The sequence below is a fragment of the Leptidea sinapis genome, chromosome 1 (genome assembly GCF_905404315.1).
Source record: "Leptidea sinapis chromosome 1, ilLepSina1.1, whole genome shotgun sequence".
Lineage (NCBI taxonomy): Eukaryota > Metazoa > Arthropoda > Insecta > Lepidoptera > Pieridae > Leptidea > Leptidea sinapis.
In genome coordinates this window covers 9,372,971-9,433,918 of record NC_066265.1, presented here as the reverse complement: position 1 = coordinate 9,433,918, position 60,948 = coordinate 9,372,971, and the positions used below count along the sequence as shown (strand labels likewise).

At 36.2% G+C, this 60,948-nt stretch overlaps 2 protein-coding genes across 5 annotated transcripts in view; both read left to right on the top strand.

Annotated features, from left to right (window-relative positions):
• Positions 1–746: 746 nt before the first annotated feature.
• On the top strand, positions 747–30,295 carry LOC126969414 (saccharopine dehydrogenase-like oxidoreductase). Of its 4 annotated transcripts, none has more exons than XM_050814933.1 (9): positions 747–928; positions 7,881–8,052; positions 16,336–16,520; positions 19,862–19,991; positions 21,657–21,768; positions 22,656–22,721; positions 26,310–26,694; positions 28,558–28,652; positions 30,089–30,295. In XM_050814933.1, exons 1-9 carry the CDS (start codon positions 833–835, stop codon positions 30,177–30,179), a joined length of 1,332 nt encoding a protein of 443 aa, XP_050670890.1. In that variant the 5' UTR covers positions 747–832; the 3' UTR covers positions 30,180–30,295. The 4 variants fall into 4 exon arrangements, with proteins under 4 accessions (XP_050670890.1, XP_050670968.1, XP_050670812.1 ...); XM_050815011.1 differs by having other exon boundaries at positions 747–962; XM_050814855.1 differs by lacking the exon at positions 747–928 and adding an exon at positions 5,088–5,269.
• Positions 30,296–50,051: 19,756 nt separating this feature from the next.
• Positions 50,052–60,948, top strand: part of LOC126971002 (retinaldehyde-binding protein 1-like) — a 22,509-nt gene continuing 11,612 nt past the window's right edge. The window contains exons 1-2 of the mRNA XM_050817198.1: positions 50,052–50,138; positions 59,195–59,332. Of these exons, the coding sequence (XP_050673155.1) occupies positions 59,200–59,332 (133 nt within the window). The 5' untranslated portion in view covers positions 50,052–50,138; positions 59,195–59,199. The remainder of the gene's footprint in view (positions 50,139–59,194; positions 59,333–60,948) is intronic.

Sequence of the window (60,948 nt, the reverse complement as noted above, 5' to 3'; positions counted from 1 at the left end):
CTCAGTATGAAGACTAAATATAGACATAATATACATAGAGATCTTCTTTGTTGGGTTTACTATAATAATCAATCAATACTATTTTATTCACATAGGTTATGGAATCATCTCTTAAGGGAGAAATTTGAAAAAGTGTCCAGCTTATGCTGTAAATAACAGTTCGAAAAAGTAGCACAAAGGCGCTGGTGTAGGCACAGGGTATGATATGAAGTATGGTGAATATAACAGTTTTGACGGACATTTTTTCAGATACACAGATGAATCTCCTTACCTTCTTCCCTCCATAATTTAGGTTAAACAATTTGAAACCTACGTATTACCATAGTAATAAATTTTACGATAAACCAATATTTCGGAAAAGGTTGAGTTTCAATGAAAAGACGTGGCGAGACACTCATTGCCTCTTACATATTATTTAATTTAGACAAAAACCACATGAGTTTTGCAACAATCCAAAACACACTGTAAATAAGTGAAGGTATTATGCGAGCATTCATTATAATAAAGATATATAACTTAATTCAAATTGGGGTAAGTATATTCTACGAAATAGTTAATTATTTAAATTTATATGAACTCGATAGATATAAACAATAAAGAGTAACAATTATAATCGTTATATACAAGTACTTAAGGCAGTGAAGATATCTACAACAAATAAGGCTCATAAATTGTAATACTTTGCTGATAGAGTTTAAAAAACGTTTCTCTTAAAAAAGCAATATCTTATACGATGATAGGGAACCCTACTTATCGTCTGTTTGCAAGTTCGTCTGTCTCCTTACCGATTCTTTTATTTAACTTCTAACTGTGTTGCTAATTAACTGCGTCAATGCTTGCACAAGTGTTAGCAAAAGTAAACAGTTCTGGAAAATACAATTATTTTATTGTGAGTCGTTCTGCCAATCTTCAATATTGTGTTTATCTTGTACGTACTACATGTTTCTACATATTATTTTGAGGTCTGTAGATATTTTAAGTCAATAAATTGTTTTCGACTTCATTTATTGTGCACGATTATTTTACATTTCTATTTATTGTTATTACAGGAAGTTTATAATATCTAAGTATACGAATATGAGATAGTGTATTCATTTATGATCGTACAATAAACATTATTTAATTAATTATTATTTTATTTAAGATTCTGAGTGTTACATACATTGAAAGTGTTTTCACAAAATTAAAACAAAAACACGTTGTAGCTTAAACAAAAATGATGTAATATGCCTGTTAATATAACATTACATGATTTATTTAGTTCACTTAAAAAGAGTTATGGTAATAACAAAGAAATATAGTGCAAATAAATGTGTGTATTGAATATTTTAGCTACCTGAAACCAAATTGTCATTTTTCCATGGCTAGTTTTTACTATTGGCAGCTCAACTGGCTCATCGCGTCACAATTCTGGCAAAAACCTCTTTATAACGAACTAGCTGACCCGGCAGCATTCGTACTGCCTCAATCGATAAATAAAAGACCTAAACTTTTGTATAAAATAAACTTAAAACAAACAAAAGCAATCCTTTTTTAAGTTTTATTACCTACCCGTGTGTTAAGGAAGTTTATTTTTTACCCCCTGAGAAAGTTAGAAAGATATAAAAATTCTAGTTAGTTATTCATTTAAACTATTATATATATTTAATATCTGAACGACGGGGGACACATCAGAGGAAAATCGGAATTGTTGTTTTTGTTTAATTCCGAGTATTTTCATATAAATTCAACCTTTTAAACCTTCTCTGGACTTCCACAAATAATTCAAGACGAAAATTAGCTAAATCGGTTCAGTCGTTCTCGAGTTTTAGCGAGACTAACGAACAGCAATTAATTTTTATATATAAGAAGACTAGTTGACCCGACAAACGTTGTTCTGTATATAATAAATGAAATAATGTTTTTTATTAATTTGTCAATAATATTTCATAAAATCAAGAATTATTTCGTAAAATATGCTCCCTGTTGTTGTAATGAAATTGTTTCACAGCGGAACTGTCAAACCGTGCGTCAATAAATTCTCTCATAGAAAATATGTCCATACAAAACAAATATCGGACGACGGGGGACATATCAAAGGAAAAACAAAATTGTTGTTTTTATTTAATTCCGAACACTTTCATATGTATTCACCTTTTAAACCTTCTCTGGACTTCCACAAATAATTCAAGACGAAAATTAGCTAAATCGGTTCAGTCGTTCTTGAGTTTTAGCGAGACTAACGAACAGCAATTAATTTTTATATATAAGATATTGTTATTATGAATTTTTCTGTTTAATATCTTATAGATTAGTACAGAAGTAGTGTATGTGTTTGTGTGTAGATTTTTCAGTTGAAGATAAATAATACATACAGTGAAACAATAGTAGTAATTGTTTTTTCTGGTTTATTTTGTGATGTTTGTAATTTAATTAACTTTGATTGATGACTAGTTATTAGAATATTGATGAACGGGCCGAGTCAAAAGTAGAGCTATCAAATAATTTTTAAGAAGTTAAGACTGTTTGCTCCATTTTTTACCTCCTGTGCCTTTGAAGCCAAACAATGTATTTATAAATATGTATTTTAAATTTAATAAGGTTTTTTCGAAGTGAAACCTTTTTAGCGGCGTTGAGAAATTTGCCTGGGGTGGGTATAAAATGTTAAACTCGCGTCAGGACACGTGGCCTGATCGAAAATTCGTAAGACAGCCGTTAAAATTATGGATTAACGTAGATTTTTCTGAGTGATAAAGTTTTTAACGTAAAATAATTGTAATAGATCTGAAGTGTTAAATTTTTTTATGTTATATAAATTAACATTTTTGTGTACGATAGCGCGATAAATGAATATTGTATTTAACCATATAAATGTTAGTACTTTCATACTAATAAATAAAGCAAAAGTATTCAAAAATGCTCAACGTTAATGTTGTTAATAGTGCAACCCGTTTTTTTTTTTAATTTCAGCTGGTTAGAGTTTCCAAATAAGGTTTATCTCCCTTGTGAGATCTCCGTTGTATGTACCTTTTTTTATGCAAATAAGAGACGAGACGAGCAGGATGTTCAGCTCATGGTAATTGATACTCCCTGCCTATTACAATGTAGTGCCGCTCAGGATTCTGGAAAAACCCCAAAACTTCTGAGCGGCCCTACAGCTGCGCTCTTCACCTCCGCAGAGACATAAAATGTTTAGTCTCATTTGCTTAGTAATTGCACTAGCTACGGCGGCCTTCAGACTGAAACACAGTATTGCTAACACATTACTGCCTCACAGCAGAAATAGGCGCCGTTGTGGTACCCACAATCTAGCCGGTACCCTGTGCAAAGGAGCCTCCCACTGGTAAACCTACCTGAACACCGCCAAACTCAAAGGAGTGTTTTTTGGAAGTATCCATGTCGTATTAACTTGCAGGGCCGCGCCGACCCCCGGCAGCGCCTGTGTGCGAAACCTATGAAGCGCCTCTTTTTTAACGAATCATCATAAAAAACGAATTTAATTTTTGAATGAATATTTTTAATTGTTCATTTTGACTGAAATAAATGTTCTCCAGTTTTACAGTACTTAGATAATATTATCATTAATATCTAAGTGTACAAAACTGTGGAACATTTAGGAATTAGGATACTAAATAGGTAAATCCCGTTCGCTTCTGCTTGCCAATTACTGCGAAAAATAAAACTCGAACAAAATTTTAACATGCTTTATTAATACAAAGAATTTAATACTTAAATATGAATAACAAAGAAGTTGACTTTTTTCTAAGAATAATAATACTAATATGACTATTACCTACCTATGTTATGTTTTAAAAAAACAACAAGAGTCTTAACATTTGCAAGAATACAAACATTACTTAAATTATAATATTTCCACTTTTCTCGCTTTTTTGTTTGCGAAATCCTTAATAGTTTCATGTATGTCTATATGGTCTAGTATGGCCTCCTCTATGGATATTGTTGCTAAATTAGTTAATCTTTCCTGACTCATTGTAGAGCGCAGGTAATTTTTTACAAGTTTTAATTTAGAAAAGGACCTTTCCGCGCTTGCTACTGTAACTGGCATAGTTAGCATAATTCGTAATGCTATGGTAATGTTAGGGCATACAGCTGTCAAATTGTTTAAATATATAAATTCAAGAATTTTCACCACATCATTACTTAATTTTTTGAAAAATGGCTGACAAGACATAATTTCTTCACACAAATCATCGGCGTTAATATCCAATGAATCATTTGCTGAAAGTTTCTCCTGTAAACGATGACAGCTACTTCTTAATCGACTTTGATCTTGGTCATCACTTAAATTAAATAAAAAATTAAACACGTCGTTGTGATTATTCAATAAATCAAATCTTTCATCTACGGAGGATAACGCTTGGTCTAATATATAAAAAAATACATTAATTTTAAAAGAGGTTTTCGGATCATTTAAAGTGTGGTCTTCGTGTTCATAATCAAAACTCTTTGGAGTTTTACGACGTCTTAGGGGTCTGGATCTGGAAGTTTCAAATTCAGGTTCGACGTCTAATTTTTCGGCAATTTTTTTGGCATCACTTACAATTTCTTCAAAATTTGTGTCTGTTCTAATTTTTATCAAAAACTTTTTTAATTCTGTTAAAGCATCTAAAGCAACTTGCATATTCATATCGACGGACCGTAGAATTTTACTCACAAAATTTACTTTTGTCAATATTATATGCCATACATTATTTCGGAAAAGGTTGAGTTTCAATGAAAAGACGTGGCGAGACACTCATTGCCTCTTACATATTATTTAATTTAGACAAAAACCACATGAGTTTTGCAACAATCCAAAACACACTGTAAATAAGTGAAGGTATTATGCGAGCATTCATTATTATAAAGATATATAACTTAATTCAAATTGGGGTAAGTATATTCTACGAAATATTTAATTATTTAAATTTATATGAACTCGATAGATATAAACAATAAAGAGTAACAATTATAATCGTTATATACAAGTACTTAAGGCAGTGAAGATATCTACAACAAATAAGGCTCATAAATTGTAATACTTTGCTGATAGAGTTTAAAAAACGTTTCTCTTAAAAAAGCAATATCTTATACGATGATAGGGAACCCTACTTATCGTCTGTTTGCAAGTTCGTCTGTCTCCTTACCGATTCTTTTATTTAACTTCTAACTGTGTTGCTAATTAACTGCGTCAATGCTTGCACAAGTGTTAGCAAAAGTAAACAGTTCTGGAAAATACAATTATTTTATTGTGAGTCGTTCTGCCAATCTTCAATATTGTGTTTATCTTGTACGTACTACATGTTTCTACATATTATTTTGAGGTCTGTAGATATTTTAAGTCAATAAATTGTTTTCGACTTCATTTATTGTGCACGATTATTTTACATTTCTATTTATTGTTCTTACAGGAAGTTTATAATATCTAAGTATACGAATATGAGATAGTGTATTCATTTATGATCGTACAATAAACATTATTTAATTAATTATTATTTTATTTAAGATTCTGAGTGTTACATACATTGAAAGTGTTTTCACAAAATTAAAACAAAAACACGTTGTAGCTTAAACAAAAATGATGTAATATGCCTGTTAATTAATAAATGTGTGTATTGAATATTTTAGCTACCTGAAACCAAATTGTCATTTTTCCATGGCTAGTTTTTACTATTGGCAGCTCAACTGGCTCATCGCGTCACAATTCTGGCAAAACCTCTTTATAACGAACTAGCTGACCCGGCAGCATTCGTACTGTCTCAATCGATAAATAAAAGACCTAAACTTTTGTATAAAATAAACTTAAAACAAACAAAAGCAATCCTTTTTTAAGTTTTATTACCTACCCGTGTGTTAAGGAAGTTTATTTTTTACCTCCTGAGAAAGTTAGAAAGATATAAAAATTCTAATTAGTTATTCATTTAAACTATTATATATATTTCATATCTGAACGACGGGGGACACATCAAAGGAAAATCGAAATTGTTGTTTTTGTTTAATTCCGAGTATTTTCATATTAATTCAACCTTTTAAACCTTCTCTGGACTTCCACAAATAATTCAAGACGAAAATTAGCTAAATCGGTTCAGTCGTTCTCGAGTTTTAGCGAGACTAACGCACAGCAATTAATTTTTATATATAAGAAGACTAGTTGACCCGACAAACGTTGTTCTGTATAATATAATAAATAAAATAATGTTTTTTATTAATTTGTCAATAATATTTCATAACATCAAGAATTATTTCGTTAAATATGCTCCCTGTTGTTGTAATGAAATTGTTTCACAACTGTCAAACCGTGCGTCAATAAATTCTCTCATAGAAAATATGTCCATACAAAACAAATATCGGACGACGGGGGACATATCAAAGGAAAAAAAAAATTGTTGTTTTTATTTAATTCCGAACACTTTCATATGTATTCACCTTTCAAACCTTCTCTGGACTTCCACAAATAATTCAAGACGAAAATTAGCTAAATCGGTTCAGTCGTTCTCGAGTTTTAGCGAGACTAACGAACAGCAATTAATTTTTATATATAAGATATTGTTATTATGAATTTTTCTGTTTAATATCTTATAGATTAGTACAGAAGTAGTGTATGTGTTTGTGTGTAGATTTTTCAGTTGAAGATAAATAATACATACAGTGAAACAATAGTAGTAATTGTTTTTTCTGGTTTATTTTGTGATGTTTGTAATTTAATTAACTTTGATTGATGACTAGTTATTAGAATATTGATGAACGGGCCGAGTCAAAAGTAGAGCTATCAAATAATTTTTAAGAAGTTAAGACTGTTTGCTCCATTTTTTACCTCCTGTGCCTTTGAAGCCAAACAATGTATTTATAAATATGTATTTTAAATTTAATAAGGTTTTTTTGAAGTGAAACCTTTTTTAGCGGAGTTGAGCAATTTGCCTGGGGTGGGTATAAAATGTTAAACTCGCGTCAGGACACGTGGCCTGATCGAAAATTCGTAAGACAGCCGTTAAAATTATGGATTAACGTAGATTTTTCTGAGTGATAAAGTTTTTAACGTAAAATAATTGTAATAGATCTGAAGTGTTAAATTTTTTTATGTTATATAAATTAACATTTTTGTGTACGGTAGCGCGATAAATGAATATTGTATTTAACCATATAAATGTTAGTACTTTCATACTAATAAATAAAGCAAAAGTATTCAAAAATGCTCAACGTTAATGTTGTTAATAGTGCAACCCGTTTTTTTTTTTAATTTCAGCTGGTTAGTTTCCAAATAAGGTTTATCTCCCTTGTGAGATCTCCGTTGTATGTACCTTTTTTTATGCAAATAAGAGACGAGACGAGCAGGATGTTCAGCTCATGGTAATTGATACGCCCTGCCCATTACTATGCAGTGCCGCTCATGATTCTTGAACAACCCCAAAAATTCTGAGTGGTACTACAGCTGCGCTCGTCACCTTGAGACATAAGATGTTTAGTCTCATTTGCCCAGTAATTTCACTAGCTACGGCGGCCTTCAGACTGAAACACAGCATTGCTAACACATTACTGCCTCACGGCAGAAATAGGCGCCGTTGTGGTACCCACAATCTAGCTGGCATCCTGTGCAAAGGAGCCTTCCAATGGTAAACCTACCTGAACACCGCCAAACTCAAAGGAGTGTTTTTTGAAATTATCCATGTCGTATTAACTTGGAAACGAAAGCAATCAAAAGACGCTTATTGTATTGGCCGGTAGAAAGAAAAAATAGTTTAACTAAGTTATTATGGCGTACTGATTTTGTTCTTACTACACTTGTTTCCATTGCGGAAGTATTGTTTTATTTGATGACAAAAAGGATTATGAAGGAAACAATTTTGAAAAAAAAATCATGATTCATTGCCTTGTAAGAGTTAATAGTGTTCGTAATCGTGTAGATGTCGCCTGCGAGACTAGACGTGGTGATATTCGGTGCTAGCGGCTACACGGGCAGGTTCGTGATAAAGGAGTTGGTCCGCATCAGCAGACACCAGCGGTGGCTCAGGTGGGGAGTGGCAGGTCGCTCCCAAGTCAAGCTGGACATCGCCGTACAATCTGCTTGCAGTCCAGGTATGCCTCATATCTATGCTTATAAAACTTTCCGTTTCCGTGCGTCAGATCGGCGTGATTTTGGCGCTCGCATATTAATATATTGCTAACAATTAGGATGATTTGAGTGAATCTTTTATAATGAATATTTCCAATTTCACTTTCACTCCCTCACACACCCAAGAAAACCACACACAGCACACATGTAACTAAGTTGACAATCACTATATACAATATATCTCTAGCATTCACCCAAAACTTAACACATAATATTATAATAATAATGTATACATTTCAAATCACATGTCCTGTACTATTTTTTAATGTCTTGACATCAATTACTGTACCTACTCTGTTTACTATTTAGATCTTTGTGCATGGAACATCATTCCTTATTGTATTCGGAGAAGGGCGTTTTTAGCTGCGCTGCAGTTTTGTTAAATTGTTCCAAATAAAAAAATTGTAATTATTATTATTAAGCTATTGAAAGAAGCTATAAGACCATGTAAAATAAACCATCTTGTAAACAAAATAAGGTTCAGAACTTGGTGATGGAGTAGTGTGCCGTTCGGTACTCTCGGTTTTGGTGTATCTGAAATATCTAGTGCCTTGGGACACTACCGATTAGGGAAATGGAGAGCCGTTTTCTACCTTCGGTTACATTGCGAAAACTACTGATTAAAATAATACATCTATATATATATAAAAGAGAATGTGTGTTTGTATGTTCCGTAATAACTCCTAAACTATTCGACCGATCTCAATGAAATCTTTTGTAATAGATTCGTTGAAGCTCAAGGAAGGTTTACATATATAATTTATATGGCAAAACAACATTTGCCATATAAATTATATAGGTCAGCTAGTATACCATAAGATGCAGCGTGTTCGTATATAGTTTATGGTGACTACTTATCCCGAATCAACTTTTTTTTAACTCAAAAATATCTATATATTTGCAATACAAGTAATTCAGTAAATGATTGTTATGTTCGTGGGTTATTAAAAATAATAAGAGCGACACCTGCTATATTGTTACTGACCAGTGACCTGCTACGTGTACAACTTCAATTCGCTTATTATAACTATAGACACCATATTATAGATACTTTGATTTTTAATAAACTTGGTATAAAGTTATAACTGAGAATAAACCAGGAATATGCAAAATCTCGACAATATCGCTGACATCACTGTCGATACAATGATAATTCTGAAATTTTCCAATGTCAAGCAGCCTTGCAAATAAACGCGGGAAATGAACAAATTATGTGTTACGTGTTACACGTCCAAATAAACCAATCATAATGCAATATGAATATGTAAAATGTCTACTTGGAAACATTTTGCATATTCTTTGTTTATTCTTAGGTGTCAACTTAATACCAAGTTTATTTTGTAAGGCCGAATAGTTTAACTCAAGTTAAACTGCCGTTGAAGGTAGTTTTAATTCATAACAATTATTGTTTTAAATCAGAAACTTACATAGTAAATGAAATTCAGTACCTAGTCAATGTTAGTATTGACATCAGTATAATCCTCACTACGTGAAGATTGCGTACGCAAATTTATGTAGTTCTGATAGTGTGGTGGTATATGATTATCTCTACACAAACTCATTAAATCTTTGTATAGATTTACAGATATAGAGACAGATGTGCATTATTTAGATTGAGATAGAAAAAGTGGTGTCTTTGTGTCTTCAGAGCCAGAAGTATTCTTTCTCCCTCTGACCCTGAAGCACCGATTTGTGTCCACACTTTTTGGCGTCTCATTATCAAAGCCATATTTACTCAGCAGCCCATGTGACAAAAGGTCAACAGAAATTTCTTTCAACTTTGTCCTATTAACTTTGTCTCCGTGTCCTTTAGGACAAAGTTGTATTTTTTGTATTTTTTACCTAATTAGTATTTTTTGGTTGGATCAAAAAAGTATATCTGAGACATTTCTTTCACATTATATCGCTGTCCTTGAACTGTAGTGTTCTGATTCTTCTAATTGTCTTTAATCTATATAATAATTATATATAACAATATTTAATGATTTTCTCGGCATCAGTTAGTCAATAATTCCACAAAAAGCTATTTCATGAGCCTCTTTTTGAAAGCAGTAGCCACTTATGTTAGAATATTGTACATTGTGAAGTTATATACCGGGTACTTCCTTTTATAATTATACCCCAGCTTCTGGCTGGAGCAAACTCAACACCTTTTCTAACGCGTTTTTTCTCATCTTTAATTTGTTAAACAAGTTCATATCTGCATAACGGTATGTCTCACATGATTGTTTTTGCGTCATAAAAATTTTAAAAATACTACGGAGAATTAATAACTTTTTAATAATTACAAAATTTATGACGCATGATGTATAAAGTAACTCTAATAACGTCTTAACTATTCTCAAACTCTGTTTAGTGAACTACGTATCGCGTTTAAATAAAATTATGTAGACAAAAGTTTCGCGAAAGAAGTAAGCAAGTACACTTGCACAACGACACTTACCAGAGGTAATTATATCCTCTAGTCTAGTCAACAAGTGCCTTTTTGGTGAACTTTTTTCAGCAGTCTCCGAAAATTATGAATGAGGTGTCATTCGATTTGGAATGGTATCTAGATGGTTTCGAAAACCAATGTTGTTCCGCAAGCAAAAATTACAAAAGTAATTAACAATTAACTTAAAAAAAGGGGGTTTAGTTTTTTGCAAATATCTCATAAACTAATAAAGATTTTATAAATTTAAAAAAAGATTCAAAAAGAAGAGGAAATTTCTTAAAAATACCGACTCGCGGAATTGTCGGACTAATATTTATAAATTTCTCAGGGGGTTGAAAATACGCCCGAAAACGGGTACTCTGGCTTGCACAAGCCACGCCCCCCTCGGACCTTTAATGAATTAATATTATTTAAACTTATTAAATATGAAAATTAAAAATTTAATAAATTCAATTTTTATTCATGCCTTGTTTATGAGATAATTAATTTTGTTTGATAACTTAATCTTTGATGATAATTATGAATTTAATAAAAATCATATTTAATAAGTTTAAATAATATTTATTCTTGAAAGGTCCGAAGGGGGCGTGGTTTGCGCAAACCGGATTAGCCGTTCTCGGGCGTATTTTCAACCCCCTGAGAAATTTATAAATATTAGTCCGACATTTCCGGGAGTCATATTTTTTTTGAGAAAATTTCCTCCTCGTTTTGAATCTTTTTTCAAATTTGAAAAAATCTTTATTCGTTTATAAGATATTTGCAAAAAACTAAACCCCATTTTTTTTAGTTAATTGTTTATAACTTTTGTAATTTTTGCTTGCGGAACTTCATTGTTTTTCGAAAACCATCTAGATGCCATTCCGAATCGATTGACACCTCAATCAAAATTTTCGGAGATTGTTGAAAAAAGTTGACCAAAAAGGCACTTGTTGACTAGACTATAATAAGTATTCAACAATAGATATAAAATTGATATTTCTAAAAGTCGTCGTAGAAGATTAACGTCTTCATTGACATGCTATTAGTCTTACGGAACTTTGTTACTTGTTTAAACGCAAATCTATCAACTTCGATATTATGATGGAACTATAATTAATTTTATGTTGCAATATTTAAAAAAATCCATTTAATTCCTTTCATTCATAAGATAAATATTTGAAAAAAATTGACAATATGTATTGCTATTTCTTTGATTTTTAGTGCAATAAAAAAATCACATAAGTGGACTTGCGGCTTTCTTCCAGGAGTAGTGCGATATAGTAGCATGGGGTATCTGGTGGGAATTTTTTTATGACAATAAAGTATGAGACGTGCAGGACTTTCAGCTGATGGTAATTGATGCGCCCTGCCCAATACAATGCAGTGCCGCTCAGAATTCGAAAAAACCCATAGATTTTGAACGGCACTACAATTGTGCTTTCTCCTTATGCAAATGGGAATTAAGATGTTAAATCTCATTTGCCCAGTAATTACACTAGCTACGGCGCCCTTCAGACAGAACTATACATTGCTGCTTCACGGCAGAAATAACGGCTAACGGCTCGTAACATAATATTAATCTATATAAAAGAGAATGTATGTTTGTATGTTCCCTAATAACTCCTAAACTATTCGACCGATCTCAATGAAATCTTTGATAAATATACAAATGATTTGAGTTTTCTTTAGTGTTAATTCTGCCAATATTTGTCTTTAAACAATTCGACACGTGTTTCGCCTCTACACGAGGCATCCTCAGGACGTGTTGTCTCGCCAAAATCTGGCACGAGACTTTGTCTGGACACGGGACGGGCGCATCCATGCCAGAAGGGACAGCACATCAAAAACTTATACCATTCGATCTGAGGAGGACCTAACAAAGGTTTTTGCTCTCTAATTTCGTTGGGGCTGTATATTTCAACTTCTATCTTGAATAACTGTTCTGTTTTGTTCTTAAATATTAGTTACTACAACTGTCTCACATATATATACGTACTATATTATTTAGGTAAAAAATATATCCTTACTCAGTACTTCAATAACCTTGTAAGTTTAATAAGAATTTTTTTAAAGATATTTCTATATATTGTGTTATAAAATTTTAGATAGTTTTGCTAAATACTGCTCATTGCAAAAGATAAATATAGATTTATTGTATTATTTTTTGATTTTATCGCTGTTTTTAGTTATTGTTTTATTTGTTTATTATTTCGTATATACTGTCGGTCTTATTTTAATTTCTTTTATTATTTCTGTGTGTCAACAATTATTTGCATATATCATGTAGGCGACAGCCTAGTGGTACATCTACATAGATCGCATTTGGTGTTATTTTTAAAGGTACTGTGTGGGGGATTTAATTTATCACTAATATTTGCAGCAAATAATTTTTTATATTATTATCTATACTAATATTATAAAGCTGCAGTGTTTGTTTGTTTGTTTGAACGCGCTAATCTCTGGTACTACTGGTCCGATTTGAATGATTCTTTCAGTGTTGGGTAGTCCATTTATCGAGGAAGGCTATAGGCTATGTTTTTTTTTCAAAATTAGGGATCCGTAATAAAATTGCTATTTTGTAACACAAGGTGTAAAATCGAAAACCTATTTTTGCGTGCGCTGCAAAAACTATTGACAATAGAACAAAATGATGTACAGGCTATAATATAGGCAATATTTTATTACTTATAAAACTATCGCGTGAATTATACTTTATATGGCAAAACAACGTTTGCCGGGTCAGCTAGTTATTTTATAAAAAGCAATAGAACATGTTATGTTGCAAAAAGAAAATGTGCATATTATTATTATTGCATTATTTTATATATTATTATTATTTCTTTATACTGCAACATCACCATACTTAAATATGACTTCATATTCCAATCCTACTTGCAAAATAACCTTTCGAAAAATGTTATATAGTGATAAAATAAAAATTGGACTTCTTAACCCTGGCCCGTTAGGAACGAAACATGACGAGTTTCTTGTAGCAGTGCAGCGACACGGTGTGGATTTGTTGGCCATAAACGAGACCTGGCTGCGCGCGGGGGAGGAGGGGCGCGCGCCAGCACCAGCTGGCTACAGACTGCTTCATGTTCCGCGCCCGCCTACCGTTCGCTCTCGCGGGGGAGCTGTTGGGTTTTTTAAAAAAAAATATAGGAGTATAGGTTTTGTTCCCACCTCAAACATGTATGAACAAATGTGGGTCAAACTTAAATTGTGGGAAAAAACATATGTCGTAGGTACAGCATATCGGCCACCATGGTTGGATGTCGATTTATTTCTACATACACAGAAGCTGTTGGCTCATTTGTATGGTGTGAGCATTTAGTTATATTAGGCGATTTTAATATTGATGGCTTAAAAAAACCAGTTTGAGTTATAAAAAGTTTGAAAACTTTATAACAGCGTTTGGTTTAGTGCAACATGTAACGCAACCAACACATTTTACGTCATATTGAGAATCCCTTCTAGATTTAATATTTATTAAAACGGTATGTTCCTCAGGCTTTGCATAGGGAAAAGCAAGTGTATTTCAATTCGTACATTAACTCTAATATCTTTTAATTCTAATACAATATTCGCATAAAATCAAAAGAACACAACCCATTACCGCCCCACTTAAATGTTCCAAATAAAATTAATTCTCACTTTTTGAATATCCCTGGAACTAATCTAGTAACATTATCAACTCTTACGTATTTTGAGTTTAACCGTTTCGGTAACTCTACTTTTGACTTTATGACTGTTGACGAAAATGCTACTCTTATGGCTATAAAAGAGCTCAAGTCAAACACTATTGGTATTGATGACATTTCCCTAGACATGCTGCTCCTCACGCTATCACAGACTTTAACCATACTAACACACATCACTAACACTTCTTTCAAAACTAATACTTTTCCCGACCTTTGGCGGCATGCCTTGATTCGTCCTCTGCCAAAAAATGACCTACCATGCAATTTTTCTGACCTAAGACCAATTAGTATACTTCCCTGTCCTTCAAAAATTATCGAAAAAATTGTGCATATGCAATTGATGAGTTACTTAGAAACTCAAAATATACTACCAATCCGGTTTCAGAAAACAGCGAAGCACAACTACGGCGCAAGAGGAAAAAAAGTAACAATTTTAATACTTCTTGATTTTTGACGTGCTTTTGAAACTTTAAATATAAATCTCCTACTTTCCAACGTACTATGGTTTTAGTGCAAATAGTATTAAGTGGTTTGAAGGCTAACTCACAAATAGAACACAGACAATGAAATGAAACAGAAATGACTTTATTTATATGCTTCTCAAATCTTAAGGATTCATCCATTATCAACCCAAGATTGCGAGCATCTTGTACGCGTTCGATATGCTTATCATTAATGAGTAGTCTTACATTGAATTCATTAATTAATTCTAAGCCGTTACAATTGCCGAAGATCATAATTTTTTTCAGTAAAAAAGATAAAAAATTTTCAGTAACACTGTCCCTTTCGTTATATCCCTTGCTAACTGCAGAAGAATCTACCTTATTATAATAAACCCTTATCAAAAAGACATTCATAAATAATATAAAGTACAAAAAATAATAATTGTAAATTTAAAACTTTTTGGGAGCCGTCGTTAGTAAAATTGTAAAAACCAGGGTCCCACCCTTACTTTAGATACCTTTCGGTTTTGTTTTGTTGTTTTTTATTATTTTATGTATAAATAATTAATATCATCAATATGGACTTATATTATAATCAATATTAAATTATTTTTTATGAAATCAATGACACATTCTCTACCTAATTTCAATGCAGTTTTACTACTTTATAGCTTTTACTACAATCATTCATGAATTATTCGTAATTTAGGAATAAATCACGGTGTAGGGTAAAAATCATATCTGATGAATAAACTGTATTTTTTCTATACAAATACAAAACATTTAGCAAATTAGATTTATCTGTATTTCGCTTGCGAAAATTTCATTTACTATCCTTCTTTGACGTGTAATCGTAATTTAGTGTGCTATTCCAATGTTAAATTATTCATGTGTGTGTTAGTGTATCATTTTCAAACACCGAATGTTGTCTAGGTAACCTATCTATAGTTTTAAATATCATTGATATTCACAGGGATGTTAACTTATTTAAGAAAAATAGCGATAGTCATAAGTTTAATACTAGGAATAAAGATTAGCTCGCTGTTACCACTACCAGGCTCCATAAAGTTGAAAATCATTAAAAGGGCGATGTAAATGCAATTATAATAAACTCCCAAGTGATATGCTTAATCTGCCAGTGCACAAATTTAAAAATTCAATTAAACGAAAACTGTATAAAAAAGCTTGCTATAAAAGAACAGATTACTTAGATGATAAAAATGCTTGGGGATGGAACTAACACTGTTTTAATAAAACAAAACATTTTAATTTTCTAGAGCACTATAATATTATTGTTACAAACTACATTATGTAGTTCTTATTATTGTAAGAAATCAAAAATTGGCGATTAAAAAGGATCAAATATTATTTCAATGAAAAAAGATGTTTTGACGTAGTATTATTGCATAACGTTGGGTGAGGCACATAGGGTAACAGGTTGGGAATCCCTGCTTTAACACAAATTATCTTATCCCAAACAAGGCATAGGCTGTGCGTTGGGTGCAAGACAGCGTTATATTATTTAATAGAATATACTTACATAAATACCTATGTAATAATCCATAACTCAGAAACAATCACCCATATTCATCATATAAATGCTTGCGCGCCTACCGGGATTTAAGCCCGGGACCTTTAGCTCACTGGGCTATATGGGTCGTCATATTAGTACTGTGTCAATAATTTCAGACGAGAGAAAATTTGTCAGAGTGATAACAGCAGACGCGGATGATGAGAGTTCGCTTCGGCTGATGTGCGCTGCAACTAAGGTCGTGATTAACTGCTGTGGCCCTTACTACCAGTGCGGGGAGGCCGTGGTGAGAGCGGCCATAGACACCACAACACACTACTTGGATGTTTGCAGCGAACCAACGGTGAGATTTGTGGAAACATGGAAATTTATGATGCTCTGGTGTTAGATAGTTAAGCAATACATACTTACAACACAATATTCAATCACGTAGACCTTTTCATACTAAATAAATCTAAATTCAAATCAGAACTCATAGCTACTTTCATAGATACTATCTAAGTAACTGATGCACTAATATACTAATATATAACATATTGAACAGAAAACAGAAAACAGCGTACTAAAGTGGGTCAGTATAAAAGTAAGTACTCTAACATTAGTTTTGGAGTTCCCCAAGGGAGTGTTCTGGGCCCAACACTTTTCCTTATTTATATTAACGACTTACTTAAAATAAAAATCGGATATGCTAAATATTTTGCGTATACTGATGATACCGCCATTTTGTTTTCGGGGAAAACATGGGAATCAATTCGTAGTGCCACTCATAAGGGACTTACACTGGTTGGTCTCTGGTTAAACCACAATTTACTAACCTTAAATATACAAAAAACGAAATATATATGCCACTCTATTAATAAATCTACACAACCACCTACAGACTTTGAAATATACTTACATAAGTACTATTGTACCCTTGACGAATTTTGCTCCTGCCCCACTATTGATAAAACTTTTTCCATAAAATATCTTGGCATATATGTAGACCAACATCTATCTTGGCACCTTCATTTAGAATCAATTAGTAATAGAATTAGGAATCTAACCTGGACATTTAAAAAACTAAGGCATGTTGCTTCTAAGCCTTTGCTTAGCTTAATATATCTTCTCTGGTACATTCAATTTTAATTTACTGCATGCCTGTCTGGGGTGGTGCTACAAAAACTAAATTTTTAACTGTGGAAAGATCACAGAGAGCCCTTTTAAAAGTGACATTTCTAAAGCCAAGACTCTATTGTACTGAACAATTATATAAAAACTGCGACGTACTATCAGTTAGAAAACTTTATGTCCTTCATTACTCTTAAAAGACACAAAACTTTAATCACTGATCCTCCTTACCTTTTGAAAAGAACAAAACATGTTACTTTTAAGCCAACTAGTGTAAAGACCACTTTTGCAAAACGACAGTTTATGAAACAATCAGAACATGTTTATAACCTTATTAATGAAAAACTCAAGATCTATACGCGTAACAAAATGGAATGTAGACGAAGTTTAACCACTTGGTTGAAATCCTTGAATTATGTGGAAATGGAAGAGCTATTTAACTACACGGAGTAAATTTTAGGTATACCTTCTTGATAGTACAATAAGTAGTGTTTTACGAAAAGTAACAATGACACACACCACACACACGCACACATGTTCATATACACACACACATACTCACATACATACACACACACACTTAGACATCCTGTTTGTATAATATTTTTCTTTTGTTAAATTATATTTTTAGACTTAATTTGTGATCCCTAGTTTTAGCTACTGTTAATTTTAATTGATATGGAAGAGCGTGGCCTTCTGGCACAGGTGTTTCTCACTTAATAGAAGGTCGCAACCACTATTATGTTTGTACCATTTTTGTTACAGAAATAAATATTATTCATTTTTCATTTTCATTGTATTAATATGTTTAATTATTTTATCATATTCCATATATTTATATCTATGTAGTATTTAGTAGGTATGTAGATATTTAGTTACAATATTTTTTATGTAACGAAACGACCTGTATAATCTCAAAATAATTCTCATTTTTGTTTAGTAGGTATCGCACCATGTTGAATTTTTCGGAAACCGGGAAACCTGTTATTGGTATTATTATTGTAGAATATAATTAGTCTTTTATCTAATCTGTAACATGCTGTTGGTTTACTTTAAAAAAAAAAAAAAAAAAACAAAATAAGAAGAGATTAGGGGTCATGCTGATCACATGCCTAATCCTCATCCATCACCCGTTTGAGATCCTCTTCCATAAAGGTGTTTCAATAAACAACTTATTTATACGAGCCTTAAGGTTAACGAGATTGTTTTAAAGCAAATGGAGATAATGTTGAATAAACAAACTAACAGACACTATGGATCACTGGTAGTACTCACATAGTAATACGTCGATATCACAGACTCCAGGTTCCAGACGGTAGGTAGAAAGTCGTCTTCTCCCAATTTTTGTATACCTATAGTTGCTGAGTTGAAATATTGAGAAGGTTCAAAAATACTAAATGTAATTATGAACAAGGTTTAGTTAAATTTAGTAGAATTCCCTATATTTGTGATGGATCCCAAATCAAAATTGGATTTCTTTGTAAAAGGGGTCAATCTGGAAGAATGATAGAAACACACTTACAACAGAATTCCATAGTTATGTGGTAACAAATAAAAGCAAAACACACGAATTGAGAACCTCTACTTATTTCTATCTTCAGTTGCAATAGCCACTTTATCTTTACACATATAAATAAAATTGGAGTGTCTGTTTGTAATATTGAAATAACAAATTTTTACTACATGTATATAAATATTTTAAGACCAAAAATAGCCAAATCGGTTCAGCCGTCCTCGAATTTTAGTGAGACTAACGAACAGCAATTTATTATTATATATATAGACTAGTTGACCCGGCATACTTCATACTACCGTAAACGATAAATAACAGACCTAAACTTTTGTATAAAATAAACTTAAAACAAACAAAAGGACTCCTTTTTTTAAGCGTTACCCGTGTTTTAAGGAAATTTATTTTTTACCTCCTTAAAAAGTTAGAAAGATTCTAATTAGTTAGTCATTTTAAACTATTATTTTTATTTGATTTCTGAACGACGGGGGACACGTCAAAGGAAAATCAAAATTGTTGTTTTTATTTAAATCAGAGGATTTTCATGTTTATTCAAACCTTTTAAACCTTCCCTGGACTTCCACAAATAATTCAAGACCAAAATTAGCCAAATCGGTCCTGCCGTTCTCGAATTTTAGCGAGACTAACATCTAGTACACCAAAAATTTTTTTTTACAATCTTTGTCTGTCTGTCTGTTTGTTCCGGCTAATCTCTGAAATGGCTGGACCGATTGACGGGACTTTTATTGGCAGGTAGCTGATGTAATAAGGAGTAACTTAGGCTTATTAATTATATATTATTCGTTTTATTAAAGAATCGACTGTTCGGCGGAACGAAGTTCGCCCAGTCTGCTAGTTAGCAATAAAAAACACACACTTTCAATTCACAATATAAATTTTTTCTATATAAATTTAATTCCCTGCTAAAAGGAGCTGACTCAGTATATTGTTGGTCAGTGCAGAAGACACCAAGACAACACTGGTTTTCAGCAGCCCCTCGTGACATTTGGAGTGGACAGTTGCTGTATTATTAGAAAGAACTAGTTTTAACCAGTAATTGACAGTTCTTAGAGCTGGTGTGGGTTAAGTACGAGGTCGCGGCCCGGAAAGCTGGAGTGCTGGTGATAAACGCGTGTGGCCTGGGCTGCGTCCCCGTCGATTTGGGGGTCTTGTACCTTGAGCAATGCTTCAACGGTAGGTAAAGTTTACACAATATTTCAAATAGAAAAGAAAATACAGTTAAAATAAACACAATTCACAGGGAAACCGAAAGGGATCGTCCTAATTGCGCTGTCAACGCGATTGATACGTACAACTAAAACATTATTATCCGTTAGTTAATAATCAGAGTGCAGTTCCTATACCTGATCATTGCTAGTTTGTACTATCATGTATTAGAATATACCTAGGTTTGCAGGAAGGTCCAATTTCTATATGAATTTGTTAATAATTTTTCCAAAAGTCAAGAAAATATATTTTGACCACAAATATAAAAATTTGTAGATTCTATTAGGGAAGTACAAATAACGAATTAAATAACACTTAAGGTTGTTTTTAAAGATTGAATATCACGGTATTTAATATTTACCTTGATTTGGGGCCAGGGCCGTCACGACCAGAAAAGCCGAGGATCTCAAAATTTTAGGACTCTGGGCTCTGGACGTTCAGCTGATGGTAATTGATACGCCTTGCCCATTACAATGCAGTGCCGCAAACCGCAACAATTCTGAGCGGCACAGCAATTGCCATCATTACCTTGAGACATAAGATGTTAAGTCTCATTTGCCCAGTAATTTCAATAGCTACGGCGCCCTTCAGACCGATACACAGTAATACTTACATATTACTGCTTCACGGCAGCAAGAGGCGCACATGCAGTTCTGGTCAGGATTCATGATTGAACCCACAATTCTGAGCGGCAATTTACTAACGCTCGACACTTTGAGACATTTTACGTCTCATTACCCCAGTAATTTCATCACTGAGCCCTTCAAACTGAAATACAGTAATGCTTGCCCACAACTACTCCACGTCACAAAATGGCGCCGCTGTGGCACAATAGAGTTCGGCATACTGCACGAAGATCCGACTGTTATATTGTGTTTAAATTCGATAAAACTACATTCAAATGTGTATTTATATCATCATTTTTGGCAATCAGTCTTGAAATCTTACTAAAACAAACGACAATTAATTCATTTGAAAATTAACAGAGTTAGTCAGAACTCCTCAGGCGTGAAAGCGTTAGAAACAAACTTACATTCGCATACATAATATTAGTAGGCATCTTACAATTTTTTCTTAAGATGATGAAATTGTTAAACCCCGTTTCGTCCTCTTATGTCTAGTTCAAAATCTGCTTTACGTTATTTATTACCAGTGGGAGGTTCGCACAGTATGCCGGCTAGATTATGGGTATCACAACGGCGCCAATTTCTGCCGTGAAGCAGTAATGTGTAAACATTATTGTGTTTCGGTCTAAAGGGCGCCGTAGCTAGTGAAATTACTGGGCAAATGAGACTTAACATCTTGTGTCTCAAGGTGACAAACGCAATTGTTTTTGGGTTTTTCAAGATTCCTGACCAGCAAGCACTGCATTGTAATGCAGGGCGTATCAATCGCCGGCAAAATATAAGCCTATATTTTCAGCAACGCACTCACACTAAAACAAAGTATGAATCGCGAGTGTAAGACGTAACTGTCATTCATACCAAAGTAATAAACGTGGCCTGTTGTCCTGCGCTACCTTCAAACCTTCGTTCTTTTTTAAGCCTTCAACTAATGAAAATGTTCTGACCTCTCAGTATCCTTGAATTTAATATAACATTCCCATTTCATTCAAAGTTTTCTATATTCCAGGAACTCTCAATTCTGTAGAAGCGTATTTAGTGAGTCAACCATCAGGAGAAACGTATAAAAGGTGGCCAGCCAACGTGCTAAAATATAGCACTTACGAGGCTGCTATTTATGAGTAAGTGTTTTTATTAATACTATATATTCAAATTCAAATTCAAATTCAAATAGTTTTATTTAAAATAGGATGTGACATCACTTATTGAAAGTCAAAAACTACCACCCATTCCAAAATGAATGCCTCAGACCTGAGAAGAATGGGCGCAACAAACTCAGCGGGCTTTTTTTTCATCGAATAAATATGTTTACAAAGTAATATTGTACAATTAAACTTGTTATTTAATAGCCTGAGGGCGGTCACTCCATTCCCAATCTGTGGTATCATTAAGAAAGTCATTTATGTTATAGTAACCTTTACAACACAAACGTTTTTTTATAATTCTTTTGAATAACGTAATAGGTACTTTTGTTTTGAACATTTTCTGGGATGTTGTTGTAAAAGCATATACATCGCCCCACAAAAAACTTACTAACTCGACTTAGCCGAGTAGTAGGCATCATAAGTTCATGTCTGTTCATTCCGTTACATATATTATTAATCATTAACTAGCTCATCCGGCAAAAGTTGTTTTGCCACATAAATTATTTTTAGAGTTAGACCGTTTCTTCATCAACATTACTTTATTTTTCTAAAATAAAAAAATTTTTGTGAAAAAACGTAGCCTAAGTTACTACTTATTACATCAGGTACCTGCCAATAAAGGTCCCGTCAAAATCGGTCCAGCAATTTCAGAGATGAGCCGGACCAAACAGCCAGACAGACAAAAAAAATTATATGAGTAAAAAACGGTTAATTCAATATTACAAACAGACACTCCAATTTTATTTATACGAGTATGTATAGATTATCTTGTTCTTGTTTTGTTTTGAAATCATTGCTTTAGGTGGCAATGGTTTTCTACATTCCTTGACAATTTATGATTTTAACATTTATATTTAACACAGGATTGCGAACGGATCGAAGACCCGTCAGTCGTGTTCACTTAAATTTGAGCCAGAACTAAAACCTCGGTAAGCAATATTATATATAAATTCTGAGATTTATGGTACTAAATATTATCTCAATATTTACAATATTACTTCTATCAATATTTATATTATATAGTTACTAAGCGAATACTCTTACGGCTATTAATAAGCTGTTAATAATCTGAAGCTGTCCCAATATACCCGATAAGTCATGCTTATCGCCAGTTCACAGTTGCAATTTCCATACAAACTTCTATCCCTGGTAAGCTATACGTCGTCACATTGATAGACAGCGTGTACGGGTAAGATGAGTTATCGTCTATAAGTTTATTGGGACAGAAAAGTCAACGATAGTTACGATTTTTTATCTCAAGTAGGCCACAACCGGAGATGGGAACGGCCGTTAGATAAGAATTATAATACTGACACACTTTTACACAAATTATCTTGGCCCAAACTAGACATAGCCTGTACTATGGGTACAAGACTACGTACTAAGACAACGATATATTTAATACAATATACTTACTTAAACATACATTTATACATCTAAACATCCATGACTCAGAAACAAACATCCATATTATTATATATCCAAACAATACCGGGATTCGAACCCGGAAACTCTAGCTTAGTAGTCAGGGTCCTAAAAATTCGGCTATATGTCTATATGGTAAAATAATTTATAGGTGTAGATAGACCGACAGAGCTGTGAACATGTCCAAAAAATAGCAAAGATCTGCTGGCGTCTATTTTCAGTAACGCCACACTAAATTAATAAACCTGGCCTGTTGTCATACGTTGCCTAACAGTGAGAGACTATCTATACGTATAAATAATTTAAGCTAACACTAATTATGAAAGTTACGTAAAAAACCACCAAGTGATTAAGGTTGATGTCAAATACGGAAAACTCTTTTTGCGCAATTGGCATAATTAAATCTGTATGTTGTTGTTGAAATAAAACATTGTATTTAAACGGGAAAGTTAGTCGTTGAGTTTTACATTTGATACCATCCCAAGAAAAGTGCTCAACGCCGCTACAGAAATTTACACCTCAAAAAATGGGAGGCTCCTTTGCACAGGATGACGACTAGATTATGGGTACCACAGCAGCGCCTATTTCTGCCGTGAAGCAGTAATGTGTAAGCATTAATGTGCTTCGGTCTGAAGGGTGCCGTAGCAAGTGAAATTACTGGGCAAATGAGACTTAACATTTTATGTCTCAAGGTGACGAGCGCAATTGTAGTGCCGCTCAGAATTTTTGAAACCAATATTTTACGGAACACTCCTTTCCTTCTGTGCTAGGTTTTATACTCTGTTGGCCTTACAAATAAACTTGGTATAAAGTTATAACTGATGATAAACAAAGAATATGCAAAATGTTTACAATATCATTGACAACACTGTCAATACAATGATAATTCTGAAGTTTTCCGAATGACAACCAGCCTTGCAAATAAACGCGGGAAACGTTATACGTCCGAACAAACCATTCGAAAGCAAAATGTCTATTTGTTATCACTTTACATATTCTTGGTTTATACTTAGTTATATGCCAATTTTATTTGTAAGGCCGTGTGTGTGTAAGTATAATACCTAGGTAGCACTGAAAATCTTTAGAAAATGAAAAACGGCTTAATGTAGAAAGTTGCCAATACTTTATTGTTTTTCGAAGTAATCTCCGTTCCTCTCTACACATCGTCGTATTCGATGGAACCACTGAGAAAAGCAGTGGGCCCATTCTTCCTCAGGGGTCACTTCTATGGAATTTTCCTACGCTTTCACCGCATCTTCAGGGCTTGTAAAGCGAATACCTCGAATTTTATCTTTAGTTCTTGGGAATACATAGAAGTCGCAGGGCGCCAGGTCAGGACTGTATGGCGGAAGACTTATATCTCGACACCTACCATAGTCAAATATTCAACAGTCCGTTTTAAGGAGTGCGCTGAAGCATTGTCGTGGTGAAGGTGGATCGTGCTTCGAGGGCGCTGCTGTCGAATTTTTTCCAAGACAACAGGCAAACAGCGATTAACATACCAGTCTGCAATAACTGTCCTTCCATCTTCTTGCACAACTGTCGCGTAATGACCTTTCCGACCAAAGAATGAGGCAATGATCTTTTTTCCTTGACTTCTTCCTTTCATTACCTTAGTTGGCCGATCCTCGACAGGAAATACCCACTTAGTTAATTGTCTTTTGGTTTCGGGTTTGTAGCAATATATCCAGCTTTCATCACCTGTGACGATGTCAAATACAGCATTTGAGTCACCGCCGTTGAACTTATCTAACATTTCGAGACACCAGTTCATGCGAAGGTGTTTCTGGTCGTCCTTAAGCGTCCTTCGTTTCCTAAGCTTCCTGACGCGTAAATGTTCGTGTAATATTTTTTGAACTTGACTCATACCAATGCCTAAACTTGCCCGTACCTGCTGATAGGTCACTCTCTTATCTTCCTCTATCATGCGTCGCACAGCACTGATTTTATCTTCAGTAGTCGCTGTTAAAGGACGTCCCTCACGCGGATCATCATTGAGATTGCTACGTCCACTCTTAAACTCGTTAAACCAATTGTAAATAGTGGCACGAGCTGGGGCTTCAATAACAAATGCTATTTGCAGCCTATCATAGCTTTGTTATTGAGAAAGCCCACAACAATTCATAATAAATCATTGACCGAAAATTGTCTCGCGTTAGGTTCATTTTCACGAATATATGGGCGCAAATCGCCACCTACCGTCAATTGTTTGCAACTATTGATATTTATGTTTTAGTTTATCGTTAAAATGAATATATTATTATTGATATATCTGAAATATATAAGATTTAAATACAAATAGCTATTTGTAAACATAAAACTGTTATTTATTAAGGTCTGACTAATTTAATAGACACTGTTTTGACTGTTTGAATTGTATTATGATATGTTTTATTTATTGTTAAAATACTTAATTGAATGTGAAAATGTTCAAATTAATTTGGATTAGAATTAATATCGTTATTCTGTATCAAACTTTATTATTTTATGCATTAAGTCTTTCTTAATTATATTTCGAAACGTGCTTGCAGCGCCATCTTCTTACTTCGTAATGTTTGTTCAAATTAAACGAACATACTATTATATAAATCATTTGAAGTTATATAAATTCACTAATACATTTATTGAGCTGTATTTAGGAATTATTTTACAACACCTAATTGTATTTGTGTTTTAAAAGAAGTTATATCTACTCTGTTTCATCTATTGTACGGAAGCTATGTTTCATCTATTGTACGGAAGCTATAAAAGCGGTTGTTTTATGTAAAGACGGTTAATATCTATACCAGCAGTTGTGCTTCAACAAACTGAGAAATTATTAGTGTTGTATTTCTTCATGGTGGACCCTGGTCAAGGAAACCCTGGCGTGACGCCGACATACACGTTACAACAAGAGTTTTAGATTTGCCGCCAATCCACAAAAACAAATGACAAATGAATGCAATATACTACATTAGGTTTACAAAGAGTTCTTAAATTAAAATTCAAAAAAAGTTTTCATTAGAAATGTTTCCAACTGGCCAGTTCTAAACATTTTCAGTGTTACCCACGTATAATTGCTTCAACACCCAATATCCTTTTAATGTTTGCAGTGGTCTTCTCCATAAAAGATTCAATAGATGGTGTAAACCGTATCCTGGAGCTGACGAAGCCGTGGTTAATCGTACGCAGCATTACTTCTACAAAGAGAACAATAAACGACCCGTACAATTCAAACGATACCACTCATCTCCTTTCTTTCTCGACTCAATCTTAGCCCTGATAGGAAGTATAATCCTCTGGATGATTTGTAGAGTTTTCTGCATGTCGAAATTTCTTATCAGACATCCTAGATTGTGTTCTTTGGGTATTGTGACGTACGGAGATCCTGATGAAAGTTTTATGAGGCAGCTAAGTTTCGAGCACACGTTGGTTGGTGTGGGTTGGAAGGGAGAGCCGCGGGGACAGCCGACGGACGAAATTATAGCACGGGTCTATGTGAGTATCTTAAGATAGAGAAATATTTGATGAATTTAAGTAAGCCAGAACCATATTATGTAACCCTTATGATTTGCTTTTACTACATAAAACTTGTTTCTTCTATTTCCACCTGTGTCTGCATATCTTTTAAGTTGCTAAGTCGCTTTTAAGTCGCTTGACTGAGCAGTCATGGTCGTGATGAAGTTTTACAATCAGGCTCAGATGTGCACCTCACAATTTGTAGCCATCTCTCTCTATCAGCGATCATTCAATTGTACGGGACCACTCCCAGCATTATTACACCTAGTCTTGCCATAAATACTGAAACAAAAATAAAAAAAAATCTATTGATAATAACATTTATTTAGTTCCACATTGTGTTAGTTTTAAACTTAAATATAAAACAATTTCAAATATTAAAAGCTTATTAGAAATGGTCTCCATTGACTGCAATACAGTCTTTTAAACGTTGAGGCCAGTCATCAATAGAAACACGCTCTATTACCATGGGAAAATTCTGCAATGCCAATCGAACGGATTATTTAAGGTATTCTTAGTTGTCATGGCACTTAGAGCAAACCGTTCTCTCTAAAAGTTATCTTCAATCATAATCCAGCGGATTAAGATCTGGACTAGACGACGGCCAGTCTTCAGCTCTGATGAAGTCCGAAACGTTCGTTTCAAACCAAGAACAAGCTTTATCAACCATTCTTGGTTATTGAAAATGGTATCTTGATACACTTGTGCCGATGTTTTGATACCTTTGTCACAAAAGTATGGCTCAGTCACTCCTTTGTAGGTATTAACCACACCAAACCATCACTGAAGTCGGATAGTGCCCACGTTGCACTATGTCGACTAATTAGAAAGTTTCCTTAGAGATTTCAGCATAAATACGGTCATTTCTTTTGTTAAAATGTTGCTCAATTGTAAAACAACCGTAAACAATTTTTTTCTGTGACCTCCCTATATATGTCTCCAAGCATCCTTCTCTAGCACCATTTTTCCATGTATTAATTAATTATTCTTTGCGCTTTACTAGAATTACTTGAATATAGTGCTCTGTGAACGGCTAGATCACTTGGCGTTGCATAGAGACGTCGCTTCATTGTGTGTCTTCTACCGCATTTATCATGGGGAGTGTTCCGAAGAGCTGTTCAACCTGATTCCTGCCGCCGAATTCCACTTTCGCCTTTCGACACGCCTTAAGTTAGGATATCATCCCCACCATCTGGATATGTGGCGGTCCTCCGCAGTGCGGTTTTGAAGGAGATTTCTTCTACGTGCTACAAAGCTGTGGAATGAGGTGAGGTGAGGTGTTTCCGGGACGATACGACATGGGTACCTTCAAAAAAAGCACGTACACCTTCCTTAAAGGCCGGCAACGCTCTCGTGATTCCTCTGGTGTTGCAAGAGAATGTGTGTGACCCGTACGCTCGTTTGTACTCCACTTCCATAAAAAAAAAATATAATTGGTACTATGCGATAGGTACCATTCACAATCTCTTTGCAAATGTATACGAGTATTGTCAATATAATTACTGTGCATCGTTCGTCTTTCAAAACTTAATCATTGTTTCTACGTCATTGAAAATCAGCTCTCTAAGTTTTGCCCTGGTATCACATCTATCAGCAACGATCGTTCCTTAAGTGTCATTTTAAGGAACTGTCTTCCACATACAATTAAAATATAGAATAAGCTTACTTACACGGTGCTTTCCGGTTGATACCACTTGATGATCCTCATGGAAAGCGAGTATATTCACCTAAAGAACCTCACGTTTACCTCAATGCTTGTGTGTTTCCTCTGGTGTTAAAAAATAAAGCGTGTGGTGAATATAAGTATTTCTCAATCTTAAATAATATTGAGATATTTAACAGACTGTTGGTGACAATGCTCCGTACGAAGGGACAGCGGTAGTCGTGGTACACTGCGCTATCACCATACTGACAGCGAGAGACAAGATGCCTTCATAGTAAGTTATTCGCTATTTGCTCATAGAGTAATACTTTACGTCAAAATGCAAAATACCACCCGCATTACATTGACGTCTGGTATTCCACAGCCACTTTGTGGAATCAATTACCGACTGCTGCTTTCCCTAACTAAAACGACTTAGGGACCTTCAATAAAAGAGCATATTCCAACTTAAAAATGCCGGCCACGTATATCTTGACACCTGGTCGAATTTTAAAAGGAAGTAAATTAATTCTTAATTCGTCTTAGGGATCTTCAAGATAAGAGCATACTCATACATCTCTTGACACCTGTTATTGCGGATGTCCATGGGCGGTTGCCTCACCCTACCGACCCATGAGCTTCTTGCCCACTTGCCTGCACTCATATAAAAAAAATTTTTTTTTTCCCTTGATTTGTTTTTTTTTTTGAGAGGAGGAAATATGGTTACGTATTTACGCCACGGAACGGGGCATAATAAGTCGGACTCGAGTGTCCACGTAAGCGGACACCCCATACCGACTAAAACCTCCTTTGTGCTGTTAGCAGCCCTGGCTTTCACAGCGAAGTAGAACGTGGGCCGTGGAGGCCGCAAAGACTACGCAACAACAGTCGCGGGGCGTCTCCTAAGGAGACTCGAACCTCAGACCGGCTGTGTGCTTGTGGGAAGGAGAGAGAATGAAAATGAAGATGAAATAAAGATGAAAGATGAAAAGGTGATAAGAACACACTCGCCAGCGAGTGTGGTGATGTTTTGTGTAATGTATGTAAGTGTGTATGTATGTGTTTATGATTGTATGTATGTGTGTTTGTATGTATGTACGTAGTGTAAATGTTTGTATGCATGTATGTTTGTGTTTGTGTCTGTTTGTGGAGTGTGTTTGTGATTGTGTAAGTGGTGTATGTCAGTCCGTCAGTCAGTCCGTGTGTGAGCGAGTGTAGTGAAGCGATTACAGGACGAGGACTAACGTCTCGTCGGGTATCAAAACAATGTGTGGTGTATCTAGGGTGCGGGCCGCTGGCCATCGTCAGAGCGACGAGTGCCAGTGGTTTGCGGTGGTTGACCGCGCCTGTATGGTCCCTTGACATTCTGACACAACATATCCTTGCATCTTCTACTGTCAGAAAGACTATTTAAGGTGACTATACCACCGATTCCCAAGGTTCTCTGCACTACAAACTGGAACAATTATAACCTGGATGCATGAACTTTCTTCCAAACTGATAGAGTTCCATCTGCAATAATTTTTACAACTGTTATTTCATAGGCAGTAAGAAGACTCGTTCATAATAGTTAAATCTTTTTGGTGTTATAAGAATGCAGAGCCGAAAGTGACCACTGAATAAAGTTAAAACCGTAAACTATAGCCTGCACATACCAGCACTATATGCAGGCGCAACTGAAGTAAGCCCAGAAAATATATCAAATTGATTTTACTTTTATGTCTTTTTCAGTGGAGGTGTTTTCACGCCAGGGGCTGCCTTTAAGAACACAGACTTAATACAAAAACTGAATGAGGATAAATTAAAGTTTGAAATTATATAAAAACATAAATAATGCTTATGAGGTTTATTGTATACTTTATCGTCTGTATTAATAAGACCACTTAATTTTTAAATTTATTATCTGTAAAAGCAAAATAAAATAATAAACTAAGATAAGTATGTTTATTTAATTATGCCTATCCTGACTCTAGTACTTAGAGCATATATACATTTAAACTTTATTTTAAGCAAAGCACGCACACTAACCCAAAGTTACATACAACTAATAAACCTGGCCTGTTTTCATCGGTTGTCTAGCAGCAAGAGGCTCTGTCTAGACGTATAAATTATCTAAGCTCTAGTATTCGGCAACTATCTTATTTGTAACACTGCTGTTTAATATTGTATTTTATTTTAAAACTATGTTCTGTATTTGAGTTAATTTTCTTCATTTATAATTGCATTAACTATAATTCGTTTTGGTTATTAATGAGTAAATATAATGTAGTAGTAGTCCTCGTTTCTTTTATAGAACTTCGTATGTTATGTTTACGAAATGAAAATGAAATCATTTCGAACTATGACAGCAGCGCGCTCCGCAAAAGAAATATTCATTCGTTTAAATTAAATTTATTTAGTTTATTAATTAATCAAATTGAGTTAATTATTAAGTCGTATAAACTAACACAAAAGGGAAATAGTCATTTGCCTATTATATATGTTACACGTCTTGTCTCTTATATAGGTATGTATTGTGATTATTTTATTTTTATTTTTTATTGCCATTTTGTAGCATTACATCGTTTCGGTCATATATGTATTGCAATGGGTATATATTTTCATTATATAAATGGGTCCTAAGAGAATGAAGGTTGGTCTAATCAATCCTTGTTCACTGAGTACACATGAAGACTTTGTGGCTGGGTTACTACGTAATGATTTAGACGTATTGGCTGTTAATGAGACTTGGTTAGGAATAGGAGAGGAAATGCGAGCTCCACGTATATCTGGATATCGCCTTCGTCACATTCCTCGTCCTTCAGAGGTTCGCAGTCGGGGTGGTGGAGTTGGATTTTATATTCGCCGGGAAATTAAGGCACATGTTATCAAGCATCCTATTGTAGCTTCAGTTGAGCAAATGTGGATAAGCGTTCGCGTTAACTCCAGGAAAATAGCCATCGGTACAGCTTATCGCCCACCCTGGTTGTGTGCATATACATTTATAAATGCCCTATGTGATACCATCTCAACTCTATCACAGCATGACTACATTGTTCTACTCGGCGATTTTAATATTGATTTTCTAAAAGTAAATGAGGCAAAACTTCTGGCTCTGCGTGACCTCTTGGCCAGCTTTTCTCTTCAACAGTATGTTACTGAGCCCACTCACTTCACTACCCACAGTGATACCCTATTAGATCTTATCTGTACAGATGCAAATGTGTCACAGGTTTGGGTCGATCACATTCCTTCTCTCAGTTCTCATGCATTTGTTGCGTGCGAACTTGATGTGCCCAAACCTAAACGTAAATTAAACTTATTAAGTATAGACCCATCAAAGATATAGATCCAGGTCAGTTGCATAGCTGCATGTCATCTATTAACTGGAATGAGGACGTGCCGTCTGGTGTAAATGAGTTTGCTTCCGTTATTACCTCAAATCTGTTGCAGGTTTTTAACACCATTGCACCAATTAAAATAGCTAGAATTAAGGAACATAGCTACCCCTGGGTCACATATAACATACGTTTAATGATGAAGCGACGTGACGAGGCTTATAAGAGGGCGCATTTAAGTAAACATCCTGGTCATTTGCTGTACTATAAGGATCTTAAGAAAGTTGTATCGAACGCATTAATATCAGAAAAACAGGCATATTTTAATTCATATATAAGCACTCATATAAATAACCCTAAAACTATGTGGAAACACATTAAACAAAACGTGATGTTTGAGAGTAAACATGACGAAATTCTTCCCCCCAACTTATGTGACCCAGAGGCTATAAACCAATATTTTTTAAACGTTCCGGGAGGAGAGGGTATATCTCGGACATACATAGATTCATTCAATATGAACAGATTCGGATCTTATTCTTTTACTATTCAACCTGTAACAGAGGTTGAAGTTGCAAATACCTTTCGAAAATTGCAGTCAAACGCAATTGGTCCCGATGGAGTCTCACTGAATATGCTGTTGTTATCTCTTCCTTATACACTAAGTCCACTTACCAAACTAATTAATAAATCAATTGCTTCAGATATATTTCCGGATATTTGGCGTAATGCACTAGTAAGGCCGATAGGCCTGGCCTGATTGGGGATACCCAAAAAAAACGACCCGCTCGAAATTAACGAATTACGACCCATTAGTATTTTGCCTTGTGCTTCCAAAATTTTGGAGAAGATTGTACATAGTCAACTTCTGACCTATTTAGAAAAAAACAATATTCTACCTACATTACAGTCAGGTTTTAGGAAACAACACAGCACAACTACAGCCCTAATAAATGTAATAGACGATATACTTTCTTCACAAGATAAAGGGGAAGCTACTGTTATGGTTCTATAAGATTTTTCCAAAGCATTCGATTCCATTAATTTTGAACTTCTCTTAGCTAAATTGCGATTCTACGGCGTAGAAGAAAGAACTTTGCGGTGGTTTTCGAGCTACTTACGTGACAGACATCAATTCGTTGAAATTACTAACCATGACGGAAATGTGACCACTTCGCGGCCTCTCCCAATTAAAAAAGGGGTACCTCAGGGGTCTATCCTAGGTCCCTTATTAACTCTGTACACAGCGGACGTGGTTCAACATATCAAATATTGTAAATTTCATATGTTTGCTGATGACATACAAATTTACCTGTCTTTCAAGCCGTATGATAAGGAAGCCTTCAATACAATTACCTCAGACCTTAATCGGATCTTTGACTGGTCGAAATCCAATGGATTGCTATTAAATTCGAAAAAAACGAAATATATGGTTATAGGTACTCGGCATCAAGTTAAAAAAGTAGTAACTGGTAAACCCAACATTAAAATTAATAATGAACAAATAGAGAGGGTAACCGAGGTCCGAAATCTTGGCTTGCTCGTAGACGAAAACTTACGTTTCGAAAAATATATACTTCAGATTGTTCGTAGTTGCTTTTATAGACTGAAAGTACTATACCGAATCAGAAACTCAATAAAAAAAGACCTACGTGTACTCCTCTGTGAATCTTTGATTCTTTCCAAATTTAATTATATGGATGCAGCCATAGGTCCACGCTTATTGGAGCGTACTAAACGTCTCATACAACGTGTTCAAAACGCTTGTGCAAGATATTGTTTCTCCATTCCGCGGCGAGACCACGTTACCCCTTATTTAAATAGAGAGTCATTATTAAAAATGGGGAGTCGTATGAAATTGCACTTTGCTACCTTACTATTCGGTATAATAAAGAACGAAATCCCTATTTATCTATTTAAAAAGTTAAAATGGAGAAGTGATGCTAACATTCCACATAAGACCCGCGCTTCGCACGATTCTTTAAATATACCCATCTTCCACACAACCGCATTTCGTGGTAGCTTTCGCTACGCAGCCACTAAGTGTTGGAATAACCTGCCACCACCACTTCGAAATTTGCACTCAAAGGAATCTTTTAAGAATAACTACAAAAAGCTATTATTGCAAGAGCAAAAACTAAATTAAATACATCGACTGTAGTGAGGATGGCTATCATAATGGATATATTTTATCTATATAATATTAAATTACTCATGCATTTTTTATATATATTTTTATTATATACTTGTCTAGCTAGTGGGGATGTACGTAAATGCGTGTATACGCATCACTACTTGATATAAATATTTTCTTTTCAGATTTATAAATTTATTAAATTCTGAGCTTTGTTTATTAGATAGAGGATACGATAAATATTTAAATATTATAATTATTTGTTTCACTCATTACTGCCAAAATAGCTTTAAAAAAAAATATAGGAAGTTCATAATATCAGTGTTAGGATAATACGTCCTAACGTTTGCTGAGAACTTTCCTTTTTGCGAATCGCGCTGCTGCCTGGTTTGTTATCATTCTACATAGTTAGTTTTAAAGCATTAATATCTCTTTCTTTATTGTTTTTTAAACATTTGTATTGTTATTTTTCTTTTCTTTATACAATGTTAATTGTCATATCTATTGTACTTGTAAAAAATTTGGTGGCAGTTTTTCGCAAATAAAAAATTTATTATTATTATTATTATTATTATTATTATTATTATTATTATTATTATTATTATTATTATTATTATTATTATTATTATTATTATTATTATTATTATTATTATTATTATTATTATTATTATTATTATTATTATTATTATTATTATTATTATTATTATTATTATTATTATTATTATTATTATTATTATTATTATTATTATTATTATTATTATTATTATTATTATTATTATTATTATTATTATTATTATTATTATTATTATTATTATTATTATTATTATTATTATTATTATTATTATTATTATTATTATTATTATTATTATTATTATTATTATTATTATTATTATTATTATTATTATTATTATTATTATTATTATTATTATTATTATTATTATTATTATTATTATTATTATTATTATTATTATTATTATTATTATTATTATTATTATTATTATTATTATTATTATTATTATTATTATTATTATTATTATTATTATTATTATTATTATTATTATTATTATTATTATTATTATTATTATTATTATTATTATTATTATTATTATTATTATTATTATTATTATTATTATTATTATTATTATTATTATTATTATTATTATTATTATTATTATTATTATTATTATTATTATTATTATTATTATTATTATTATTATTATTATTATTATTATTATTATTATTATTATTATTATTATTATTATTATTATTATTATTATTATTATTATTATTATTATTATTATTATTATTATTATTATTATTATTATTATTATTATTATTATTATTATTATTATTATTATTATTAATATTTAAAACTACAAATATATCATACTGTATGTGTTAGTACACATAGTACATTAAAAGTAAGTACCTATAAGGCTGTCAGTGAAATAGATTGATCTTAATTAAATATTGAGTTTCTTGAGGCTTCTCCTCCGCTAAATCGTGCAGCCACAGTAAATTTGCCATTTAAGCATGTCGATTCAGTGATTACATTGATCCAATTGATAGAAATTTTGAATTTGAATACAGATACGAATAATAATAAGATTGATTATAAACTTATAACTATTTGTTGTATTTTACGTGGTATTTTAAAAAGTTATTTAAATTTAATTGTTCGATTCTTGAGGTAATTTTTATTATGTATCGCGATCCCTAAGCTAAAAACTGAGTATTCACGGGACACCTGGCAAATCATGTGATACTTCGAAACTATTATAGATGCATGAAATTACAGTCTACTTATAAAATATAGTATATAAAATACTTTTTGATGGGTATATAACCGTACTCAATATGATATTAATTCGAATTCAAATATTTTTATTCAATATTAGATATAATATCAACTATTGAAAGTCAAAAACTATAAGTATGCCTAAGACCTGTCAGAAATTTACTTATGTGCCAATGTACATACATAACATTATCAAGAATATATTGAGAAGCAACAGTCATGATGTTTCTTAATATAAATTTTGCCCTGTTCTGCAGCACAAAGATGGTTTTGATATCGGCAGCATTGCCCCATAGCAATATACCATAGGACATAATACTATAAAAATAAACTAAAGTAAACTAGTATCTACGTCGGTTAATTATGTAATCTTTCTAATCGTGTATGCAGCAAAACTAAGTCTATTAACAATATTTCAATATGTGCGCCCCTATTGTATAAGATATATGGCAGATCCCACTGGTTTTATCACCTGTCTTTTTGACAAAACACTCGCATCTACATTCTTTTAACTTTCAATACCAGTGTAATGTCATCCGCAAAAAATACTACCTTTTTTTTTTATTAAAATACGGGACGAGACGAGCAATACGTTCAGATGATGGTAATTGATACGCCCTGCCCATTACAATGCAGTGCCGCTCAGGATTCTTGAAAATCCCAAAAATTTTGAGCGGCACTACAATTGCGCTCGTCACCTTGAGACATAAGATGTTAAGTCTCGTTTGCCCAGTAATTTTACTAGCTACGGCGCCCTTCAGACCGAAACACAGAAATGTTTACACATTACTGCTTCACGGCAGAAATAGGCGCCGTTGTGGTACCCATAATCTAGCCGGCATCCTGTGCAAAGGAGCCTCCCACTGGTTTTATTATGGTATTAGGTTAAGAAGATAACTTATGTATATAAAGAAGAGGAGCGGTACAATAATAGACCTTTGTGGTACCTCCATAATGAGAGGAGTCCCAGGAGATCTCCTGCCATTTACGTTGACTGACCGACCCTCTGAATTGTAATGTTTAAATATGAAATCAGAAGATCAAGCTCGGTTCCGATTATGCCATTATTATTATTATTATTTGAAGAGGGTGGCTATTTCCTAGTCCTAAAGATTCCTAGTAACACCGCGTCCAAAGTTGAACTATTGTGTTCGCCACTCATGCTATAGCTCGTCGTCAACCCCTGCTGCCTTTACGAACCGCAGTATCTCCTTGACGCGAGTGTTGCAAACACCATCTGGTGGCACGATGTAGTCGCCTAAGATTGTGTTACGCTTATGCATTAGGGGGCCGCAGTCACAGAGTAGATGAATAGGCAATCTGCAAGTTTTGTTGTTTTTGATGATGACTACAGTGAGGTGCTTGTTTAGACGACAGTGCCCGGTTAGCATCCTAGTAAATATGCATAGATTTTTTTTGTTCAAAGATAGGGCTCTATTCGCATAACTACTGTTGAATGCCCATATGAGTACTTTAGAGTGGTTTAAACTTGAAGAGTTGTTCCAGCGCTTAAGTGCTTCTTGTTTACATTGGTTACTCAGGGTGTGTTAGATGGCGCTCTTAGGCAGTCCACAAATGGGTTCCGGACCATATTGGACTGCTTTAGCCCCAGCTCTTGCGAGCTCATCGGCCATTTCATTGCCTATGATACCGGCATGACCTGGGACCAATCTGCAAATCACTCTGTTCTTCATGCCTAATTAATTCAGGCATTCAATGTAGTTATTGACTAACTTAGACGCCATCAAGTCAGCGTCTAAAGCCAACAATGCTGCCTGACTATCAGAGTGAATGTATATGTTATGATTGAAGTAGCCTTTTTGGATATTGGTTTCTGCGCATTCCAAGATGGCGTACACCTCTGCTTGAAATATGGAGGTAAAGCTCCCCAGGTTTGTGCTGGATTTCAACCTGGGGCGTTCTCCATAGACCCCAAAGCCAACTTCTTTTTCCATTTTGGACCCATCACTGAACCACATGAGGCTCCCGTCCTTCCACGAGACTTTGTTGTTCATCCAGTCGTCCCTGGAAGGTAGTTCCACGATATAGTGTTTAAAAGTGATTAATTGTGGAGTCATTTGATCAGGTAACATGCCTAATATGTGGTCTCGCAGAACTAAGTCTTCTAAAGTCCTAAGCGTTTGCGACATCCAGTTACATGACCCCCCTGGGCGATTGCCCTCAGCATGCTCGCCTTCGGCTCTTGCTCTATGAACAGTGGAAGAGGCGGTAGATTTAGCATCGCTTCAATGGCCCCGCCAGGAGTAGACGTCATGGCTCCGGTTACCGACATACAGGCAAGTCTCTGCAGGCTATTTAGTCTTAGGCAGTTGTTTTCTGGCTGGCTTTGTTCCACCACACAACGGAGGCGTATGTGACTGTTGGTCTCACAATTGCTTTGAATAGACATCGGCCCTTTGTCCTGGGTCATAGTTTTGGGGGCAACCGGCCGTTGCGGGGTCATTGGGATCCCGGATGTTTCCAGCCCCACAGGCCCGCTGGTCTTTTTTTTTTTTTTTTATGGAATAGGAGGACAAACGAACGTACGGGTCACCTGGTGTTAAGTGATCACCGCCGCCCACATTCTCTTGCAACACCAGAGGAATCACAAGAGCGTTGCCGGCCTTTAAGGAAGGTGTACGCGCTTTTTTTGAAGGTACCCATGTCGTATCGTCCCCGAAACACCGCACAAGGGAGCTCATTCCACAGCTTTGTAGTACGAGGGAGAAAGCTTCTTGAAAACCGCACTGTGGAGGACCGCCACACATCCAGATGGTGGGGATGATATCCTAACTTGTGGCGTGTCGTGCGATGGTGAAATTCGGCGGCAGGAATCAGGTTAAACAGCTCTTCGGAACACTCCCCGTGATAAATGCGGTAGAAGACACACAATGAAGCGACGTCTCTACGCAACGCCAAGTGATCCAGCCGTTCACAGAGCACTGAGTCCCCGACAATTCGAGCTGCTCTACGTTGCACGCGGTCAAATGGATCGAGCAGATACTAGGGTGCACCAGACCAGAGATGACAGCAATACTCCATGTGTGGCCGGACCTGCGCCTTGTAGAGCGCTAGAATGTGGGCCGGCTTGAAGTATTGCCGTGCTCTATTGATGACGCCCAGCTTCTTCGAAGCCAATTTGGCTTTGCCCTCCAGATGGCCACGGAATTGGCAATCGCTCGAGATTTCGAGACCCAGTATTCCGATACTAGGCGCGGCTTTAAGAGAAGTGTTGTCGAAGAGCGGTGATACGACAAATGGGGTTTTTTTAGTGGTAAACGCGCAAACTTGAGTCTTCTGGGGGTTAAATTGGACAAGGTTCAATTTACCCCATTCCGCGACCTTCACGAGAGAGGACTCGATAGAAGACACAAGTTTCTCCCGGCACTGGTCGACGATTTTCCGAGAGAGACCTGCATGGCCCGTGTATACGGCATCACCAGTGCTGTCATCTGCATAGCAATGCATGTTGGAGGTGTCCAACATATCATTGATATGCAGAAGAAACAGCGTAGGAGATAGCACACAGCCTTGGGGCACTCCAGCATTCACGGGCTTCGGGTTCGAGCAATATCCGTCGACAACGACCTGTATGCTACGCCCAGTGAGGAAGCTGGAGGTCCACTTGCACAAGCTCTCGGGAAGCCCAAATGATGGAAGTTTTGAGAGGAGCGCCTTGTGCCATACACGATCAAAGGCCTTCGCTATATCCAGGCTAACTGCCAGGCCTTCCCCCTTGCTTTCAATAGCCGCCGCCCATCTATGTGTTAGGTATACCAGAAGATCACCTGCCGACCGTCCATGGCGAAACCCGTACTGTCGGTCGTTGATCAACTGGTGACCCTCTAGGTATTCTAAAAGCTGGTGGCTAATTATGCTCTCCATGATTTTGGAGAGCAGGGAGGTGATAGCAATAGGCCTGTAGTTCGCCGGATCCGAACTGTCTCCTTTTTTTTGGATCGGATGGACAAGGGCTGACTTCCATGAGTCAGGGACTACGCCTTTGGAATAAGAGTGCCGGAATAAACGCGTTAGCACCGGCGTCAACTCAGGGGCACACGTTCTAAGCACGATTGGAGAAATGCCATCCGGCCCGCTCGACTTCCTGACGTCCAACGAAAACAGAGCTCGCCTAACAGTTTTCTGTCTGAACTGTACTTCAGGCATAGAGCTCTGACACCGCGGGATGGTCGGCGGTGTTTTTCCGTTGTCGTCAAGAGTCGAGTTGGAGGCGAAAAGAGCGCACAGGAGCTCGGCTTTCTCTTTTGCCGTATGGGCCAGGGTGTCATTCCTCATGTGCAACGGCGGCATGGACGGCTGGTTGAAGTTACCAAGAGCAGCTTTCGACAACGACCAGAACTTGCGTGTTCCGGTCGGGTAACTGGAAAGCTGATCGCCGATTTTGACGACGTGCTTAGACTTCGCACGGGCGATTTGCCGCTTAAAAAATCTGGAGGCACGGTTATATTTCCTCTTAAGAACTTTGCAGTTCGGATCCTTTGTGCCCAGCGCCGCAACCCAAGTTCGATACGCCTGTTTTTTGCAGTCAGATGCTGCTTTAACTGACGCATCGAACCAGGGCTGTGATCTGCCACCGATCGGTACTACAGAGCTTGGTATAAAAATATCCATGCCCTGCAGTATCACATCGCCTACTGCAATGGCGCAGGCACTAGGATCATCCAAAGAGAAACAAACCTTGCCCCAAGGGTAGGATGCAAAAAAGGAACGCATCCTATCCCAATCTGCTGACTTGTAGTGCCAAACGCGGCGGGTCGCTGGTGGTCTGCGACGTTGGCGTCGGATAGGCACTACACTCCTGACCAGGCAATGGTCGGACGTTCCAAGAGGGGCGTCGACAACGACCTGGTAACCATCGGGATGTGTAGTCAGCAGAAGATCTAATAAGGACGGCATGTGGCTATCCACATCCGGGAGCCGCGTTGGCGACTCAACCAATTGGGACAGACCATACGCCAATGCAAAATTATGCACAGATCGCTCTGCGTAGTCTGTGGTACGTGATCCAAGCCATTCGGCATTGTGTCCGTTGAAATCACCCAAGACCACGATTTCAGCGGAGGGGATCTGTGCAAGCACGACGTCAATTGCAGCTTGAACGCAGCCCATGAGATGATCGGTTTCTGCGTTACCACTATGGGACCTGTAGACACACGCATAGATACGGACGCGGTCGTCTAAATCTACGCGGAGCCAGAGAGTAGACAGGTCCCTACCCTCAAAATTGCCGAGACGGCGACAGCAGATATCCTCCCTAACGTACACACATACCCCGGCATGAGGCAAAAAGTTGTGCTCAATTTTGTACCCGGGGTACGTTAAATATGACGTATCGCTAGGTCGAGATATCTGCGTCTCCGTAAGGAAACACAAGGCCGGCTGCGCTGTCTCAAGGTGGTGGTGGACGGCGATTAAATTGGAGTGAATTCCCCTGATATTGCAAAAGTCCACGTTGAGCGTGGAGCGGGGTGCCGTGGTGTTACTGCCTCGTTTGTCCTCGGTCATGCGCGGTTCTGTGCCCACCCCAGAATACGAAGGGCGGCCCGAGCGAGAGTGCTCGGGGAGGGATTCTCCGGCTCTGGTAGAGCTGGTACCCTCCTGGGGTAATATCTTTTTACGGACCGCTCTCATAATTTGTGTGGGGGGGGGGGGAAGGGATGGCCTCCGGTCCTCGACACTAACCTATGCGAAACATAGCGGCACTAGGCCGCTACTTCACGCCGGTATTCTGTGCGAGTGTGGTAATTAACCCGGACGAGTCTGGCCCGATTGTGCTGACGTCATAAGACGGCAGCGTGACTCTCCCACTTCTAAAAAGCCCTTAGTCGCCTCTTACGACACCCATGGGCCTGGGACTCCCCTATTCTTTTTACGCCCCGGAGAAAGTACAGGGCACGCCCCGGAGAAAGTACAGGGAGTGGTCTGGATAGGTTGCAGTCCACTCGCGGTTGCGGAACCCTCAGAGATGCCCTTGATTTTAAAATTAATCTTTCTAAAACCAAGGGCAGCTCTGCACTCGGACTCTTTCAGAGTCCCCGCGGAGGGAACGTTCAAGGAAAAAGTGACCACTTGTCCTCCCTCGCGTGGAGCACCTTCCAGTGTTCGGTGTTCAGTCAAGCATTCTACGCTCGGATCAGCTTCAGTGCCTCTTCTTTTGTATCGACCTCACTGTTCGGCAGGAAAGTCGTGGCTATGGAAGGTTTAGGCAGTTGTTCCTCCGACATGCATGAGAGCTCTGCCTCAGGCCACGGCTTCAGATCCTTGACTTTGCCCACAAGTCACTCACGGTTGAAGCAATCCCGCTTACTGGCCGAAGGGCATAAAATAACACTCCGAGGTACCCAGGTATCGGAGGTACACCGTTAAAGTCTGAGTTCTCCCCCAGACACCGAGCCCTCGTCACGGTACGTCTCACAACTTGGCTTGGATTTCCCCCTCCTTTATCCGGGCTTGGGACCGGCACCATAGCAATCCTTTGATATAGGGCAGGATATGGAGGCGGGGATTATGCCATAGTGACGTAGTGAGTCCTGACCAGAGACCAGAGATCCGTTGTTTAACGTCCCCTAGTAAAGCCAAATTGTTTCATCTGAAGTAACTTATGAGAGTAAAATTAAGTAAGCTGGCTTAAAATTATTGTTCCAATAATTTTACTATGTGTCGGCAAAACCGCCACAGGACCATAGTATGAAGGAGTGACTGAGCCATACTGAAATGGACAGGCCACTATAATCGGCCAAGTGTGCGGATGACGTATGGCGATCGATTAAACAAACTAAAACTGTATGAAACAAGTGAGTGATTGACAGCTAACACTATTTAGAGACGGACTATACTATACTATACAGGAACTCGTTATATAATTAACTTTCTTTGTTCCTGTCTCGTGGAGGAGTTTACTCTTAAACGGATGGTAGAAGCGTCTTAGATGCGTATGCTCTGTAGCTTGTTTCTGAAGCGTGTTTACAAATACAATTCTTGTATATACTTGTGCAATTTATTTTCTCTAATAATAATAATTAATTCTAGAACGCAAATTTTCAAAACAAAGCGAATTGAAATGAAAATGAAAATTTGCGAGAAAAAAGAGAAAGTTTACAATAAGGGATGCTAAAATTTCTTCTTCTTCACAACCTGCTCACGAGTACGCAATCAACCTTTTTTTATCATCCTCTCCAACCCTATTCTTTATAAAGTAAGCTTACAATTCCATAAATTAAAACTGCTAAAATGGCCGTCCTTTGGACACATCGTAAAAATTTGTAACGGATTCGCATCTGCAGTTTTCTAAATTACATTCAGTGGACAGTAAACTATAACGGTTATACACAAATAATTGATGTTAAAACGGCAACTATTCCTAATTTCTACTTTCAGACAAAAATTTAATCCTTGCTACATTAAAAACTATGCACTAAAATACCCGACGATCCTTTTCAGTTGTTGAGTAAGGGCCTTTGAACATACAATTATACTTGCATCCTATACACATACTTTTGTGAAAAAGGTATCAAAACATTGGCCATGTGTGAAGATACCATTTTCTTATGGAAAAGAGGGCCAAAATCACCTGGTGTTAAGTGATTTAGCCCAGGGCCGAAGCCTTCAAAATGGTAAATAAATTAAAAAAAATACAGTAGGATGAAACCCATTAGAAAAGGAGAGGAATATGATAAAAATGAAAAGAAAAATAAATTACGGTTGATTCGAGTTCGGGAAGTGGGAGGGGGTGAGTTTTTAAGGGTAAAAAATGGTTTATCTTGATTTCCAGCAAAACTACAAGACCTATGGAAAAAGGTTACATCGCAAAGCTGTAGGTAATAAAAAGATCGACAACTATTGTATTTACAATTTTTTCAAATAACCTCAAAATTTAAGTGAAAATTCAAATAACCAAGTTTTTGGTTTTTTATTTCTATCTTTTTCAGAAAAAAATTTTTTTCTAAGAAATTTGGTGAAAACTTCCCTTATTATGTCCCAAATACACTGTAATTTATTTGAATTAAAATATTATTTTTCTTGCCTTATTTTAACTGAATATCAAAAAAGCACCCTTATTTTGAATCGAAAATTCTCGCGGCAAAATATCAGATTTTTCCAAAAAGTCTGGAAGCTTTTTGTTCGTTGAAATCTCTACTTTCTGATGGTGTAAAAAAAGAATTACATTGCTATTGTATAATTATTATGTTCTCAGAAAATGCAAAAAATGGAAAAAACTCAAATTTTAAAATTTTTTTTTAATCACTTTGTATAATTTCATCAAAAAAAAAGTGAGATTCTTGCAATTTTTTTTAGTGAAAAAGTTTATTTATTAAATTCGAAGTACATTCATGTTATAGAAAGTCTCACAAAATATAAATAAACATGTTAATCGTACTATTGAATTTAGATACTTAATTCATTATATTTTTTTTCAAAAACGTTAATCGTGTTATTTATAAATACCTTATCTGAAATTCTAATCAGTTATTCATTCGTTTTTGTCTGGCTTTGCCTTCAAATGATGCCTTGCCATGAATGCCTTCATTTCTTCATCTTTAGATACGACAAACCTTTTCAACTCTAGTTGATCTAGTTGATCGTCGAAATCTTCAAAACCATCATGTTCGTCTCCAATGTTATTTCCAGTCTGCATTGGTTCTTCATCCAGAATGTCATCTGAATCATTTACGTCCTCGTAGATTCTTTCTTATATATTGGAGCAATTTTCAGAACCATGACAATTTGTGCATTTTAAACCATGTTTTCGGCAGCCATATTTTAAACTGTTACGTCCGTTTTTTGAGCTGAAGACTGGCCGTCGTCTAGTCCTGATCTTAATCCGCTGGATTATGAGTTATGATCAGTTTTAGATAGTACGGCTTGCTTTAAAAAAAAACTAATTGTCGGCTAACAAGTAAAATAACTAAAAATAAGCGACACAGGACGATAGTTATTCGGGTCAGAACTGCACCCATACTTTCATCGTATATATATTTCTTATCCTAACATTTGTTAATTTGCAGAATTACTTTTAATATTAATATTAATATTAATATAATGATAATTTTATTTAAATTATTGCTCGCGTTAATATGTGAATAATTTGAAGCCTATTTTTAAAATAGCAATAACGGCAAATGTATATCAACAATAATTGGATTGTTTAAGTACCTACTAAGACAAAGTGGCAATAATTTCGTTGTTAGAGGAGCGTAGACGCGACCAAATGGATGCTATTCGTAATCTTGCTAAGAAATCATTGGTGCAATTATTCATCGATTTAATATCAAAACAAAAAAATATGTGTGTAATTCATACGTGGTAAAAGTAAAACCTAAAATTTTGGCTTCAAGATGAAGAAAGATGAAGACGAATGTAACATTTCGAGAATAAGATAATTGTAGATTTTAGTAATGATTGTAGTAGTGATACAATGATTGATAATTATTTTAAATTTTATTCGAATATTTATATTAATTTTTTTTTATGAAAATAAGGGACGAGTCGAGCAGGACGTTCAGCTAATGGTAATTGATATGCCCTACCCATTACAATAAGTCCAATTTCGAGAAGGATGTCACTCGTCGAATCAAACTCGGATGGGCAGCGTTCGGGAAGCTCCGTAAAATCTTCTCGTCCCAAATACCGCAGTGTCTAAAGACGCAGGTTTTCAACCAGTGTGTGTTGCCAGTGAGGCCTTATGAGAAAGCTCATGGTCACTCAGAGGGCAATGGACAGGGAGTTTCCCTGCGAGATCAAATCAGAAATGAGGAGATCCGTAGGAGAACCAAAGTAACCGACATAGTCCAAACGATCGAAACTGAAGTGGCAGTGGGCAGGGCACATAGTTCGACGGACAGATGGCCGTTGGGGCAGTACAGTCCTCGAATGGTGACCACGTACCGGAAGACGCAGTGTTGACAGGCCCCCCACAAGATGGACCAACGATCTGGTCAAGATCGCCGCAATACGTTGGATGAGGGCAGCGTAGGACCGATCGTTGTGCAAATTTTTGGGGGAGGCCTTTGTCTAGCAGTGGACGTTTTCCGGCTGATGATGTTGATGATGATGATGATGACCCATTACAATGCAGTGTCTCTCAGGATTCTTGAAAAACCCAAAAATTCTGAGCGGCGCTAATAATAGTAATTTATAATTACTAGTAATTAATAAGTAATTTCCCTAGCTACGGCGCCTTTCAGACCGATACACAGTAATGTTTACACATTACTGCTTCACGGCAGAAAAAGACGCTGTTGTAGTACCTACAATGTAGCCGACTTCCTGTGCAAAGGAGCCTGCCACTGGTAAAAACACACATAGATTTATTCAGACTCAGAGCTTCAACTTTCGATAAATGATACAAGAGGATATAGAAACTAAAGTATAAAATAAATACTTTGGTCTTAATATGGTCAATATATCTTTGGAATACTGCGTCAATTACTTACTGTTTTTGATCTAGTGCGAGCTTGTACAGTGCGACTGCTGCGCATTTTCGAATTAATTTTGGAGTTCAAAAACTCAATCAACACTGTATACGATGCAAAATTTACATTAAGCATCTAAGCTGCATATGAAGTCCTTGTACATGTTGCTAAGATATACTTGATTTCAACCACTATTAAAGGTAGTACTATCACCACTATTATACTTGTGTTCTCCTGGTGTAAGTAGTAATGCGTCGTGCGCATGACGTCAGAATATATTAAGGTATACTCGTGTCATACATAAGACAATCACATCTTTAACTATTATTGCCTGGTATTTAATGCTTCTTATCTCATTTTCTCCCACGAAATCTTATGAATTTATATGTCTAGCTCTTTTTACTGTCTCGCTTTTTCGCTTCAACGACTTTCAAATCACAACGATGCTAAAGAAGTTTACATTTCAATATCTTTATAGAAGTTTCTACCAGCAACAAAATAGTTTTACATACTTGCATGCAACTGTTATTAAATTAAATTCTTATGATTGTTTTTTCTGAGCAATTTTTTGAAGTGCGTCCTTGTTGTAACATATTCTTAATGCTCTTTTTGTTTTATATATTTCCGTAAACTTTGTTTTATTGTAATAAGACTCCGCTTGAATTAAAACCTAACTAGTACGGCTTAAGTTAGAAAATGCTGTTTTGGCCATAATCATAGTATACTATCGTAATAGACGAACCCTGTGTGAAAGTGAGATAACTATACTTACATAAAGCCTATGTGTGAGAAAGAGACGGAATACATAAGATCATGAAAACGTTTTGAAACTATTTAGTGTCCATTAGTCTCCGGGGCAGTCCAGCAGTCTGTGTCGAATATGCGTAGAAGCAATATGGACAATGGCCTGCGCGATCAGTATAACAATACGTTCAGAATGTTATTGGGGCTGCCACGATACTGCAGAGCATCGGGGATGTATGCTGTGCACGTAGACTGTTTTTACGCGACCATGTGTAAGCGGTGTACATCCCTGTTGCGTAGGGTCCGGGAAAGCCCCAATGGTATTCTGAGGGCATTTTCGCACAGGTTCGATTGTCAGTATCTGAACCACTGCTGTATGATACATGTCTGTCCTAGGTTAGTAAGGCATAGATTTTAAGATATCTTGTACCAACTGTAGGTTTTAAGTTACTTTGTTACTAACACATTATGATTTTAGGTTTGTCGAAATGAATAATTTATTATTATTATATTTAAAAGCCATGGGTCCAGCAGGCTTAGATGCAATAGTATATGCAACGACATCTAGGCTATAGGAGTTTGGCCTGGCGACTGGTAGATCATTCATTTACCTCTACACAAAAAGGGCTCTACAACCAAATGCGACAATTATAGAACTCTGGCGCTCATATCCCATGCCAGTAAAGTACTTCTCCATATCATCAATGCCAGGGCCCACCATTATCTGGGATGGCAGAATCCCCAGGAGCAGGATTTGTCAAAGGCAAGGGGACGCAGGAACAGATCCTCAATATTCGCCAACTGATCGAGAAAGCCTATGAGTTGAACATCCCTCGTCATGTGTTTTATTGACTACAGTAAAGCCTTCGACTGCATGATCTGGACTAAATTATGGAAAGTTTCGGAAGAACTTGGGAGTGCCTCAACATCTAGTTGCTTTGATTCTGTCCTTATTTATCTGTTATCAATGGGAACTACTAAAATAAATAATTCTTTCATTAATACTTAGTTTATTTGCACATAATCAGTAATGGATGATATTAGGTTACTACTAGGATTGGCTGTTTTAATGTTAGTAGTAATTGTTTCTGAATCTTTTAGAGGATTCATATCATGGGTGTACGAAGTCTTGTATGCAATTGTTGATAGTGATAATTAGGTATAAAAAACGAACATACGGATAATACAATCCCATTCGTGTTTTAATACCCCTTATTACACAACAGTTGCATAAATAACTATTACGCAAATACGATAATTTGATTTTATTACTACATCATATTATAAAACCATTCAGAAGAAAATTTTTGTTTCATTTTTATTTCTTTAATCGTACTCAACATAGCGGTCTGTTATTAATCCCTTAATTAAAATACGGGTTTCCATAGATATATATATAAATCTGGTTTATCAAATATTAATTGTGTTTACTTATATAAATATTTCTTATACTATTTACAATTTACATTACGTGTACATGGTAGCATGTCATGATTTTTTTTTAATTTGGGAGGTTTTGATCGCACTTGATGGTGTTGCTCTCTTGGAAAGATGCTGCTGCAAATGCTCCACCCTTTATATCTCTTAGTCACCTCTTACTACACCCACGGGAGAAGATAGGGTGGTGCTATTCTGGTACGACACCACACGCAGATGAAAGAAAGCTCATGGTTGCTCAGAGGACAATGAAGAGTTTCTCTGCGAGATCGAACTAGAAATGAGGAGATCCGTAGGAGAGCCAAAGTCACCGACATAGCCCAAATGATTGTGTATCTGAAGTAGCAGTGGGTAGGGCACATAGCGCGACGTATAGTTGGCCGGTGGGGCAGTAAAGTCGACCACGTACCGAAACATGCAAAGTTCGTAGGCCCCCCACAAGATGACCGACGATCTGGTCAAGATCACCAAAATACGTTGGATGAGGGCAGCGCAGGACCGATCCACTTGGCGATCTTTGTCCAGTAGTGGACGTCTTCCGGCTGATCAGGATGATGCACAGGGTATGCAAAATCATTTAAAGATAAACACTATATATTAATTTCGCTTATATAAAACAGGGATCAACCAAAACCAGAGAAAAACAAAAATAATACAATAGTAACTTAAAAGAGTGCAATAACTTATCAATTTAAAACATTTTAAACAAATATATTTACGGGAAACAAATAATAAGTATATTAATTAAAATTACAACTAGATTGCAACTGCATTGTAATGGACATGGCGTATCAATTACCATCTGAACGTCCTGCTCGTCTCGTCCCTTACTAACATAAAAATACAACTATTTATAGCAAAAATCTTGATCTAAATAAGCTAAATTTTACAACTAAATTAAAATTGAAATATTTATATTAACTAACATGACAAAGTGGCCTATATATTTAACATACGAATAAGGGATGGTTCAGTTGGCTCCAAAGACTATTCTGGTGAGTGGAGGCACTACCGGAAATCAATTTTTCGTAGTAAACTAGGGCAGTCTAAATTATTTCTTAGTAATTTATACAAACAATTTTAATTTGTTAACAGTAACAGTTATATATATATATATATATATATAAAGTTTGTAGACAGTCTCTCAAAGAAAAATATAAAGAAATAAATATTATGATTGTCCATTGTCAGTACATCTATGAAAATTTAATATACCTTCACAAAAATCGTCATCTTTTTGCTCTTAATAATTTTCATTATTATAACAATAGAAATAAGGAATTGCTTGTAAATAGTTCTAGTAGGCTTCATAAGATCTTTAAGGGTAAATGTATACACTTTTTTAATAAAGTCCCAGCCACTGTTCAGGCATTATCTATAAATAAATTTTAATGTTTAAAAAAAATGGCTCTGTCGTAAATCCTATTACTCCACAGCTGAATCTAAGTGACCGGACAGCCTGGGACTAGGTTATGATTATCTTATAGCGGTAGAAATGACTGTACAATATTGTATATTTTTATTAAAAAGAGCGCAAAAACAGAATGCTGGGGAGTTTCCTTTGCCGCTTCTTCTCTCTCAGAGCGGCATTTTTATCCGAAGCGGTCGTTGTATTTAGTACATTAGTAATGACATCAAAACATATTCTAAAGTTATCAATTTTGAGAAAAATTGCCTTTTATGCCTATATTATACCATCCCTACACAGACAAAATAATCAAACCATTTAAATAGAAATCGCTGTTGAGGAAGTGCTTTAAACATATTTTTAAAGTTAAGGTAATATTTTACATAATTACGTGTATCGTGTTGTATTTTTTTGCCGTCAGTACTCTGCGATACAAGTAGCACTCAGTATCGTGAATTGTGACAAGTGGAGTGGTCGCTGTTCGCACGCGTGTTCCGGAAAAATTTACGGGTAAATGTTAAACTATACTGTGTTTAAACAAACAGACAGTGAAACTAAAAGATCTTAAAACCGGTAACGCCACAAACCTAGAAATCATCTCGTTACGACAAAATTCTGACTGAGCTAGTGTTATTTAGTGGAGTAGAGCCGACTTTACTCAACCCAGCGTTACATTAGCGATTGTGTCGGCCTAGTATCGTTCAATAGCCACAAAATAAATCCGTGTTTAATGAAGTTATGACTTAAATAAATAAATATCTGGTTTATTAAAAAAAACTCTCCATATTTACGTAAAGCATAGTTTTCTATCATATAAAGCAAAGAATGCCCATTTAATATCTCGCTAATTATATACCATTTAATTTTCGATACTTTGGTAAAACCAGATAATGATTTGCTGGAACTTATTCATAATGTGCCAGTTATCGCTTATCATATGTAAATTAATAACAATTATAAGATAAAATGTTATGGTTAAGATTGTCGAAAACAAAATAAGGAAAAAAAACGCTATACTGCCATGTGGCGAGGTCATATAAAACTTGTTTGCGGTTCGAGCTATATATATAACGTTAGGTTTCACCATTTATTATTTTGTTAATTATTTAACTTCATAAATTATTTAACAGTCCGTCTGTTATAATGTGATTTCGGAAGTATTGCTGTTATTAAACTAAATAAAATTCTAGTGGGAGGCTCCTTTGCACAGGATGCCGGCAATATTATGGGTACGGGGTACCACAAATGTGTAAGCAATACTGTGTTACGGTATGAAGGGCCCCGTACCTACTGAAATTACTGGGCAATGAGACATCTTATGTCTCACGGTGACGAGTGCAATTGTAGTGCCGCTCAGAGTTTTTGGGTTTTTCAAGAATCCTGAGCGGCACTGCATTGTAATGGGCCGGGTGTATCCATTCCAAATACTATCAGTTAAACGTCCTGCTCGTCTCGTCCCGTATTGGCATAAATCAATAGAATTGTAAAGTTTGTTTCATCAAACATTTGTATGTTCGAGATGCAGAGATCAAATTCATTTTTTCTTGTTAAAGAGAAAAAATATGTAATGAATTTAGCTGTCTGACTCTCCAATCATTTCGACTTATAGAGGAATGGACGTTTTGGGGCTTGAACAGAGGGGAACACATAATTTCAGAGGTTTTTGAAATATCAAGGTTCGACTTAATGAGGTGCTACTGTTATAATAGCATTGCGGACACTTTCACCCCTTTCCCCCATATAAAATAAACATATTATAATTTTTGATGCGACCTTTAGATATAGTGCTCCCGTTTTTGTAACAAACTTAATTAGTTTTGTTTTTTCCGTCCAAAAGCTAGAGCTAACTATATATAGTCTTAACTAATATCTTTCGATTGGTTTTCACCCTTTCACGCTTACACTTTTTCAAGGAGCTTTCTTCCACGTACTACAGAGCTGTGGAATGAATTTCCTTGTGCGGAATTTCCGGGACGATACGACATGGATTTTTCTTAAAAGCCGGCAACACTCGTGTGATTCCTCTGGTGTTGCAAGAGAATGTAGGCGGCGGTGATCACTTAACACCAGGTCGTTAGGTACACTCGTTTGTCCTGATTTTCATAAAAAAAAACCAAACCTAAATAGAATTTTTACGAAATCCCGAGGGAGTGCGGTTAGAATATAGCGCGGGCGAGTTGCGGGTGGAAGCTTGTAATTATAATAATAATAATATTATATTAACGCTGCATTACTTTAATATTTAATTATCTAATAAAGTGTGGTTCTCGAAAAACAAGATAATCATGTCGCTTCGAAAGTCAGGTGTAAAACATAATTTAAGCTGACTTTTTGGACTGTGCTCAAACTTGTTTTGCCGTCGGGCGATGTTGCTCTCACAAGGTCGCGGGTGGGCACATAGGAGTGCATATTCGTTTTTGAGGTACCGGCACGCACTTTCAAAAAATACTAAGCCGCAATATTACAAATTCATCAGATGTTAAGCATATAAGACGCCATTTAATTTCGATTTGCTAAAGAAACACGGAAAACACTTGGCTAGGCATTATCATACAAATTGATTTAACGACAGGTCACGTGACCTGTCATTTGTCAGTACCATACATTTTTTAATCGTTTGTTGTGTCGCTTTCACGAGACGAATGCCACTTGTCAGGCTAGGGCCCCTAATCAGTTAAAGGTTGCGCGTTCTCTCAAAAATGTTACAGTGAATCGATTGTGTATTCTTAAAATATTGCTTTTATAATATAATGGCAATATGTATTTTCATTTTCTGGCTTTTTCTATGTTGCGCTCTAAGACAATGTGTTCTGTTGGACAAATGTGTAAAATAAAACATCAAAGCACATTAAAATGGTTGTATTTTTCTTAAAAATTAACTTTGACGTCTATGCATGCAACGCTAGGAAAGTATTGCCTTTTCATTATTAAACTGTCATTAAAGATATGTTTACTCTGTAGTGCACTCAATCTTACCTTTCTAAAATCGTTAAAATTATCCAATAATCTTCTCACTTTATTCTGATACAGCTTTGGAAAGAAACTCAAAAACATGAAGTTTTCATAACTTATCGAACACGCGCTTATCACCAACAGAGTGCTGTACACTGTCGATTTTGGAATAAACAGTACACAAATAACATCAATCAAATTCTATCAATGTCTTCAACTCCGAAAAGCGTTCCTTTTCTATGAAGTTTGAGATCTCTCACATCACCTATCTCGACTAGCCGTACTGCTTAGACTCCTTAGATCTCGACCCCAACTTGCCTCTTTTCATCACAAAATTGCATTGTTTAAGCTCCTTATATCTTCGACCCCAACTTGCCTCTTTTCACCACAAAGTTGCATGCATTGTTTAATAATTGTTGTCCCGTCAGTGGGCTGCCACAAAGCGCGTGGCGCCCATGGTAGTCTTAAGCCGCCGCGCGTGACCGATGCCAAGGTCAACGGCCTCGGGTTACATTAAAATTTATTGCTTTTGAAGTGTTTCGGCTTGTTTATAAAAACAAACGTGAATGCTTTTGTTATTAAACAAGCTAGCGCTTTGTTAGATAACATAAAGAATAGTTACTGCGTAATTTAAACAAATTTCGTTTAAAGTAGAGCTGTCATACATTTTTTATGATTTTTTTTAGATTTACCTACAGATTACATTTCGATTATTACTAATGAATGTAGTAATTTTTTATAACTAAAATATACTTCAAAGTTACTAATTAGTCATAGAATAGTTACTAAAACATCATAGATAATACAAAAAAGAATTTTTAAATCGACTGCTACAGATAATTTTTACGGCTGACCGCATTTTGACGGCTTGTCGTATTTTACACAGATAAAGTTTTAAAATTAAATATTTTTACTTTTATAGTCTGTTAAATTACCTTTCTTGTGGTATATCGTGTAGCTTGTCTTACTCTGTGTATATTTAACGAAAAAATATCTGTTACCGTTGAGTGCCAAGCAGACATATTATGTCTGATTGGCACCTCCTCCTTAGACCTCTTCGACCACAAATAGCCTCCTTTCTCCATGCAGTTGTATTGCTTAGATTACTTAGATCCTCAACCCCTACTATCCTCTTTCCTCCATGAAGTTTTATTGCCTATAAAATACTTTACAAACCTGCTTGCCATCATATTACATCGTACCATCCGTTCCCTCTCATTATCTGCGAGGTCATTTAGGCTATCGATAATCAAAGATTAACAATATTCCAGCGCTTAGGTGAACAAAACGTGCAAGAAAGAAGAACATCTCCCACGGAGATTCAGCAAGATAGAAAAGGTTAGCAAATATATTGTGACTGTGACCGATTTTGATTGGCAAGTCGTAAGCAGTCAGCCATTCTTGGCATTAGTTGTTTTTGCATTTTGCATTTGAAACGTCTACCTAACGCACAACACATATACAGAATAGGATCAAGGCCTGCTCCAGGCAGGTTCCGACGATGCAACCGCATCGCCTAAACCTGCCTCCAGAGGTCAGGAACTTACTCACACAGAAGCACAGAGCCACTAGATTTTACGATAGGTATCCGTCGGTCGAGAATAGGCGCCACCTTTGCTACCTACAGCGGGTGGTACGGGAACGTATCGCGGAACTCCGCGGCGAACGTTGGGACCGCTTGCTCGGCAACCTTAAGCCATCACATGTGGCTTTCTGGAAGCTGCCTCGCGCGTTCAAACAGGAGCCGCCCACTGTCATGCCTCCTTTGGACAGACCGGGACTGCAGCCGGCGCTCGATGACGATGAGAAGGCTGAATGCCTCGCCGATAGTCTCGAGAGTCAGTGCTCTCCAAATGCAGCAGCCGACCCGACACACGTTGACGAAGTTGATCGTGAAGTTGAACGTCGCTCCGCTCTGAGCCCTCCAGGCGATGTAATAAAACCCACCTCTTACGAAGAGGTGAAGCTAATCATTAAGGAGCTTAACTCCAAGAAGGCCCCGGGGCCCGACACTATAAACAATAGGGTTCTTAAAATCCTACCCTCGACTCTTATTACTTTATTGGTTACCATTTTTAATATTCTATTGTCTAACAGCGCGTTCCCCGAACAATGGAAGGATTCCATTGTTATCGGTATCCCAAAACCCAATAAACCTAAAGCTAATCCGAGTAGCTATAGGCCTATTAGCTTAATTAACTCGATCGGGAAACTTTACGAAAGATTAATTCTCGCGCGTCTTAATTATTACATCGCGGAGCTCAACCTGATACCCGACATACAGTTCGGATTCAGAACCGCTCACTCGTGTCCCTAGCAGGCTCACCGACTCACCGAGTACATTCTCGTACGGCGTCAACTTCACGCTACCACGGCAGCCGTGTTTTTAGATGTCGCGAAGGCATTCGACAAGGTATGGCACAACGGCTTAGTATTCAAGCTGTATCAATTGGGAGTATATTACTGATCGCTCCTTCCGATATCGAGTAGAGGGCACCCTATCCTCACCCAGACCCATCAGGTCTGGCGTGCCACAGGGTTCAGTCCTCTCTCCCACTCTTTTCTCGCTCTTCACGAGCGACATTCCCAAGTTTCCGAGTGTCCAGCTCGCTCAGTACGCTGACGATACGGCACTCTACTTTGGCTCCGCTCTATTGAACCGCTCAACCTTGAGCAGGAACATTACAGTGCTTCAAGCCGCCGTCGATGAACTAGGCAACTGGTTCAGAAAATGGCGGATTGAAGTGAACCCCACCAAGAGTGCAGCGGTACTCTTCGGTAACGCGAATAGCTTCCGCGCTAAAAAACGACCGACCGACGTCATTAAATTGTATGAAACTCCCATACCGTGGGTGAAGGATTACAAAAACTTAGGAGTCACGTTCAACAGCAATATGAACTTCAAGAAACATATTGATACGGTATGCAATAGAGCCCGATTTGTCCTCAGTCTCCTTTATCCACTTGTGTGTGGGCGAAGCAAACTTCCGCTCAAACACAAAGTGACGCTGTACAAAACCATCGTACGGCCCATACTGTCATACGCAAGCGTCGTTTTCGCGCACACCCGACCGAGCTACTTACGTCGTTTGCTAGTAGTTCAAAATAAATTCACGCGTTGAAACGTTGACCTTCACCGCGACCTAGAGCTTCCGACGATAGCTCAACACTTTAAAGAGATCTCGCGACGCTTCTTTGACAAGGCGCCTAACCATCCCAACATCTTGGTTAGGAAGGCATGCGGGTACACCACCCTTCACCATAGTCTCAACCCAATAAGACGTCCTAGACACGTAACGGTAGACCCGGATGACGACATCACCATCGCGAACGCGACACCCACACAAACACCGACACAGACACGCACACACCGCGTTCGCAGGCGTAGGCGCGGTCAACCACCGCAAACCACTGGCACTCGTCACTCTGACGATGGCCAGCGGCCCGCACCCTAGATACACCACACATTGTTTTGATACCCGACGAGACGTTAGTCCTCGTCCTGTAATCGCTTCACTACACTCACTCACACACGGACTGACTGACGGACTGACATACACCACTTACACAATCACAAACACACTCCACAAACAGACACAAACACAAACATACATGCACACAAACATTTACACTACGTACATACATACAAACACACATACATACAATCATAAACACATACATACACACTTACATACATTACACAAAACATCACCACACTCGCCGGCGAGTGTGTTCTTATCACCTTTTCATCTTTCATCTTCATTTTCATTCTCTCTCCTCCTCACAAGCACACAGCCGGTCTGAGGTTCGAGTCTCGCCCCGCGACTGTTGTTGCGTAGTCTTTGCGGCCTCCACGGCCCACGTCCTACTTCGTTGTGAAAGCCAGGGCTGCTAACAGCACAGAGGAGGTTTTAGTAAAAAAAAAACCTAACGCACAAATAGATATTGGTCACGCGTTAAAAGGCTTTCAGGTTGTCTATTCGAACGACGCTAGTATATTTTAAGCCTAATTACGATTGGTAACATAATACCCAACATACTTAAACTGATAGAACCTTTTCAATTCGTTACCGTTTTGTTTGATCGGTCTTATACCTTGCTTGCTGTTAGGAAAAGCTATTTTGTATTTTGATTTGTTGACAACAATAATACAGTTTTTATTATTACAACGATCTGTAATTTATATTATATTATGTTTTGCCTTTATGCACAGACTATACTGAACGGTACAGTCAGGGGTCTCCAAACTATTAGTGACATCAATCTGGCCCACGACATCCAATGTTGCTGTGATAAGTTGAAAAAGAAAACACAGAATGATAATTATTCATTCGGTTTTATTACTTGCAAGCTAAAAGTTAACGACAAAAACGATGACGCAAAAAACTTAAGTATCTAAGCTTAAGCCTATTATTAACTTAATAATAATTAAAATCAATCGCAAAAAAAAACCGCAAATTTATGCAAATTATCAAATCGTACCAGTGGAAGGAAAATTCCAATAAAGATTAATTTTGATATTTCTGTTGAAATCATTGCAGTGTAAAACAATAATTGGATTTCCGGAGCCAGGGAACATTGAAAATCTCAGAATCAAAAGAATTTGGCAAAAACTTAATTTCATTCGCAACGACATCAATGTCTGAGAAATGATTATCAAAATTTGTCTTTAAAGTACATACTTACAGTTTCAACTGCAAAATCGACAAGAAATTCGGTGTCTGTGGAATATTTCACATGTTTTAAACTGTGTGAAACATTTTTTACGTAATTGCGATTGAAATAATATTATTTTATGCCTGAAGGATTTGATATTGGTGAAGCTCAGGAAAAATTCAGTTCATTCATATGATGTGTCAAATCTACATAGAATGCTAACTACCACAGCCATTCACTATTTTCTAAATCGGAAAAAGGCGATGCTTCTCATTAAAAAAAATCGATCTCTGTTCGAAGTTCAAAAAAAACGTTAAGGGATATTTCCGCCAGTATGTGTTGTAAGACATTTTCTCCAATCTCTTCAATAAACTCTTGGGATTATCGGTGATTCAGTCCAGTGGATTTGCTGAAGTTAACAACTCATATTATGACAGGTTTTAGAACTTCAGACATCTCCAAATATTTTCCGCACTAGGACCGTTGATGAATGATACAATGTAAGACTAGTGGTTTAGAACCACCATCATTTTCTACAGCCTTCGGCACAAGTGCAACCACTCCTTTATTTTATCACACCTGTTTTTGCCTCCATCAGTTGTAATAGATTTCAAGTGCTTCCATCGAAGGTTCTTTTTATTAATGACTTTTATCTGCCTCAGTAGTCATGCCATGAATACTGTCAATATCAAGAAGTTCCTCATACACTTCTTAACCCTTATCTACTCCGCGGATAAAAATCAACACCTGAGCAATATCTGACACATCTGTTGACTCATCCAAGCCTAGAAAAAACCACTCAAACTGTCCATTTTTGGCAGACAGTTGATATGATATATTTTCTACAATTTCTTGCACCCTCCAAGGCACGGTGTTTGCTGACCAACTGACACTTAAATAAAATTTACCTCTTTCGGGTTATATTTCTTCGACTACTGCAATCAAGCATTCTTTTATCATTTCTCCATCAGTGAATGGTTTTCCACGTTTTCCGATTTCAAGAGCGCACCAATGCTGACGCGAGTTGCAGACTCTTGTTCAGTATTCGCTTTGGTAAACATAGATTGCTGCGATTTCAAAGCTTCAAATTTTTCCGTGGGTACTTGAAATAGATAGTACATAGTACCACTACTTGCCACTAGATGCTGTTAAGAGTCATACATAGTTAAATATTGAAATGCAAAAAAGCATATATTTGCGACTAGTCAAGAAATATAGTTAAAGGCAGAAAAATTAAAACTTATTTGACCCTTGGAACATCCTGAAAAAATCATTTTGACATTTTGTCACATTTTGACACATCAATTTGACAGGAGACCCTTAGCTTGGTGACCCCTGGTGGGTAGAAGATTACCTACATTACTCTTACATAACATTGATATGCTGTAGCCTCAGAATACAGAACAAACCAGAGCGAGTGTTCAGTCATGTTTATATGCAGTGCATTCGAGTCTCATCCAGTCGCGATGGGCAGCCAGCCCTTCAGGACAATACCGCGCGTCGGCCTTTGATAATTTAAAAAACTACGCCGTCCCAGCGTAGCTTACAGTGCCTCGCGTTGACTTTTTCAGGTTTATTATGCATTTATATTTATGCTGTAGCATTCCGTTGACCTGTAATTAATGTCATTATGAGATAAAATTCAAGTTTAAATCCAACGTAATCTTTTAAGTATTACAAAAACAAGTTTAATATTCTTATTGAAAAATACTTTTATATTTAGTACTTGTTAACACTTACAATTTATTTTTATTGCAATATTATGACGTGCAGTGTCGGCCTTGAATAATATTATTGTCTGTTTTTCACATGCGCCTGTAGCAATATTCCAAGATATAAAAGTATAAGTTAACTAAGTAACTGAAGGTCCTGTATAAATTGGTATGTAGGTATAATTATTTTAAAGGAAAATGAAATAAAATAGAAAATGAAATAAAATAGAAAAAAAATGGTTTCAGACAAGATGCCAATGGATGGGGAAGAGTTTCCTCTCGAAGAGGAGTACAAAAAGGACACTGGTATAAAAGAAGATGACATCAAGGATTTGCGACGCTGGCTGAGGACTCAGCCACATTTGCCTGAGAAATATATCACAGGTAAATCTAATCACACCAATGTAACGTAAACGTATAAGAATTATAATCATTTTTTCTTTATAAAATCTCATAAAAATATTTATAATTTATTTATTTACTTATACGGAACCCACAATCAATCAAAACAGTTTATTGAAAGTAGGTATTTAAAATTACACTTTTTCAAGTCAAATAATTACACACACAGTTCTTGAAAAGATTTAAATAATACATATAAATATGATCTGACAGCCAAAAGTGTTATTACCTTAGAAATAACCACTTAGAAATTTTGGAATTTGAAAATTTTTAAATTTTTTAAAATAATTTGTGTATGTGTAATACATTGTGGTATGAAATCAGTTATTGTATCTACGAATAAAATTATAAAGTAGTAAAACTTGATCCTATTTTTTTACAGAAGACATATTTTTTTAGAATAATTATATCGGGCTTATTTGTCCTTTCACAAAAACGATTGATGATAGATATTAGTTGACGTGATGGGTAGGCCACCTTATGAGGGGTGAATCCCACCAAAATAGATTAGAGCAATTACAAAAATGTGGAGAACAGAAGAAGGTAGTTCATACGATGGGACAACGAACTGAGACAGATAGGACGACCACTATGGACTAGAATAACCAGTAACCGGAAAGAATGGAAGACCTTGTAGAAGAGAAGGACAAATAATAAACAGAAAGAGGACACAGGCTGTTTGAAAGTTACTGCATATAATTAATAATTTATTTAATATCGTTATGCAAGTTAACCTTCCGAAATCGACAAGTGCCCCTGCGCCGCGGTTATCCATAAATCGGCGCGAATTTGGCGCGCGGCAGCAGTCTGTTAAAACGTATTATGCGTGACTCAATAGATTGCTTATAATAAACATATTATTATATGAAAATAAACCAAGTCAACAGTCTTTGTAGTCAACCCAAATGTTTTTAAGAATACCCTAAAATTTATTACTGACCGCTCAAGTACTAACCAGTAATATGTATGATAGACAAATGTTATTTATTTTCTCGTAGAACTATCAAAAATATTTTTCATAAGTTAAATTCTTATATACGCTTTTATGTATTAAAGTAACTGTAAAAAGCAATGTATCTAGTATTAAAAGTCTTAGTAACTAGTATTAAAATACAGGCCCGGCTTAGTTTATTGCTAGTGACACCTAAAATAATATAAAATATTTTAACTATATATATATCCCCACCATCTGGATGTGTGGCGGTCCTCCACAGTGCGGTTTACAAGGAGCTTTCTTCCACGTACTACAAAGCTGTGGAATGAACTTCCTTGTGCGGTGTTTCGGAGACGATACGACATGGGTACCTTCAAAAAAAGCGCGTACACCTTCCTTAAAGGCCGGCAACGCTCCTGTGATTCCTCTGGTGTTGCAAGAGATTGTGGGCGGCGGTGATCACTTAACAACAGGTACCGTACGCTCGTTTGTCCTCCTATTCCAAAAAAAAAAATATTATAATTATGATTATTTGAGTAAATGTATAAGAAAGCTATTGAAAAAAGCTATAAAACTTTGCATAATATACCATCTTATAAACCAAATGTGGGTCAAAACTTGGCCAGGGCATAGTGTGCCATACGGCACTTTCGATTTTGGTGTA

Bases quoted from the DNA above. Each gene is read 5' to 3' on its own strand.
- LOC126969414 (XM_050814933.1), top strand. From the start codon at position 833: ATGCTTGCACAAGTGTTAGCAAAAGTAAACAGTTCTGGAAAATACAAT. The intron at 26,695-28,557 runs GTGAGTATCTTA...GATATTTAACAG, and splicing joins AAATTATAGCACGGGTCTAT to ACTGTTGGTGACAATGCTCC. The intron at 28,653-30,088 runs GTAAGTTATTCG...TGTCTTTTTCAG, and splicing joins AGAGACAAGATGCCTTCATA to TGGAGGTGTTTTCACGCCAG.